This window comes from Urocampus carinirostris, chromosome 17, assembly GCF_059441175.1.
Source record: "Urocampus carinirostris isolate Australia breed hairy pipefish chromosome 17, RoL_Ucar_1.0, whole genome shotgun sequence".
Taxonomy (NCBI): domain Eukaryota; kingdom Metazoa; phylum Chordata; class Actinopteri; order Syngnathiformes; family Syngnathidae; genus Urocampus; species Urocampus carinirostris.
Genome location: NC_142365.1, coordinates 919,781 through 983,899, shown reverse-complemented (window position 1 = coordinate 983,899; position 64,119 = coordinate 919,781). Strand labels below are relative to the sequence as shown.

The window sequence follows — 64,119 nt, the reverse complement described above, 5'->3', positions numbered from 1 at the left end:
ACACGGCTGAGTGAAAAATACATGTTGTTATAATTTAGTAGAACAATATTTTTTTTTAGAAACAAACTCTTTCATTTATTTTGAGCTGATTATTACTTATTAGTAGTAATAGCCAAAACAAAAGGACCCCCAACAAAACGTGCCTTTTCCTGCTTGTCTTTTTTCCTTTACTTGTTTCTTATTTTTTTTTATCATCCCATCAATTCTTTTTTCTTACTTTTTCGTCTTTTTTTCCTGCTAGCTTTCTTTTTCTTCGTTCTCTCTTTTTCCTTTTCTTTACTTGTATTCTTTTGTTTCTCTTTTCCTAGCCTTTTACTTATTTCTTCTTGCTTGATTCTAAACATTTTTTCCTTCCTTTTTTTCAGTTTTTGTTTTCTTTTTCTTCTTTTTCTTGCTATTCCTCTTTTTTATTTTTTTGGCATTTTTCTTCTTCTTTTTCTCATTGTAGAGTACTCGTTTGTTTCTTTCCCTCCAGCTTTTTACTTCTTGATTATTTCCTTCTTCTCTTTTCCTTTTTTCATTTTTTTTCGTCTTTTGATAGTATTTTTTTTCTCCATTTTTCCTGACTATTCTCACCCTTACATCCAGTTTTTTTTGGGGGTGGGCAGAGCATGTCCTTGGGTGGGCAATTGCCCACATATTGGTAGAAAAGATGAGAAAAGAATGGGAGAAAGTCAAGATAGCTATCGTGCAGTGAGTAAATACCTCTCCCTAGCGGATGTAACTTAAACTGCAGTCCTGAAAAAAAAACGATGTTCAAATATTCTTCAAGTCTAATAAATTTATTCATATTTAAAAAATTATTTAAAAAAAAAAACGTTATAGTGTTACATTTTTGTGGCTGCCAACCTCAGCCAATTGCTCCCCTACTAGCATCATAAACCATACGAACACAAGGCGGCACCTATTTACTCACAGCAAGACAAACAATGTCTGAAGCTTGATTTTCTTGTGGGCTACTGGACCTTGGATCCGGGCGAGGTATGGCACTCACAAATGTATATTTGGAAAGAAACATCTATACAAAATAAGTTCCAATTATAGAAATATATATATTGAGAAAATCAATCTTTTTTTCGGAAATACTACATATATCCGCAGGAATAGCAAATGATTGCAATGTATTTGCATTTGGCCTTTAATTTTCTGATGATCTCATCTCATTAGCTGCACCGCTTATCCTCAGTAGGGTCGCGGGGGTGCTGGAGCCCATCCCAGCAATCATCGGGCAGTGGGCAGGGGACACCCTCAACTGGTCTCAGGGCACACAGGGACAGACAATTCACTCGCTCATTCACACCTAGGGACAATTTGGACCGGCCAATCAACCCGACATGCATGTTTTTGAAACGTGGGAGGAAACCGGAGCGCCCGGAGGAAACCCACGCAAGCACGGGGAGAACATACAAACTCCGCACAGGAAGTCCGGTAGCTGGATTTGAACCCACACAGGAGGTTCCCGAGACCTTAGAACTGTGCCTCACACGCCCTAGCCACTGCGCTGCCGTGCTGCCCCTGTTCTGAATTTTTTTCCTTTATTATTCTGATAAGAGTTCTTGTTACCTTGAATTTTTTCAACCTTGTAGTGTTTGAGTGTTTCATGCCAATTTTGTTTGGAATGATGCAATGGTCAAAAAAAAAAAATCATTTAAAGAAAATATAAGACACACTTATCTTTGCCCTCATTTTGGTTTTAGATCAGGGGATGGTGTCATATTAGTCTGTGGTTTGCAAAAGTCTGTGATCTGTGCATCCCTTTGAGATTATACAAATAAACATGACTTGACTTGATGTTCAGGGCCTGCAGAACTGAGTGTGAAGGCCTCCAGGTAGATTTATAACCCTGGCAACAAGTAATAACTGAATTGACTTGATGTTCAGGGCCTGCAGAACAGATTCTGAAGGCCTCCAGGTAGATTTCTGACCCTGGCAGCAATTAATACCCAAAATTGACTTGATGTTCAGGGCCTGCCTTCAGAATTGATTGTGAAGGCCTCCAGATAGATCTATGACCCTGGCAGCAAGTAATAACTGAAATTGACTTGACGTTCAGGCCCTGCAGAACTAAGTGTGAAGGCCTCCAGGTAGATATATGACCCTAGCAACAAATATTAACCAAATTGACTTGATGTTCAGGGCCTACAGAACTGATTCTGAAGGTCTCCAGGTAAATTTCTGACCCTGGCAGCAAGTAATAACCAAAATTGACTTGATGTTCAGGGCCTGCAGAACAGAGTGTGAAGGCCTCCAGGTAGATTTATAAACCTGGCAACAAGTAATAACTGAATTGACTTGATGTTCAGGGCCTGCAGAACAGATTCTGAAGGCCTCCAGGTAGATTTCTGATCCTGGCAGCAAGTATTAACAGAAATTGACTTGAGGTTTATGGCCTTCAGAACTGAGTGTGAAGGCCTCCAGGTAGATCTATGACCCTAGCAACAAATATTAACCAAATTGACTTGATGTTCAGGGCCTGCAGAACTGATTGTGAAGGTCTCCAGGTAGATTTCTGACCCTGGCAGCAAGTAATAACGGAAATTGACTTGATGTTCAGGGCCTGCAGAATTGATTGTGAAGGCCTCCAGGTAGATTTATAAACCTGGCAACAAGTAATAACTGAATTGACTTGATGTTCAGGGCCTGCAGAACAGATTCTGAAGGCCTCCAGGTAGATTTCTGATCCTGGCAGCAAGTATTAACAGAAATTGACTTGAGGTTTATGGCCTTCAGAACTGAGTGTGAAGGCCTCCAGGTAGATCTATGACCCTAGCAACAAATATTAACCAAATTGACTTGATGTTCAGGGCCTGCAGAACTGATTGTGAAGGTCTCCAGGTAGATTTCTGACCCTGGCAGCAAGTAATAACGGAAATTGACTTGATGTTCAGGGCCTGCAGAATTGATTGTGAAGGCCTAAGGGTAGATTTCTGACCCTGACAACAAGTAATAACGCAAATTGACTTGATGTTCAGGGCCTGCAGAACAGATTCTGAAGGCCTCCAGGTAGATTTCTGACCCTGGCAGCAAGTATTAACAAAAATTGACTTGAGGTTTAGGGCCTTCAGAACTGAGTGTGAAGGCCTCCAGGTAGATCTATGACCCTAGCAACAAATATTAACTGAATTGACTTGATGTTCTGGGGCCTGCAGAACTGATTGGGAAGGCCTCCAAGTAAATTTCTGACCCTGGCAGCAAGTAATAACCAAAATTGACTTGATGTTCAGGGCCTGCCTGTTGAAACAGAGTGTGAAGGCCTCCAGGTAGATTTATAAACCTGGCAACAAGTAATAACTGAATTGACTTGATGTTCAGGGCCTGCAGAACCTATTCTGAAGGTCTCCAATGGTCAAGATCAAAAATGGGTCGAAGCCCAGGGACAGACGGGAGCAAAAGTCGGGTGGGAGTCAAGGTTGAAAACGGCTTGCCTAGTGTAAACTGAGGTTTGAAGATAGACTGACAACAGGTGACAGAAAGGGTTTAAATAGGGACAGAGAGCCAATCAGAGTCCGAGGCAGTTGGCCCCAAAGGAACGGGGACAGGTGATGCATATCGGTAATCATGACAGTTTTATCGATTTGTTGTTGCGGCCCTATCCTATATTTGCATTCTATGTAAAGGGTGAAGATTTTACATTGACTCGTTTTATTAGGATTAAAAAAACAACTGTATAATCCTGAAAATAATTTCAAAATAAACATAAGAATTAAGAATGAAATGACAGTGAAACAATACAGAAAGGGTGCATCACGGTTTAGATTGCATTCGGAATCTCACAAAACCAGTTGACGTGCTAGCGAAGCAGGAAGTTGAAATTCCCATCCGGAACGGTAACACGTCGCCGACTGGATGATGTCATCCTTCAAATATTGTGTCAGGGCAACATTCAATTGCACTTTTGACTGTCGTACGCATTTTATATTCCACCATCTTGGATATGAACCCCATCCGAACCGGTAAGAGATACCTCCATTTTTTCCTTTTCAGTGGCTTTATCCAGTGTCCTGGTAGAAGTATTTGGCATACTACCGTATTTTCCTTGCACTTGATTATAAGGTACGCTTTTCTTTTTTCGGTGTGCATTATAGTCTGAAAAATACGGCTACTGTCTTCCAATATTTTTAGTGAAATCGAGATATGAGTTATAATAACAAGGATGATTCAATGAAAATATGTGTCAAGACCAGAACGGAGACAGGACCCACTTGCGTTGCGTTTCTCTCAAGTTTTATTGGAAGGAAGAGAAAGGGTAGCGCCCGGTGATCGCTGGACGCAGGAAGCAGGTCGCTCTGAACACGGAAGTGGATCTTCCGCGGCGGGCGGTGTTGGGAACGGAAAACGGTCAGTAGCCAGGACAGGAGAGCAAAAACGTGGTCGGGGTCGGAAGCGAGTCGAAAGCCAGGAGAGGAGAGCAGACGTGGTCAGGATCAAAACGGTTTGAAGCCGGAGACAGACGGGAGCAAGAAACGGGACAGGTGGGCATCAGGGTCGAAAAAGGCTTGCCTAGTATACACTGAGGTTCGCAGACGGACTGACAACCGGGGACAGATAGGAGTGGGTTTAAATAAGGACAGGGAGCCAATCACAGTCCAAGGCAGTTGGCGCCAAAGGAACTGGCACAGGTGAATCACATCGGTTATTATGACAATAAGTGCAAATTAAAAAAAAAAAAATTCACATGATAAAAATGAAAAGTGGGCATATCGATCCAAATATCGATATCATCGATACTAAGAAAAAGTACTTGGATCGGATCGATACTCTTTTCCTGGCATCAATAATTTGCACCTCTTGTAATGAATACTGTTGCGAATCAACTGTGCCCGCTCCTTTGGCGCCAACGGCCTTGGACTGTGATTGGCTCCCTGTCCCTATTTAAACCTACTCCTATCCGTCCCCTTTTGTCAGTCCGTCTGTGAATCTGCGTTTTTACACGGCAAGCCCTTTTTCGACCCTGAATTACGCCTGTCCCGTTTTTGCTCCTGTTTGTCTCCCGCTACAACCTGTTTTCATCTTGACCACGTCTGATCTCCCGTCCTGAATTACGATCCGTTTTTGATCCTGACCACGTCTGCTCTCCCGTCCCGGCTTAAGACTCGTTTCCGATCCTGATCACGTCTTGCTCTTGCAGCTCCGGCTACAGTTTATCTGCACCGCTTATCCTCAGTAGGGGGTGCTGGAGCCCATCCCAGCCATCTTCGGGCAATGGGCAGGGGACACCCTGAACTGCTTGCCAGCCAGTCGCAGTTCTGCTCTCTCGTACTCGGATTGTGATCCGAATACGAAAGTAGATCTTCCGTAGCGAGCGATTGGCGTGTCAGGGGCGAAAAACTGCTCGATAGCCAGGACAGGAGAACAAAATCGGGGTCAGAAACGGGTAGTAAGCCGGGACGGGATAGCAGACGTGGTCGGGATAAAAAAACGGATCATAATTCGGGACGGGAGAGCAGAGCAATAAGTAACAAAAAGTAGCTCTCAGCTCGTGTATAGTTAAGCTTAGCCATCTGAAATTGACTTTTAAATGTGTGTGTACAGGAAACAGTCCTGAAATGAAGGCGGGAGAACCGGCGGGGTTCGGGAAGGGGTTGGAAACCATTGCCCCTCTGGTCCGCTCTGTGGACGAGACCCCGGACCCGGTCCCTGCTGACATACAAGGAACCATTCCGGACTGGATCCGCGGCAACCTGCTCCGAAACGGCCCGGCCAAGTTCGAATTCGGAGACACTCAGTGAGTTCCATCCGAACGAGAGCTGCAACAACTCATCGATAAAATGGATATAAAAGGCGTTATTAAAAGCACTGGCAAGTCATTTGGATTCATGAGGCGTAAAGTACATCCAATCAATGCAAACGGAGTGCACTCAATTCTGGAGTGACGCTGAGAGATGTGGTACCACTTGAGTCCGGCAGGGGGCGCCAATACCGTTTTTATGGAAAAGTTAGCTTACATTTTTTGAAATCTTTCTTTTAATTGAAAACCAAATTGGCATGAAGGTTTCAACACTTTTTAAAGGAACAGAAAGTGCTGCAGAAGTACAGAGGGGAAAAAAAATCATAAATGAAGTACATAATATATATTAAATAAGAGGAAAAGTAATGTTTACTTCTACACAAGGGCCAGTTCCCGAAGCATATATCATTTTCATATTGGGAATGAGTATTATATTCAAATATTTAACCCCCAAAACACATTTGTTGACAAAACTTTAATCATGGGTTTACATTTTGGAAATATTTTTTGTGCATAGAAAATATCAAATTGAATGTGTTTTTTTTTTTGTTTTTTGCTTCAAACAATAAGTCCAAAATAGCTTCATTTTCGAACACGATGGTAGGAAAAAGAATAACTTGCATATTTGCAGGTAATAGCATATACTTGTATGTATTTTCATGTACAGTAATCCCTCGGTTACGGCGGTTAATGGGGACCGAGACCACCCGCGAAAACTGAAAATCCGCGAAGTAGCGGCGCCCCTTCAAAAATGCTTAAAAAACGCATACAGGTATACAGTATACCCCCTGTATACAGTACACCATATAGAATACGGGTAGAGAGAGAAAGAGTGAAATTCATGTCCCCTTCACAATAAGAGTGTCCACACCGTGTTCTCAGTTGACATAAGCTCGCGCTCAATGGCGTCAAGTCAATAAATGCTTTTATTGAGAAGGTAAGGTATATTTTTTAGACGTGCGAGGCTCTGAACCCGGATTTTAAAAATGGTTTTCTATTACAGAATATTCTGTTGATTTTTGCACTATTTTTCAATCCGTCTGAAACGTCAACATTTGAATAAAGTGGGGGGAATTCAAAACGATTCATCGCTTAATAAAAAAATAATCAATATACCGATTGAGAAAATAATCATGAGTTGCAGCCCTAATCCAACCATGAGTTTTCATAAAGATACGATTTTTGTTGCCCACTCGAAAGCTCTTATTGAACAAATGATCTGTAAATTGCACGCCAGCTTCAAGCACTGGTTCGACGGGATGGCCATGCTCCACAAGTTCAAGATGGAGAACGGTCAGGTGAGCTACTCCAGTCGCTTCCTTCGCAGCGAGGCCTACACCAAGAACCGCGAGAGGGACCGCATCGCCGTGTCCGAAATCGGTACCGTTAGCGCGTCTGACCCTTCTCAAAACGTCTTCCAGAGATTCTTCTCCCGTCTTGACCTTATAAGTGAGTATGACTACTTTTGTTGCCTTTATGTACCGCTCGCGTATGCTTCCACAGGCAAAAAAGAGGAACTTCACCACTTAGTATAGCATGAAAATGGTGAAAGTAAGAAAAGGACCTGTTTCAAGGTAGAGTCCAAACCCCGACCGCAAAAAGTATGAAAAACGAAGAGTTCATCCGCGCGTTTAAGAAATGCATGTACTTGCACGTGCCACACAAGGAGCTTGACAGAGGCCGCAATGATGACTTAAGCCAGAAGATGGCGTCAGCGAGTAGAACATTTCCAAATTTTGGAAAGCCTTTTTTCCTTTTTGTATCTAAATATTATACATTTTCTGTCACGGTTGCCATGGCACCCAATTGGCCCCGCCCGTATGGCGCCGGCTGCGGCTCATTGACAGATTGGCTTTCCTTCTATTTAAGCTCAGCGCTCTCATTCTTTTTTGGTCAGTCCGTCAACGAACCTCTGCCCCGCAAGACATGGGTTTTGACTTGGTCCTGCTGCGGTCCATTCTCAAGGTTTCTTCATTTTCCTCATGTTGAGGTTTTTGAGTTTTTCCTTGCCCTCATGTTGGTTCCAGATCAGGGGATGGTGTCATAATAGTCTGAAAAATAGTCTGTGTAATAACCTGTGCAGCCCTTTGAAACTTAAGGGCTATACAAATAAAAATGACTTGACTTGTTGGCATTTCCTGTCTGGTATTGTATTCGTTTATTTTTGTCCTGTTTAATATTGGTTTCCAGTTTCGTTCCTGTCTATTTTTGTCCTGTTTATGATTCTACCCAGTTTTTGTTCCTGTCTAGTTTGTCCTGTTTTATTTCGATATCCTGGTTCAGTATCAATCCTGTCTGTCCTATCCTGTCCGGTATCGACCCCATCTGTCCGATATCTACTCGGGCACTTGGTATCGATCTCGTCAGCCTCTGGCTTCCTGTTTTTCCACACTAGACTGCTGCCTAACGCGCATGACTCCCCATTTCCCGTAAAAAAAAAAAAAGGGTGTGTGAGAAACGTCACGCGTTTGGGTCCTGATCCTGTCCCGGATCATGACATTTTCTTTTATTCTAAAACGTCCACTTTCATTTGAATAGAAAACTAATATCCCAAATATGGCATGTGATTTTGCTAATTTACTAAAAATAAAACGCTATAATTTGTTTTGTTATGTCATACAAATCATGTTGTATTTTTGATTGTGATTGACTTCTTTATTTTCTATATTATTTCATATAATTTATTAAAACACATTTAATTAACTCGTGAATTATATCTTTTATGATTTTGTATATTCGTGTAGGGCTGCAACAACTAAACATTGAAATGGTTTCAAAGCATTGGCAACAAATTAGATCATCAATCCGTTGTATCATCTGATTTAACTACGTTCAATCAATGCAAATGAAAGTGTGGACAATTCCGATGTGATGCTAAAAGTTGTGGTACCACGTTTGTCCTGCAGTGGGCACCGTTTTTATGAAAAAGGTTGGCTTATATACTTTGCAATCTTTTATTTTTTTGGGGAAGAATAATAATAATTATCATACATGAAATTGAAACAATAGAAAGCAGGAATAAACAGTTTCTTTCTTTTTGAGTGCAATGACTTTGTGCTTGGACAAAAGAAAGGCATACTGTTCTGGTGCTGTTTCTGTTCCAGAGCCTTCAGACAACGCCAACGTCAACATTGTGAAATACAAAGGGGATTTCTATCTCAGCACAGAAAGCAGCGCCATGTACAAAGTCAACCCGGAAAACCTGCAAACGCTACAAAAGGTACGAATGAACGCAAAGCTCCGCTTACTCATCGAGCCATCACGCGCGCTTTCCAACGGTGGTTGGCCGTCATGGTCAGCGAGGCCTTCTCTGCTGGCCTAAAATATCTGAATCTTGACGCTAATGATATATGGAAACATTTACCCAATCACATTTCAGTTAGTACTTGCTGCCAGGGTCAGAAATTTCCCTGGAGGCCTTCACAATCAATTCTGCAGGCCCTGAACATCAAGTCAATTTCCTTTAATACTTATTGCCAGGGTCAAAGATCTACCTGGAGGCCTTCACAATTAGTTCTGCAGGCCCTGAACATCAAGTAAATTTTGGTTATTACCTGCTCCCAGGGTCAAATATCTACCTGGAGGCCTTCACAATCAATTCTGCAGGCCCTGAACATCAAGTCATTTTCTGTTATTACTTGCTGCCAGGGTCAAAGATCTACCTGGAGGCCTTCACAATTAGTTCTGCAGGCCCTGAACATCAAGTAAATTTGCGTTATTACTTGTTGCCAGAGTCATAGATCCACCTTGAGGCCTTCACAATCAGTTGTGCAGGCCAGGAGCATCAAGCCAATTTGGTTATTACTTGCTGTCAGGGTCGGAAATCTACCCCCCTAGGCCTTCACAATCAATTCTGCAGGCCCTGAACGTCAAGTCAATTCCCGTTATTACTTGTTGCCAGGGTCAGCAATCTACCTGGAGGCCTTCAGATTCAGTTCTGCAGGCCCTGAACATCAAGTCAAGTCATATTTATTTGTATAGTCTCAAAGGGCTGCACAGACCACAGATTATTGCAAACCGCAGACTATTACAACGCCATCCCCTGATCTAAAACCGACATGAAGGCAAAGAAAAACTCAAAAAGCCTTCCCCCTTCCATAATGACCAAGCCAAAATGGAAATCACATTAACAAGGAATAATATTCAAAATAAAATATAAAATAATGAATGTATAAGCTGTTGCTTTGGATAATGTGTGTAAGAGTGCTTTTAAATATGGAGAAACGCCAAAGCAACAACAAATCACAGCGACCTTTTTCTTTTCTCTATTATTCGAGAGGCTTAATCTAACAACCCCCCCTGTTTGAGTGGCCTCGGGTCACTCAACTAAAATGGAGCTTTTAAAGTTTGTAACTCCCTCTGCTGAGCTGGCCTTAAAAGTCAACTGCGTGTGGATCCAAAAAATCCTATGTGTGCACTTGGTCCCTTACGGGGGAACGACTGGTCCTCGGACCTGCACCTGTATATCACATGAGCAAGCCTTCTTAAATCATTTCATGAGGTTATTAGAGATGTTTTTATATGTGTCCCATCTGTAGATGCAGTAAATGTATTATAGCCATCAAACAGTTATCATTCCAATGACTGAAAGAATGAATGAATGAATGAAAACTTTATTTCGAACATTAGAAAATAAGTTGTTATTGTATGTGTTTTTCTTGCTGTCGGTCACCCCTTTTGAGGGATGTGACCACGGTAGATAGATAGATAGAAAATAAGAACAAGACAAAAAGAATGACTCAACAGCAAAAATAATGTTAACATAACATGTTCAAAAAGGGGTAGTAAGAAGTAGATGCTTATTTTCCCTACCCCTTCATCTTCCCTGTTAATTACATTTTAGATAGCTCCTCTTTTGTGTCCAAATAGAACAAAATCTCACAGACATACATATTACATAGGTCAGATATCAAAAATTATAATAACAATAGTCGCATATTTTATACACTTATCACCATAGTACCCATCCCTCAACGTCATAATGACACTAGTTACTCATACCCTAATCTCCTCATCTCTGTATTCCACCAGGAATTCTTCTTTGTATCTAAACCTGAACAAGTAAAGAATTGGATATTGTTTGATCTGGTCTTGTAAATTGTTCCAAAGTTTGACTCCGCACACAGACACACACATCCTTTTCCTGCTGGTTCTCACCTTTGGGATTATAAATTCACTACAGCCCCTTGAATCATAATTTCCCTCTTTCCGAATGAATCATTTATGGATGTGTTCCGGCACTATGGTTTTGTTGACCTTAAATAGCAGTTGTGCAGTAAAAAAATTTACAAAATGATCTACTTTTATCAATTTGAACTGCAGGAATAAAATATGAGTATGATCTCCATATCCTACCCTGTGTATGGTTCTTATTGCACGTTTTTGGAGGATAAAAGTGAACTTTTGTAATGATTGCCCCAGACTTCTGCACAATATGTGAAGTATGGCAGAACGAGAGAACAATATAATAAATACGACGCATTATAGTTTAAAATGAATTTGGCTTTATGAATTATTGAAATGCTTTTAGAATCCTTAGTTTGTATGTGTTTGTATGTGTCTGATGTGTGTTTTCCAGCTTCATTTATTGTCTATTATGACCCCTGATACAGAATCTATTGCAGAAGCATCCATTTTTACTTCTAAATCTTGATTAACCTTGCGATTACCAAAGAATATGACTTTGATTTTATATAAATTTAATGATAATTTATTCATATCCATCCATACTTTAGGTTAATTAATTCTTGATCAATGCAGGTTACCAAATCAATATAGTTATCATTTGAATAGAAAATGTTAGTGTCGTCTGCAAATATTACTAATTTTAATGGTTTTGAAACATTAAAAAATTAAATAACTTTGGACCCAGGATAGAACCCTGTGGTACTCCACAACAGATGTCCAAGTATTCAGATGACAATCCTCCCATTTTCACATATTGCTTCCTTCCCGTCAAATAATTCTGAATCAATTTCAAAGCCACGCCCCTGATGCCATATCTGAAGGCCTGGGTGTGAAATGCACAGCCCAAATAGCTCAATACGATAGCAACTATGGTCACGTCCCGGCAGGTGGACTGGAGCACGTTTGTGGGCGTAAATACGGCCACTGCGCACCCCCATTATGACCCCGACGGTACCAGCTTCAACATCGGGACCTCCTTCAGCATCACAGGTACGATTCGTACGGTGACGGGATTTCCTGTCTCGCCCATTTTTTTTGTTACCGCTCGGATTTGTCCAGGAGGAACCTACCACGTTATTACCGTCCCCCCCGTCAAGTCCAATCCCGAAGACACCCTGCACGGTGCCAGAATCCTCTCTTCCATAACGCCTACCGACAAGGCCCACCCCTCGTACTATCACAGCTTCGGTACGGGAGCGCGGAGCGGCTCTTTCCCGACAGTTTTTCATCCTTCTGTACCGCCCCCTCCAGGCATGACGGAGAACTACATCGTGATGATCGAGCAGCCGGTTAAAATAGACATGAAGAAAATTTTGGCCTGCGTGGTGAAGGGCGACGCGCTCTGCAAAGCCGTTTCCTGGGACCCCAAACTCAAAACCGTCCTGCATCTTGTCGACAAGCGGACGGGGGAGGTGAGGGGCTTCTTCCCTGCACTTTCAACACTTTTACCGAAAAATTCTTGCACAGAGAAAAAAAATGTCTGTGTCAGGTGCGGAAAACTGGTCGGTAGTCTGGGGGAGACGTGGTCAGGGTCAGAAAACGGGTCATAAACCGGAACGGGGGAGCAGACGTGGTCGGGATCAAAAACGGGTCGTAAGTCAGGACGGGTGAGCAGGTTAGGATCAGAACGGGAGCAAAAACGGGTGGGAGTCAGGATCGAGAAAGGCTTGCCTAGTGTTCACGGAGGTTCCCAGACGGACTGACAACCGGGGATTGACAGGACTGGGTTCAAATAGTGACAGGGAGCCGATCAGAACCCGGTTGGCGCCAAATAAGCGGGCACAGCTGAGTCACATCAGTAATCATGACATCAAATATCTTAAATCAAGTAATTATCGACATAAAATGAACATATGTTTATTCAGCTTTTTACATTCTACTGAAAATTTATCATAAAATTTGACAAAATACATGTACAACCAACAACTACTTTTTGTGTCGAAGTTTTTTTTTTTTGCAGTGTACAGACTATAAGGGACTGTATTTTGTCTAATTTTAGGTGTATTTTTTTCCAGTTCAAGATATTTTCAGGCAAAATAGGAAAGTGCATCCTTAAAATAAGAATTTTTTCTAAATCCTGCCAATATTTTTTGGGGGGGGGAGAAAATATTTTTTAAATTAAGAATAAATATTGACTACTTGTTAAGACATTTTTTTCTCATTCTAGAATTCCTTTTTCCTTATTTAATTTGAGAAGCTGGATGACATTGTCATGAACCGGAACAGGATCAGGACCCAAACGTGTGACATTTCTCACACAAGCCTTTTATTTTACAGGAAATGGGGAGTCATGCACGTTAGGCAGCAGTCTGGCATGAAAGGAAGCCAGAGGCTGACAAGATCGATTCCAATTGCCCGAGCAGATATCAAACAGATGGGGTCGATACCGGACAGGATGGGACAGACAGGAAGATAATAAATCAGGATATTGAAATAAAACAGGACAAACTAGACGGGAACGAAAACTGGAGAGAATAATAAACTGGGCAAAAATAGCTGGGAAGAAAACTGGAAACCGATATTAAGCAGGACAAAAAATAAACGGGAACAATACCGGACAGGAAATGCCAACAGGAAACAGGACCGAGTCAAAACCCACGTCTAGCGAAGCAGAGGTTCGTTGACGTACTGACAAAGGAAAAATGAGAGCACTGAACTTAAATGAACGGAAAGCCAATGTCAATGAGGTGCAACTGGCGCCACACGGGCGGGGCCAATTGGGCGCCATGGCAATCGTTACATATATATCTTAGAACAAGAGCAAATATCCTTAAAATGACAATTTGGGACTTTATTTGTTCCGTTTTTTTTTTTTGCAGTGTAAACATCATTGGGACTATATTTTGGCAAATTCTAGGTGTTATTTTTCCAGTTTGTTATTTTCTAGCAAAATAGGTATATGTTTACTTTTTTTCCCCGCCAGAACAAAAGCAAACATACTTAAACTGACAAGGAAGTCAGATTTTCTTGACTACAGTTTAGAGCTTTGACGTGGAAATCCGTCCGCGGCATCGAAGGCGTAAAAGCTGGCCTCCTCTGTGCCCAGGTCAGCCCGGTGAAGTACCAGGCCGAGGCCTTCGCCAACTTACATCAGATCAATGCTTACGAAGAAGACCAGTTCTTGATCCTGGACCTGGTCTGCTCCGACGACGGCAGAGCCTTCGATGTCTACTTCCTTCACAACTTGCGCAAGTCGGGAGAAGCTCTGGACCAGGTCAGGGACATCCAATCGCCGTTACTCCCCACCTTTTGGGATCCATAGATATCATAGATAGATACCATAGATGCCATAGATACAATAGATAGATACAGTAGATAGATACAATAGATACTAAAGATACCATAGATCAATACCATAGATAGCTAGACACCATAGATACCAAAAATACCATAGATAGATACCATAGATACAGATCATCGATACCATAGAAAGATACCATAGATACCAATGATACCATAGATAGATACCATAGATACCATAGATATATATACCATAGATAAATACCATCAATACCATAGATAAATACCATAGATAGATACCATAGATCGATAGATATCATCGATACCATTGAGAGAGCATCGATACCATAGGTACCATAAATAGATGCCATAGATGCCACAGATAGATACCATATAGATACCATAGATAGATAAATACTATAGATACCATAGATAGATACTATAGATAGATACCATAGATACCATTGATAAATATCATAGATGGCTACCATAGATAGATAGATGGATATCATTGATACCATAGAAAGATACCATAGATACCAATGATACCATAGATAGATACCATAGATATAGATACCATAGATAAATACCATCGATACCATAGATAGATACCATAGATACCAAAAATACCATAGATAGATACCATAGATAGATAGATATCATCGATACATTGAAAGATACCATCGATACCATAGGTACCATAGATAGATACCATATTGATACCATAGATAGATACCATTGATAGATACTATAGATAGATACTATAGATAGATACCATAGATACCATTGATAAATATCATAGATCGATACCATAGATAGATAGATACCATAGACAGACAGGAGCAAAAAAGGGGTATATCTGTCTCTTAAGAGGTAGACAAATAAACACGACTGGATTGACAAACGCAGGCCGTTCGTTGTTAACCCTTCAGGTGTACAACAGCATGAGCAGGGCTCTCCCCCGTCGCTTCGTTCTACCGCTGGAGGTGACGGAGGAAACGCCGACCGGGCGGAACCTCAACACTCGTCCCGGCAGTTCCGCCACCTGCGTGAAAACCGGCAGCGCGGCGGTAAAAAGCGGCGCCGGGACGGCCTTTCCCTTCCGATCCGCCGACCGGAATCGCGCTTCTCCTCAGGTCTTCTGCCGAGCCGAGGATCTCCACGGGGAAGACCTCTACCGGTACGGCGGCATCGAGTGTCCCCGCATCCATTACGAGCGCTACAACGCCAAACCCTACCGCTTTTTTTACGGCTGCGCTTTTCGACACTTGTTCGCCGACTCCTTGATCAAAATGGACCTCCGCCATAAAACCTTCAAGGTCAGGTTCACGACTTTCCCTTTCGTCGGCGTTTACGTTGTTTTGATGCCGCTTTGGTGACGGTAACAAAAAAAGGAGCATCGCGTGAAACCTTCATACGTAAAAACATAGGTCAACACGCGAGGAAGGGTACGTAAACACACGCAACGACATACGTAAACATGCCAAACATGGACCTAAACAAACACCAAAACCTATGTAAAAACACAAGAATGGACGTCACACACGCACAAAAACATACAGAAAAACGTATGTAAACGCGTACAAAAATGTACATAAATACATACATAAATGTACGTAAACGCACGCACGAAAACATACAGAAAAACACAGAAAAACGTATGTAAACGCGTACAAAACTGTACATAAACACATACATGAATGTCAGTAAACGCACGCACAAAAACGTACGGAAAAACACAGAAAAACATATGTAAACGCGTACAAAAATGTACATAAACACATACATAAATGTACGTAAACACGTGCACGAAAACATACATAAAAACACAGAAAAACATATGTAAACACGTACAAGAATGTACATAAACACATACATAAATGTACGTAAACGCACGCACAAAAACGTACAGAAAAACATATGTAAACACCTACAAAAATGTACATAAACACATACATATATGTACGTAAACACACGCACAAAAACGTACATAAAACACACATTCACAAACATACTCAAAAAAGTATGTAAACACACACAATAACGTAGGTAGATACACACAAAAATGTACATAAACACGCAATAAGACTTGTTTAAACATACACAAAATGTATGTGTTCACGTACAAAAACGTGCCTAAATTCACACAAAAATGTACGTAAACGCATGCACAAAAACGTATGTAAAAACACACAACAACCTCGTAAAGTCACACACGAAAACATACGTAACAACACGGAAAAACGTATGTGAACACTTACAAAAATGTACATAAATGCATGCAAGAAAAGTCCGTAAAAACACACAAAAAAGGTACGCAAACATACACAAAATGTATGTGAACACACATAATAACGTGGGTAGATACACACAAAAATGTACATAAACACACATTAAAACATGTGTAAATATACACAAAATGGATGTGAACACACACAAAAACGTGCCTAAATTCGCTCAAAAATTAACGTAAACGCATGCACGAAAACGTATGTAAAAACACACAACAACCTACGTAAAATCACACATGAAAACAAACGTAACTATACAGAAAAACATATGTAAACACATACAAAAATGTACATAAACGCATGCACGAAAACGTATGTAAAAACACACAACAACCTACGTGAAAACATACGCAACAACACAGAAAAACGTATGTAAACACATACAAAAATGTACATAAACACATGCAAGAAAAGGTCCGTAAAAACACACAAAAAAGGTACGCAAACATACACAAAATGTATGTGAACACGCACAAAAACGTAGGTAGATACACACAAAAATGTACGTAAAAACACATTAAAACTTATATAAACATACCCAAAAAAATACAAAACACGCATTAAAACTTGTGTAAACGTACACAAAATGTACGTGAACACGAAAATTCACACAAAATTATACATAAACAAATGCACGAAAACGTGCGTAAAAAACACACTAAAAGAAACGCAAATATACACAATATGTATGTGAACACGTACAAAAACATAGGTAGGTACACACGAAAATGTATGTAAACACACAAAAGAGTATGAAAACACGCATTAAAAGGTTATGTAAACATACACAAAATGTAATGGAAATACATATATCCGTAGGAAGGAAGGAAAGGAGGATAGAAGGAAAGAAGGAAGAAAGGAAGGCAAGAAAGGTAGAAAGAGAAAAATAGAGCAAAATAGGAAGTAGGGTTAAATCCTCAGTCCGACACTAAAAAAACACTTTTACTAGAAAATCACAATGACCCAGCACTGGTGGGGTATTTTCAGAACAGGCACCTCAGGGGGAACCAGGTTGGAGAGCTCTGCTCAAGAGCGTCATCTCCTTAAAACATTTTATGAAATGACATGAACGCAGGTGTGGCACCGGAAAGGTCATTTCCCATCCGAGCCGGTCTTCGTACCCTCACCGAATGGCACCGAGGAAGACGACGGGGTCATCCTCTCGGTGGTCTTCTCTCCCTCCAAGGTAAATCCTCCAATTTCAGCAAATGGGCACTACTCTGTGTCGCCCAATTGGCCCCGCCCGTGTGGCGCCAGCTGCGGCTCGTTGACGGATTGGCTTTTCTTCTATTTAAGCTCAGTGCTCTCACTCTACGTTTGTCAGTCCGTCAAAGAACCTCTGCCCCGCAAGACGTGGGTTCTGTGTCTGTCCTGTTTTCCTGTTGGTATCTCCTGTCCGGTGTTGTTCCCATTTATTTTATACTGTTTAATTTCGGGTTGCGTCTGTTTTTGTCCTGTCTATTATTCTCTCCAGTTTTCGTTCCCGTCTAGTCCTGTTTAATTTTAAAATCCTGTCTTAATACCAATCCTGTCCGTCCCGTCCTGTCCGGTATCGACCCCATCTGTCCGATACCAACTCGGGCAATTGGAATCGATCTCGTTGGTCTCTGGCTTCCTGTCTTTCCACGCCAGACCGCTGCCTAACGTGCATGACTCCCCATTTCCCCTAAAATAAAAGGCTTGTGTGAGAACGTCACACATTTGGGTCCTGATCTTGTTCTGGTTCTTGACACTCTGAGCTCACAGTCAGATTTTTTCTCTACATTGGAATGTGGTTGGCATCATATCAAGAACTTCACATTTTGGTGCATTTCAAACACCAGGACAAAAGCACTTTTGTCCTGGTCTTGGACGCCAGGACTTTCGAAGAACTGGGCAGAGCCAAGGTGCCGGTCAACGTCCCCTACCACTTCCATGGGGTCTTCGACGCTTCATCGCTTTGAGGGACTCTGAACTGTGTCTCAAAAATGGATTGGAATCATCAGGTTTTTGACGCTGAGAGCTACTTTTTGTTTCCGATTGGCTCCAAGGGCCACTATTTTGGGTGACAGTTTGAAAATAACTCGTTATTACTGTGTTAACCACAAAAACATCAGTTTGGAATTCAAATTGACTAGAAAATCGCAATGACCCATCACTGGTGAGCTATTTTCAGAACCTGTTCGCTGGCTACTCAGGTGTGTTAGAATGACCCAAAAACATAAACTACCATGATTTGTCAGTGCTCTTTGGATCCAGCACGCCATGGTCTTCTAGACCAACGCGAAGACAAAATGGAGGACACCAGACCTGTGAATGACTCTAATCAGGAACCCAGTACTTCAGAACTGTGCCGACAGCAAAAGCTGTCAGATGGATGCTTGCCTCTGATGTTCCGGATTTCTTGTCTGAGTATACTGGTCCTCGATGGATTCTGGACTTCTTGAGCTTTGCCGGCTGCAGTCGTTTTCTAATCTGTTTTCTCCCCCTTCTATGTGTGAAGCGCCTTTTGTTAAACCCATATAATTCAGTCCTCAGCGACCACTGGGTACGTCTTTGGTGGTGGGTGTTGTGGATGAACTGCAGGTCACCCTGATGGAAAACATCTGGATGTTTTGAAGCAACGTTGATGCAGGAAATAGCAAGGTTGACTGAGCCGAGTCAGGGCGGTAAAAACACTGTCATCGCTCACCGATGTTGTCGAACACAGTATATAAACCCAGCGTCTGAGGAACCTGGCTCGAACGAGAATGAACGTATGGATGAAATAAACCAGGTTCCCTTTTTGTCACATCTCGTCTCTGTTTATGTTTTGAGGCGACGCCCAACGACGTCCGCTCCAAAACGGGCTGCATAAAAGAAAAACAAGAAAAAACTAGATTCATTCATCCTCACATTTTTGAGTTTAGGTAAGGTTTTACAGAAGTGTATCACCGTAAACGAGCAAAGATTGCTCAATCGACCATAATTACTCAGTATCAGAATAAACAAGAATTGAACCTGAATCACAGCAGTGACAGCGCCTAGTCTGAACCACTAAGATCGCTAATAACAAGGGAAACAATGTTGTGTAATGTGTAAAGGTGAATAAAATAGTGTAATGAGAACCCAGTCCTGTCTGTCCCCTGTTGTCAGCCCGTCTGCGTACCTCAGTGTATACTAGGCAAGCCTTTTTTCGACCCCGACTCCCACCTGTCCCGTTTTTGCTCCCGTCTGTCTCCGGCTACGACCTGTTTTTATCCTGACCAAGTCTGCTCTCCCGTCCTGCCTTACGACCTTTTTTTGTCTTCGACTACATCTACTGAGATCAAATCGAATGCCTTCTCCTATGTCAACTAGTAGTCTGGTAATTACACAGTGGATTCGGGCTTAATATCGTTATTTTGTTTGTTATTATTGCAAATGTTATTATTGGGCCGGGCTGTGAGAAAATAGTCAGACGTTAGACCGGCCCGGGGTACAGAAAAGGTCGCAGATCCCTGCTTTAAACTCCCTGTCATTTAGCTTGTGTGTCTGCGCTTGGGTCCGCCTTACCATAGCATAAGATATGAGCGTTGCTTGGCTGCTTTTTTTTGTCTCATTGAGAGTAAAAATTCAGTGTCCACTCATTTTGCGGGAGCACAAAACCTGTTTTGAAATCAAAGACCAATCACCAGTAGCGTGCTGTGAATTTTACCCATGGTCCTTCACTTCAGTCTGAATTAGTGACAGACATTTTAGAATGACTGTATTTATCAAATGTGGGTTTGTTTAAAGAGAATAATCGTTATTTCAAAAGTATTGATAGAATTAACATCACGTGGAGCAGAGGTGGTCAGGATCAAAACAGGTCGTCGCCGCAGGCAGACGGGAGCAAAAACGGCACCGGTGGGAGTCGGGCTCAAAAAAAGGCTTGCTTAGTATACACTGAGGTTCGCAGACGGACCGCTTTTCTTCCCTTTTCTGTATCTATGTGATTTGCGGGTACGACTTCACCAAGCTGCTAGTTGAGAACCTGCAAAGTGTCCGGTCCACAAGACAAATCTGAGAGAAGCGCAAGAGAAAAATGAGTTGTCGTTAGAATAGCAAAGCAACTGTTGTATTTCCCTTTCCTCTCTCCCAAGTCAAGTCAAATTTCTTTCTGACGCCCTTAATCACAAAAATGTCTCAAAGGACTGCACAGGATTACAATGACACAATGACCTGATCTTAAACCAACATGCTCTCCCCTGTTCTCTCCCCCTCTTTCTTCCTCTTTTTTTTCTCTATATTTCTTTTTCTTTCACTCTTTTTACTCTTTCTCTTGCTCATGATCTTCTCTCTTTTTTCCCTTTCTGTCTCACCCACTCTGTCTTCCTATTTATATTTCTTTCTCTTTTTTCTCATCTCCTCATTCCCTTTCTTTCTCTCGCTGTCTTTTTTCCTTTTCTTATTCTTTCTCTCTCCATCTCACTTTGCTCTTCATTTCTTTATCTTTTATTTGTCTGGCTTTTTTTTCTCTATTCTCTATTGTGCTCTCTTTCTCTCACGCTTTCTCTTTGATTTCTCTTACCTTCTTTCTCTCTCGTTTTATTTTTCTCTGTTTCTTTCTCTTTTTAAGTGTAAAACAGATTGTAAAGCGCTTTGGGAGGTCAGAATTGACTTGAAAAGCGCTATAAGAAATGCAGACCATTTAGCATTTGTGTATTTATATTTGGATTAGAAGGTAAAATAGAATTCTATTCTTCAGACACACAAATAGTTCAATAGCTTGAAAATCAAATGGAAAGAGGACACCGTGTGAATGCGCGCATCCTCCTCCGCCGTGCGCGCGCCGGCCGCGGCATCGCCTTACGCGGACGCGGGCTTCGGCGGATTACGTAAAAGCTGCCGGTTACATAACCTCCTCCGCGCCCGCTAGGGACACTCGTGGCGCGGATGATCGCGCGACTCGGCGGAGATGGCGTCCTGTCCCGTCAACAGCGCAGGTGAGACGCTTTATAAGCCGCTCGGGTGACGTCACCACCACCGGAGCCGTTTTCTCGTTTTGATCTGCGGCGGTTATGAAATACTGCGACCGGGATGAGGATTCTGGCGAGGATCGCATTCCGGACGGTTTGCTCGCCTCGCTGGAATGCGCTTCATGAAGAAAGCGCATTTGGATTTTTTTCTCGTGCATGAGTTTGTAAGCTAATTATGGGGATGATTTGCCTATGGTGACTTGTCTTCCGGTGCCAACATTTGAAAGAAATGCGAGGGCATCATATTACAAAAGGCAATGCTGTAGTACACCTTAGAACACTTATTTACCTACTCACTAAGAATACATACTTACTTAGAATACATACTTACTTAGAATACTTACATACTTAGAATACTTAATTAGAATACATACTTACTTACTTAGAATGCATACTTAGAATACATACTTGCTTAAAATACATACCAAGAATACATACTTACTTAGAATACATACCTACTTAGAATACTTACTTAGAATACATACTTACTCACTTAGAATGCATTCTTAGAATACATACTTGCTTAGAATACATACTTAGAATACATACTTGCTTAAAATACATACTTAGAATACATACTAGCTTAGAATACATGCTTAGAATACTTACTTAGAATACATACTTTAGAATACATACTTAGAATACATACTTATAATACATACTTATAATACATACTTAGAATACTTACTTACTTACTTGATAGAGATTGCAAGGCACAGAGACCAAACATTCAACTCATAATGGCAATGTTAGTGTCATTCTTGAGTTTATAGTTAGAGTAGACACTCAAAATAAGGAGAAAAGACATCAATGGAACTTGCAAAGAGAACAGGGGGGAGCCCAAACCCCAGATGATGAATTCCAACCTGCTCTAAAAGCCCTCGGTCAGGGTAAGGACAGGAAACAGGACCCACTCGCGTAACGTTACTCACAGTTTTATTGGGGAGAAGGGAAAGGAGCGCACACTCGCGTTGGTCGCGGGGAGTAGGTTGCTCAGCCGCGGATGAGAGACTTCCGTGGCGAGCCATGGCGGTATCGGGAACGGAAAAAAGTCGAAAACCAGGAGTGGAAAGTAGCCGTGGTCGAGATCAAACAGATCGTAGCGGGAGAAAAACAAGAGCAAAAACACAGGACGGGCAAAAAAAAAAGGGCTTGCCGTGTAAAAACGAAGATTCGCAGACGGACCGACAAAAGTGGACTGCCAGGACAGAGTTTCAATACTGACAGGGAGCCAATCTGTTAACAAGCTCCAGCTGGTGCCCACGGCGGGGGCCAATTGGGCACCATGGCAACCGTGACAGATATTAAAAACAAACAATAAATGTATTAGTAATATTTGATTTCTAGATGTCACCGTAGTGGGCGGTACAACCGGAAACGAGTGCTAAAAAGCAAAAGGAAGAATACGAACAGGCACCATTTTACCTTCTTTTTTTGTCCAGCGATTTTAAGATTTTTGCGTATGCGTAGCAGCAAGATAACACACCGTTTAATCGGCTCCATTCATGTTATGTCAAATTAATGAGAATTTCACAATTATGGCGGCTGAGTGGTTAGCGCGTGTGCGGCACAGTTCTGCGGTCATGGGATCGAATCCTCCTGTGTGGAGTTTGCATGTTCTCCCCGTGCTTGCGTGGGTTTCCTCCCACATTCCAAAAACATGCATGTCAGGTGAATTGACCCGTCCAAATTGTCCCTAGGTGTGAATGAGCTAGCTAATTGTCTGTCCCTGTGTGCCCTGAGACCAGTTGAGGGTGTCCCCTGCCCACTGCCTGAAGATAGCTGGGATGGGCTCCAGCACCCCCACGACCCTACCGAGGATAAGCGGTGCAGATCATGGATGGATGGATGGATGATGACACGATACTTCATGTATTTTTGCAATATTGTTGCTCAATGAATTCAAGTCGAAAGTTTTTTACGACGAGGATGTGCTGAACAATACACGCTGTCCCTTTAAGAAAAGCGTTGGCACCCAAAGTGTCTTGAAATGGAATTCAGATTGCTTTGGGAGTTGTCTGGAAAACAACACACGTGAGTCAGTGCTCAAAAACCAAATGCATTTTTCTCTTCATCCCATTTGGTTTTCAGTGAACCTTCCGCAACCGACCCTCGATATTCTTCGTTTGTTGGGAAGACTGGAAACGAGGTCCCACTGGGTCTTGTCGGGCCCTCCTTTCTTCGCTTGGACCACATCCGATCTCGTTTAGAATTAAGATTGGTTTCTCGATAATAACCTAGTGGATATTGTTTAGATAAGACATCTCTCATCTCATTAGCTACACCGCTTATCCTCATTAGGGTCGCGGGGGTGCTGGAGCCCATCCCAGCAATCATCGGGCAGTGGGAAGGGGACACCCTGAACTGGTTGCCAGCCAATCGCAGGGCACACGGGGAGAGACAACTCGCTCGCTCATTCACACCTAGGGACAATTTGGACCTGAAATGCATGTTTTTGAAACGTGGGAGGAAACCGGAGTGCCCGGAGGAAAACCACGCAAGCACGGTGAGAACATACAAACTCCGCACAGGAAGCCTGGAGCTGGATTTGAACCCACACAGGAGGTTCCCAAGACATGAACTGTGTCACACAAGCGCTAACCACTGCGCCGCCGTGCTGCTAGATAAGACATAGCACGTGTAAACAGACAGGATCGATATCAAAACAGGATATCGAAATTCAACAGGACAAACTAGACAGGAACAAAACTGGAAACCGATATTCAACAGGACAAAACAAACGGGAACAGCACCGGAGAGGAAATACCAACAGGAAACAGGACATTAAAACCCGCATCTTGCGGGGCAGAGGTTCGTTGACGGACTGACAAAGGAAGAGTGAGAGCACAGAGCTTAAATAGACGGAAAGCCAATCTGTCAATGAACCGCAGCTGGCGCCATGGCAACCGTGGTATCCAAAATAAGTCTAGAAATAAGAAATAACTACTCATTTTCTATAAATGGGCACGATAGATATCGTTTTTAGTCTTGTGCACTTGTTTAGGGTGGTGATGTCCCTGGAGAAGAAATTGGGACGTGTGGCGGTCATAGATCTACATTAAATGATATCAATACTTTTCAATTGACATGTCAAATATTTTGTTTGTCTCGGTTTTTATGGACTGGATTACTGCTAGAGAGTAATAAGGAGAACAATGTAAAAATGTATCTTGTGACTTAAAGCATATTATTATTTCTAAACATACTAACGAATAACTTCAATTTTGTAAAACAGGGGGGCCAAAGTCAAATGGACAAAATTGTCACGACCAGATCAGAATCAGGACCCAGATGCGTAGCGATAACCACAAGTTTGTTGACATAGAGAGAGGAAGCTGGACGCGGGAAGCAAGTCGCTCACGCAACCAGATTGTGATCCGAATACGGAAGTGGATCTTCCGGAGCGGGAGATGGCGGTGTCAGGGACGGAAAAACTGGTCGATAGCCGGAACAGGAGAGCAAAAACGTAGTCGGGATCAAAAATGGGTCGTAAGCCGGGACGGGAGAGCAGACGTGGTCGGGATCGAAAACAGGTCGTAGCCGGAGACAAACGGGGAGAACGGGCAGGTGGAAAAACGGGTGCAAAAATGTCACAGGCGGGAGTCAGGGTCAAAAATGCTTGCCTTGTAACAACAGAGGTTTGCTGACGGACTGACAACCGGAGAGTGGCAGGACTGGGCTTAAAAAAGGGCAGGGAACCAATCAGCAAGCCCGCAGCAAAGGAGTGGGCACAGGTGATACTAATCAGTAATCATGAGAAAAATATGGCAACAGACAATTAGAATTTGAAACATTTTACACATATAGTCTAGTAAACCTAATTGAACCTTCCGGAAACGTACAAATATATATTATTATCAATAAAGCCATATGTTCTTTCAGTCATTTCAGTATTTTTGGTCAGTTAATCTTGAATTTCCTCAGGCACAAAGAGTAGACCCAATCGCGTAACATTTTCTCACAATTTCATTGAAAGAAAGAGGAAGGGCAGCGCCCGAGATCCGATGCTCACTGGACGGGGGAAGCAAGTCGCTCTCGTACTTGGATTGTGAGCTGAACACGGAAGTGGATCTTCCGTAGCGAGCGATGGCGGTGTCAAGGACGGAAAAAACGGTCGGTAGCCGGGACTGGGAGAGCAAGGCGTGGTCGGAAACGAGTCGTAAGACAGAACGGGAGAGCAGACGTGGTCGGGATCAAAACGGGTCGTAGGCGGAGACAGACGGGAGCAAAAACGGGACAGTTGGGAGTCAGGGTCGAAAAAAGGTTTGCCTTGTATACACAGAGGTTTGCAGACAGACTGACAACAGGGGAGTTACAGGAATGGGTTTAAGTAGGGACAGGGAGCCAATCAAATGAACGATAAGTTGATTTTTGTTTTTGTTTTATTCTTCTATTTGTCAAGAAATTATAGATGAAATCAATGTTTTTTTCTGTGAAGGAGATGCCAGCAATGAGATGAAGGAAGGAAACTCTACAAGACTGACGGGTCTGGAGAGCATCGCTCCACTGGTCTGCTCTGCGGAGGAGACCCCCGATCCGGTTCCGGCGGAGATAGAAGGGACCGTTCCCCGCTGGATCAACGGAAGCCTGCTCAGAAACGGCCCGGGGAAATTCGAGTTCGGTGATACTCGGTGAGTTCTCCTTCTCCCATCGAGGTCCGGGTTTGAAATTCTTCTGAAAGTTTTGGGTTTCATCCTCCCTAGCTTCAACCACTGGTTCGACGGGATGGCCATGCTCCACAAGTTCAAGCTGGAGAACGGTCGGGTGAGCTACTCCAGTCGCTTCCTTCGCAGCGAGGCCTACACCAAGAACCGCGAGCGGGACCGCATCATGGTGTCCGAGTTTGGTACGGTCAAAATGCCCGACCCTTGTCAGAACGTCTTCCAGCGATTCTTCTCTCGTTTTGAAATGATGAGTAAGTATCAACACGTGGATGTGACTTCCAAGTCTAGGAGATGATATGTATATATTTCTATTTCAGAGCCCACAGACAACGCAAATGTCAACTTTATGAAGTACAAGGGAGACTACTATGTCAGTACAGAAACCAACCTGATGCACAAAGTGAACCCGGAGAACCTTGAAACGCTTGAGCAGGTACCTAACCTCGTATGAAGTTTCAAAATGCAGAATTATCATTGGTTTAAAATCGATGGTCAAATAAACAAATAGCATTTAAAAGGGCATCGTTTTCGGCCATCTGCTTTGTCAGATAATATCGCTGATTTTAAGCATATGCTTTCTTTCTATTTAGAATTGTTTCAACCGAATACGGTATTAAAATAAGATTTCTTATTTTCCAGTAAAAAGCATTAAGAATATAGTTGTCATGAACCAGAACAGGATCAGGACCCAAACGCGTGACGTTACTCACACAAACCTTTTATATTACGGGAAATGGGGACTCATGCACGTTAGGCAGCAGTCCGGCGTGGAACGATAGGAAGCCAGAGGCCGACGAGATCGATACCGATTGCCCGAGTTGATATCGGACAGATGGGGTCGATACCAGAATGGACAGGACAGATCATGAATCAGGATATCGAAAATCAACAGGAGAAACTAGACAGGAAAGAAAACAGGAGAAAATAATAGACAGGACAAAAATAAACGGAAACGAACTGGAAACCGAAATTAAACGGGACAAAATGAACAGGAACAATTTCGGACAGGAAATACCAACAGGAAGAGAGTTGAAACCCATGTCTTGCATGGCAGAGGTTCGTTCACAGACTGACAAGGAAAAATTGAGAGCGCTGAGCTTAAACATACAGAAAGCCAATCTGTCAACGAGCCCCAACTGGCGCCAGACGGGCGGGGCCAATTGGGCGCCATGGCAACCGTGACAAGAGTCAAGTTAGTATACCGTAATCCTTCGCTATACAGCGGCTTACTTTTCACAGTTTCGCTACTTCACAAATTTGCTACGGTCATTGTGTTCTGCATTCTGATGTAGCCGTTCCACGCGAGTTGTAGCTCCAGGTCATCCATTTCATTAGTAATGGATCGGAGATACAGGCTAGGCAGCGGTGGCTTGTATGAGTACTTAAGTAGCCTAGGCAAGACCTGTGGCGCCTCTGCTATCGCTTTCTCTCCCGATGCCCCATCTCTTCCCAGACCCGGTCACAATCGACGGAGCACCCCAAAATTTCTTTGCGCTCTTTTGACTTTCCGCAGAGTCTAATTTAATTGAAAAATTTCTAATAATGGAACGAGCCGCTAAAATAGTAGCTGTCAGCTTTGCTTTGCAGTTTGTTTTGGGTGACTGACAGCAAAAACCAGCCTATCGCAGTCGTGCTCACCGACAGTCACGGCACACACACGCAAAGCCCTCCGCCCCTTGCCTCTGTGATGGCAATTGCTGTGTGTGGTCTGCTGCAGAACACTATGTTTAGTGAAAATCCAGAAAGTATCGAAACCCTGAAAAGTAAAGCGTGATACAGCGAGGGATTACTGTATATTTTTGTCACGGTTGCCATGGCGCCCTATTGGCCCTGCCTGTGTGGCGCCACCTGCGGCTCATTGACAGGTGCGCTTTCCGTCTATTTTAGCTCAGTGCTCTCACTCTTCCTTGGTCAGTCCGTCACCAAACTTCTGCCCCGCAAGATGTGGGGTCTGACTCGGTCCTGTTTTCCTCTTGGTATTTTCCAGTCTGGTATTAGTCCCGTTTATTTTTGTCCTGTTTAATATCTCTCCAGTTTTCCCGTCTTGTTTGTCCTGTTTATTTTCGATATCCTGTCTCATTATCTATCCCATCCGGTATCGACTCGGGCAATTGGAATCGATCTCGTCGGTCTCTGGCTTCCTGTCTTTCCACGCCAGACCGCTGTATAACGTGCATGACTCCCCATTTCCTGTAAAATGAAAGGCTTGTGTGAGAACGCCATGCGTTTGGGTCCTAATCCTGTTCTGTTTTGCCTTGTAGGTGGACTGGAGCAAATTTGTGGCCGTGAACGGAGCCACCGCCCACCCTCACTACGAAGCGGACGGCACTTGCTACAACATGGGAAACTCCTACGGGGGAAAAGGTGAGTTTGCTCTTCTCACCTGTCCAAATCGTCTCGCAAAGTCAAACCTCTCCTCCTCCTTCGGCAGGAACCGCCTACAACATCATCCGAGTCCCTCCCGAGAAGTCGAACCCGGACGACACCCTGCAAGGCGCCACTGTCCTCTGCTCCATCGCGCCCGCCAGCAAATCCAAACCTTCTTACTACCACAGCTTCGGTAAGTCATCGCCGTGACCCGGTCGGCCCGCTTTCATCCCGGCGTCCTCCTCGTTCCTCCAGCCATGTCTCAGAACTACGTGGTGTTCATCGAGCAACCCATCAAAATCGACCTGATGAAGATCCTCACCTGCAAAATGCGGGGGAAGGCCTTCTCCGACGCCGTTTACTGGGACCCCAAACTGGAGACCGTCTTCCATCTCATCCACAAAGACACCGGCGAGGCGAGGCCGACGGTTTTAAGACCTCGTTGGTTCAAAGTTTGAGACGTTCCCGCTTTCCGCAGGCCAGCCCGGTGAAGTTCTACGCCAAAGCTTTCTCCAACTTCCATCAGATCAACGCCTTTGAAGAAGACGGCTTCCTGGTTCTGGACCTGTGCTGTTCGGACGACGGCCAAGCCTTGGATATTTACTCCCTCCAAAACCTGCGCAAGTCGGGAGAAGCCCTGGATCAGGTCAGGACACTGAAAACTGGACTTTGAAGTGTTTCTTCTTTCCTAGGTTTTGAACAATACGACTATTCCTTTTTGAAGCCGAGTGGTACTCTTTGGTGATCTCTGATTTATAAAATGATGGGGCCAATTTACAAGTGGGGTGTAAATATTGTGTCACGGTTGCCATGGCGCCCAAGTGGCCCCGCCCGTGCGGCGCCAGTTGCGGCTCATTGACAGATTGGCTTTTCCGTCTATTTAGGCTCAGTGCTCTCACTCTTCCTTTGTCAGTCCCTCAACGAACCTCGGCCCCGCAAGACGTGGGTTCTGACTCGGTCCTGTTTCCTGTTCGGAATTGTTCCCGTTCCAGTTTCCAGTTTTGTTCCCCTCTAGTTTGTCCTGTTTATTTTCGATATCCTGTTTGATTATCTATCATGTCTGTCCTGTCCTGTCCGGTATCAACCCCATCTGTCCGATATCAACTCGGGCAATTGGTATCGATCTCGTCTGCCTCTGGCTTCCTATCATTTCACGCCAGACTGCTGCCTATTGTGCATGACTCCCCATTTCCCGTAAAATAAAAGGCTTGTGTGAGTAACGTCACACGTTTGGGTCTTGATCCTGTTCTGGTTCATGACAGTTTGTAGACATTCAAAATAAGAAGAGAAGAGATCAATGGATTTTGAACATGGGGAGAGAGCAATCTTAGATAAGAAATTCCAACCAACTGTTCTAAAAGCTTTTCTCTGAGCCTTTCTTTTTAAGTAAAGAAACCAGATTCATGCACAACGGGTGTGGATATCAAAGAACAGGTACACGATTGGCCAATAATGACAATGATGCAAACAGTGCGTAATAGTGAAAGCAGCAAACAACAGATAACAGTCCAAATAACAAACTGGCATCCAATGCAAACTCCTTTGGAGGTGTCCAATAGGAAAAATAGAATAAACTTATTAGGTGTCTTATGAGCAACTTTGTCTCTTTTTGACTAGCATGGGTTCAAGAAATATTCATAGGTGGCCGAAAACATGCCTTTTACAAATGTAATTACACAAACACAAAAAATATGTGAAAAAATATATACAATTACACTAAACTGGGAAAAAAATACAGAGTTTAAAGGCGTCATCACTGTGGCCGGTTCTATTTCTGTATTTAACACTACACAGGGCGCATTGTACGATAAGGCTCGGGTGCCCTCTGCTTGCGGCACAGACACGCTTAAAAGTGTGCGTATTTAAAAATACAGCAGGAGCAAAACAGAGTTTTGTTGTGGTTTATATCAGTACTGATTTCAAAGTAAAACACATGGATAATTATCTTCTTTTTTTTTTAAACAGCTGGTGAAAAACAGTATGGCACTTACATTTTTTTACCGGAACAGCTTTGCTAAATCTCCATGAAAAAGGTTCACTTTCAGAGTTACTTTCTGAAAGCTCAAACTACCATCATGTCAACAATCCATTACTTTCATTATAATCTGCTGGAAGTTCCTGAGCCACTGTAGTCCTGGTCCAGGTGGAAAAATGAAAGCCCTAACAATAATAACTTACAAATTGCTAGATTCGCTAGCGCATTAGCATCCATGAGTGATTTCGCAAACGTGACGCGTCCTCTTCCGTGCAAGCGGGACATGCTGGCATTCGGAAATGCATAGAAGTCACAGGAGACCGGATACATGTCGCATTGAGTTCAAATGGTGAACAATTTCACAAAAAAACATCATGAATGTTTGACAACAGAGACAATTCTGATTCTAAATCGACATAATACTGCATTTGCAAACCTTTTTTGAAGAGGTTTGTTTTTTTTCCCCGCGCAGGTGTACAACAGCATGACCAGAGCTTTCCCCCGTCGCTTCGTCCTGCCGCTCCACCTGAGCCGAGACACGCCCACCGAGAAGAACCTCAACGCGCGTCCTCTCAGCAAAGCCACCTGTGTCAAAAACAACGACGTCAGGGTCAGAATTCATGCCGGCCCCCCCTCGACAACGGCGACTCAACCCCCCCCCCCCTTTTGTCATCAGGTGTTCTGCCAACCCGAGGATCTCCACGGAGACGAGCTCTCCCAGTACGGGGGCCTGGAGTTCCCCCGCATCAACTACGAGCGATACAACACCAAACCTTATCGCTATTTCTACGGTTGCGGATTCAGGCACATGTTCGGGGACTCGCTTCTCAAGGTGGACCTCCGAGACAAGACCCTGAAGGTGGGTGGGATTTTTTTTCCCAAGATGAAATGCAGCGTTGTCATCCGAATAGTCATCATGCGCTTAATTATCTCGGACGGGCCCAAAGATCGGACGGGCCCGATGATCGAACGGGCCCGAAGATCGGACGGGCCCGCTGGTCGGACGGGTCGATGGTCAGGCAGGCCCGATGGTCAGACGGGCCCGATGATCGGACGGGCCCAAACGTCGGATGGGCCGATGATCGGACGGGCCCAATGATCAGACGGGCCCAATGATCGTACGGGCCGATGATCGGACGGGCCCAATGATCGTACGGGCCGATGATCGGACGGGCCCAATGATCAGACGGGCCCAATGATCGGACGGGCCCGGTGATCGGACAAGCTGATGGTCGGACGGGCCGATTATTAGCACGATATTCAGGAATTTGACGGATATCGGTATCGGCGTTTTTTTTTTTTCATTCGACCGGCCCGATATTTACGCTCTCTAAAGCAGCACAACTCTCTCTCCGTTGCTCCTCCCCTCCTCTCTCCCCGCGCCTTCTGATTGGATAAGCATCAGGGGCGGAGCCACTGTCGCAAAAGCTTCTTCCGACTCCAAACAGTGCAAAGAGCGTCGACTCCCTGACGTGCCCCGGGATGTAACGCCCCTATGTGTAGTCAAAGATTATTCATTCGTTCATTCACTTATTCATGCTACGGACTAAGAGCCGAACTTCCCCACCTCCCCTCCTCTCTGACGTCACTTCTCTCTTAAAGGGTCCATTATGGAAAAATGAACCTGAAAAAACATATCGGTCGACTGCTTGCATCCTTGCCATACCGACTCCCCAAAAGATGCTTCGAGGGAGCCGTACGGAATTTGGAATTTTGTCACTCCCTGCCGCCATCTCCCGGCTTATGTGATCGTTGCAGCCTCAGTCGGCTCGTTCATGCTGCGCGTGGAAGTACATGCATTTCTTAGACGCGCTCTAATAACCTTCTTTTTGCATCTTTCGAGGTGTTTTAAGTTGGCGATTGGCCTTTTCTTACTTCTAGCATTCTCATGCTACATTGGGTAGGGATGAGCAGGATATTACTCTCCAGCCCCCATTCCTCGAAACCAAAAGGTGTTCCGCCCTGAACAGCTGTGAAAAAAGTGCAAAAAAAAAGCAGATAGGGCGCAGTGGGAAAACCATTTCAGCCAATAAACATTTGACCCAGATACAAAATCAAGAAACTGTCTGGAAAACACTCAATCCACATAGCGAATTCACAAACCAGACTAATGTATGAAAACCTTTCCTGGAAGTTCACTCAAATATATAAATACTTGACACAATATTTCATGGTAAAGGTCTCAGCTTCGCACATGCGACAATCTAACAATTCAATAAGTAAATGCACAAATTCGGAGCCATTATGTACTCATGAAAAGAGAAATGTATGGCTCGCGGGCCATATATATGTCAGGAAACTGAACAGGATCAGGACCCAAACGCACAACATTCTCACACAAGCCTTTTATTTTAGGGGAAATGGGGAGTCATGCACGTTAGGCAGTAGTCTGGCGTGAAATGATAGGAAGCCAGAGGCCGACGAGATTGATTCCAATTGCCCGAGCAGATATGGGACAGGACAGACAAGATTGATAATGAAACAGGACAAACAAGACAGGAACGAAAACTGGAGAGAATAATAAACAGGACGAAAATAGACGGAAACAAAACTGAAAACCGATATTTAACAGGACAAAATAAACAGGAACAGTACCGGACAGGAAATACCAACAGGAAAATAGGACCGAGTCAGAAACCACGTCTTGCGGGGCAGAGGTTCGTTGACGGACTGACAACGGAAAAATGAGAGCACTGAGCTTAAATAGACAGAAAGCCGATCTGTCAATGAGCCGCAGCCGGCGCCCCACGGGCGGGGCCAATTGGGCGCCATGGCAACCGTGACAATAGGTTCCCGACCCCTGGTGTAGCATGAAAATGAAAAATGAAAAAGCCTTTTCATAGACTCCAAACCCCGATAAGAATGAATAAGAGTTTTTTCAAGCGTGTCTAAGAAATGCACGTACGTGCACGCGCAGCACGAATGATTTGAAGCCAGCAGATGGCGCCAGAGTAACAAAGTTCCAAAATATGTCCGACTCCTTTGAAAATACACTAAAATAAAATGAGCCAATGGGCTTTTTCGATTTGAGTGCGCCTTTTGAGAAAATTCCAGCGGTGTAAAAAAACGTTTCAGGTGCTAATTCCATTTGACGCTTTTTCTGAAAATGTGATTTTAGGCGTGGCACCAAAAGGGCCTCTTTCCATCCGAACCGGTTTTTGTGCCTTCGCCCGACGCCGTGGAGGAGGACGACGGCATCATCCTCTCCGTGGTTCTCTCTCCTTCGCAGGTCAAATTCCACATTCTAGGAGGAAACGTTTTTTGACCATTTACACCAGATCCCCCAAATTGTCGGGGTACACCAACCTAGCGTCCCAAACCCTCAGTACCCCAGCTACAAACATTCAAATGACCTGATACAATTGTATATAGTGAGTACTCCTCATGATCAAATAACACTACATTTTGATCTGTCTTTGGTGTGATGTGCCTTGAGCTGGTTCAGTGGAGTTAGTGGGTGGATGCAGAAGGCAGAGGGAGACGGTGGAATTATATTAAAGTACGAAATGTATTGTTTATCATTATTATTGTGATAAATAAAAAGTTCTGTATAAAGATTTAGCAAAACTACATGAACTATCATATAACCGTGCACTCGTTTTAAAAACACGTAGATCGAGAAAAGTGTATTTATTCTGCATAACGCGAGGGTCACCTCAAGAGAACTGACATAATTGCCCACCATCTTGCTGCTCAGGGTACTCCAAAAGACAAAATATCTTGTGATAGGCTGGTCAAAAAATGTTAAATCCCCGTAGTTTATATTCTTCCTTGTTCTTTTCAGCAATCGTTTTTGGTTGCACTAATCTTTTTTTTTTCTTATATTTATTCAAGTATACACCAAAAAAATCTCAAAGTTTGGGTGTACTTATACTAATGTTTCATGGTAGTAAATTCACTGTAATTGAGCAATGATTGATGAGTCAACAAATAATGCCGATCGAATTTTCTCTGCAAAGGATGCAATAGGAATCGAACCCAGATCTCTGCAAGGAGAGCACGGAATCCTAACCACGAGACACACACTAATACACTAGATGACTAAGGAAAATGCTTTCAATTCTGTCCCATCATCAAACTATTTTTACTCATGGTGCCACGTTGTATGATGCTGTAATGGGGTATTATGGGAAAGAGTTCAGCCAGAACAATGTTGTACAACGTGTTATTGTGAGTAAAAATAGTGTGATGATCAGATACAATCGAATGCATTTTTCCTGTGTTATCTAGCTCTGTAGTGATTCGGGGCTAATTGTTATTATTCAAATGTTAATAAATTCAAATGTTGATTGACACATTGGTTAGTCAATGAAATTCCCAAAGTAATTAAAATCAGACCCGAAAATGAACGTGCGCAAATGTAACCGTTTTTACACTCGATTATTATGCGCAGGTGTGCACAGTCATTGACTTCTGGAAAACAAAGTCAAACATTTACAACTCTATCATAAGGTCTAAAAATTGGGCAAAGGTTTTAGTGTTGTAAACTGAAACGCCTTAACCTACCCTTAGAAAAATGTGAAAAAAACCAATGTTTCCTTTTTCAGATTTGATTTAAATAATTTTACTTTTTACTGCTGTCGGACGATTATCTTAAATTGTATTTGATGTTAGCAGGATAAAGCAACATTCCTGCTGGTTCTGAACGCCGCAAGCTTCGAGGAATTGGGAAGAGCCAACGTGCCCGTCAATTTGCCCTACGGCTTCCACGGTGTCTTCAGTCCTTCTGCTTGAAGGAAGCAAAGATAGTTCCTTTTTACTTTTTATATTCGTTCGGTGCCAAAAGACGGATTTTCACGTCATCGACACTCAAAACAGGCTCGTAAATGCTAGGAACAGACAACGTTGACTATTTCAAAGTACAATCGAGTTGAACATTCCAGTAAAAATAATTCTAAATGAGAAAAATGACGCATATAATAAGCAGTATATCATTTTGCTCTCCGTAAAAAAAAAAATCAATGAGCAAAAGATCCAAATGTGTTTTTTTTTTTTTTAGTACAACGACATCTAGTGGTCAAATAGAGAAATCCCTTAGAGAAATATTTTCCACCAAGATAATAGAACAGAAGAGAACATTGAAGAGAACAGAACGGAACAGAACAGGATACAGTAAATAGAACACAGTAAATAGAATACAGTAGATAGAATAGAATAGAATAGAATAGAATAGAACAGAGCACGGCGGCGCAGTGGTTAGTGCGTGTGCGGCACAGTTCTGAAGTCATGGGTTCAAATCCAGCGACCGGACTTCCTGTGCGGAGTTTGCATGGTTCCTCCGAGCACTCCGGTTTCCTCCCACATTCCAAAAACATGCATGTCAGGTTAATCGGCCGGTCCAAATTGTCCCTAAGTGTGAATGAGCAAGCGAATTGTCTGTCTCTGTGTGCCCTGCGACTGGCTGGCAACCAGTCCAGGGTGTCCCCTGCCCACTGCCCGAAGATGGCTGGGATGGGCTCCAGCACTTCTGCGACCCTACTGAGGATAAGCAGTACAGATAATGGATGGATGGATGGATGGATGGATGGATGGAAGAATAGAATAGAATAGAATAGGACAGGACAGGACGGGACAAGGCAGAATACAGTAAATAGAATAAAATAGAACAGAACAGCATAGAATAGGACAGAACAGAATACAGTAAATAGAATAGAATTGATCAGAACAGAACAGCATAAAATAGGACAGAACAGATCAGTATAGAATGCCTTAATTGTCATTACACAAAGCGTCAATCAAATTTAGAGCTCCCCCAAGATAGTGCACTTAAAGACAAACAATTTTCGTAATACAGAATACAAAAGTATTTCAATGACCAATGTGCTCAAAAAAGATATCTCAGTATACAAAACTGAACACAATATAAAAAGCCAGTAGGCAGCAATTGTGATAGCAGCGATCAATGAGAAATATCATTATTTACAGTGCAAATACACATAACCTGATATCACAAAGTATCACAGAAATAACAATAAAAATAATCATGAAAAGAGAAGTGAATGAAAGAAACAATCATGAAAAAAAACCATAACGAATAGAAAAATAATATTTTTTAATGTCAGGGAAAAAAGTGTAGATTGATAAAGAAAAGGAGTATAAAGTAGTTATAAAAGTAAAAAAATGATAACATTTGGAGAAAAAATAAAAAGCAACATTTTGTGACAATTGGGTAGAATAAATATATATTATCAAGTGTATTTTTTCGTGTAATTATGTTATCATTTGAATTTAAAAATCATAAAATTATTGATAAAAAAATAGGAAACAATTACTGACAATGGGGTAAAATGATTTTTATTTCTTTGTAATGAGTATAATTAAGCTATAGATTTAAAAATATTGTATGATTAAAATATATACAATAACCGACATGTTTTGACAAGGGGGTGAACATTTTTGCAATACGAAAAATAAACCCCGAACTGATGTGAAAATAAGTGACTTTTGCATGCTAAAATTGAAGATACCGCTTAATGCCTTACAAAACGTTTCTGCTCTGTTAGCCAATGGATGTACTCCATTTTCTCTCTCTCTCTCTCTCTCTCTCTCTCTCTCTCTCTCTCTCTCTCTCTCTCTCTCTCTCTCTCTCTCTCTCTCTCTCTCTCTCTCTCTCTCTCTCTCTCTCTCTCTTCTCTCTCTCTCTCTCTCTCTCTCTCTCTCTCTCTCTCTCTCTCTCTCTCTCTCTCTCTCTCTCTCTCTCTCTCTCTCTCTCTCTCTCTCTCTCTCTCTCTCTCTCTCTATATATATATATATATAAAAACTACATAACTTTTGTATGAGTGATCAACCCACTAAAAGCAAGTAACAAACACTTACTTTTGGAAATGTATGTTTAACAAGATCATTTGCATGGTGCTGTTTTTGTATTCTTTTCTTCATCTTTTATATTAAATTGTAATACTATTCAATGTTACACCATTGTGTTTACTCACACACACACAAATATATATTATATATATATATATATAAACAATGGCAAGACATGCGAAGTGAATAATGTGTTTTAAGTCAGTCAATCACAAAGATATGTTATCTGTCTGATACTGGCGGAATGTGAAGTTGGGGAGGGGGGCGTTAGCCTGCATTTGAGCATCAAAAGTTGCCGTGACAACTCCTCCACAGGGGGTCCGCCCCTCCCAGGAGAGACCAAAACCCAGAGCTAGTACATGCCAGTCTGAATTTGGCCAGCTTCAGGGCTTATCCTAACAAGAAGAACTGGACCAAAACTCTGGCCGGTCAGCTCAAGAAGAAGCCAGAGAACCTTGCTATGTGGGAAGCCGAGCGCGATCGAGCCAGCTGACGAACCAGTGGGACAAAGCCGGCAACCTCAGAGGGTTCGCCCAAACAAACTGTCCAAACAAAAGCTTACAATTACACAGACTGGAATGTATTCTTGATTGGATGGGCTTTGATGATTTGATTGAATGGTTGTTTTTTTTTAAAAATCCATAGATAGATGTCTAGATAGATCGCTGTCTAGATAGATGGATAGATAGATGTCTAGATAAATAGATAGATATATATAGATGGATAGATAGATAATTTATTTAGAGGTCTAGATAGATGTCTAGATAGATAGATGTCTAGAGAAATAGATAGATATATATAGATGGATAGATAGGATAGATAGATAATTTATTTAGAGGTCTAGATAGATGTTTAGATAGATATATGTCTAGATAGAGGTCTAGATAGAGGTCTAGATAGATAGATGTCTAGATAAATAGATAGCTATATATAGATGGATAGATAGGATAGATAATTTATTTAGAGGTCTAGATAGATGTCTAGATAGATAGATGTCTAGATAGATGGATGTCTAGATAGATATTTATTTAGAGGTCTAGATAGATGTCTAGATAGATAGATGTCTAGATAGATGTCTAGATGGATGTCTAGATCGATAGATAGAGATAGATAGATAGAGATGGATAGATAGGGTGGATAGATAATTTATTTAGAGGTCTAGATAGATGTCTAGATAGATAGATAGATACTTTATTCATCCCCATAGGGAAATTCAACTTTCAGCAGTATCCTTGTGTTGAAAAGTAAAATAATAAAAGATATAGAATATAAAAAATACAGAAAATAACTTGTTGATATGGAGTATTTACGGAAAATACACACTGTCATAAAAATAGGGTCATGTGCAAATGTGGGGGTGGGGTTTCATGTGGGCTTTTACTCCCCCGAGTTAAAGAGCCTCATGGCATGAGGAAGAAATGATCTCCTCAGTCTGCCCGTGGAACAAGACGGAGTTTCTCAGTACTTGATCAGATTTGTCACCAAGTGCCTTTTATAAAGGTTATACAGGTAATGATTTGGGTAGCTAATTTTGACTTCTACCTGAGTCAAATTATTCTAAAGTGACTGGACTTTGCTCATCTACCCAACTCTGGTTATACGTGATCAATCCATCTGGCTGACAGAAGAGGAAATATGCCTCACTGAGTCGTCTCCCCGAAAATGAAAGCAATAACCTGCTGGACTTGATTTCCTCCAGCAAAGAATGACGTATCGCCCGGAGAAATGCTGCGCTGTGCTAGCTCACAGTCATTTTTCCTCAACCAGGATGACTTCTCACTGCCGTTCTTCTAGGAGTTCTCCAAACATGTCACCTGTCGCAGGTAAGTTATTCCCATTCGTCCAAATCAATTGCATTTCTTCATCATTTGAACAGCATCCGTTCGTATGAATCAAGGGTGTTAGACAACGCTCAGAGAAGCGCAAGAGAAAAACGAGCTGCAGGTTGAAATGTGTCCACTTGATGTTGCCAAAGCCAGGTGCCTCCAACAAAGATGCTGTAGTGGTATTTTTTTTCTCCCTCTCTCTCTCTTTCACTTCCTCCCTTTTTCGCTCACTCTCTATCTCTCTCTTTCAACCTCTTCGTCTCTCGTTTTGTCATTCTCCGTTCCTTTTTGTCTCTTTCTCTCTCTGTGCCTTTTTACCATCGTTTGCTCTTTTTCCCTTTTTCCTCTTCTTCTCTCTTGCTTGCTTTCCCCTTCTCTCTTTCTCTACTTTCTATTTCTCTTTTGATATCTTTCCTCCTCTTTTTCCTCATCTATTTCTCTTTTAATCTTTTGTATCTCAGGTTCTTTCTCTCTTTTTCTTCCTCTCGCTCGCTCTTTCTTTCTTTTTCTCTCTCTCTCTCTCTCGATCTCTGTCTCTCTCCCTCTATTGACACCCAATCTGCTGAATCACGCCTTGTACTACTTCACATAATGGTGGGACTTCAGGGCCATGAAATGAAAGGGTCATCCGATTTTGTCCATGAATACTTGTAATATTTTCACGAACATATGGCGTACGTAAAAGTCTCATATTGTCAGGAACTGGAACAGGATCAGGACCCAATTGCGTGTTGTTTCTCACACAAGGCTTTTATTTGACGGGAAATGGGGAGTCAGGCACGGGAACAAAACTGGAAACCGATATTGAACAAGGGGACAGACAGGAGTGATATAAAAACAGGGTATCGAAATTAAACATACAAACTAGACGGGAACAAAACTGGAAACCGATTTTAAACAGGACAAAATAAACGGGAACCACACCGAACAAGAAATACCAACAGGAAACAGGACCGAGTCAAAACCCACGTCTTGCGGGGCAGAGGTTCGTTGACGGACTGACAAAGGAAGAGTGAGAGCACTGAGCTTAAATAGACGGAAAGCCAGTCAACGAGCCGCAGCCGGCGCCACACAGGCGGGGCCAATTGGGCAACCGTGACACAGATCTTCTTTCAATTGTGCAGTGCGCCCTGTGTATGATGTAAAGCGGTAGATGAAGACCAGCACGTTGGCCTTAGGGTCGAACGCCAGGCCCGCAACTGGGAGGTCACAGGTAATTCCAACCCTTAATGCCGAGCACCAAGCAGGGAGGCAATGAGTACCGATGTTGTAAGTCTTAGGTATGACTTGGCCGAGGCTCGAACCAGCGACCTCCCGGTCCCCGAGCAGGCGCCCTACCATCTAGGCTACCGAGACTTTATTATTTTTTGGTTTTAGCCTTTGCAGACGATGCCAACAATGAGGTAAAGGATGGAACGGGTCTGGAGAGCATCGCTCCACTGGTCTGCTCTGCGGAGGAGACCCCCGATCCGGTTCCGGCGGAGATAGAAGGGACCGTTCCCCGCTGGATCAACGGAAGCCTGCTGAGAAACGGCCCGGGGAAATTCGAGTTCGGCGATACTCGGTGAGTTCTTCTTCTCCCATCGAGGTCCGGGTTTGAAATTCTTCTGAAAGTGTTGGGCTTCATCCTGCCTAGCTTCAACCACTGGTTCGACGGGATGGCCATGCTCCACAAGTTCAAGCTGGAGAACGGTCGGGTGAGCTACTCCAGTCGCTTCCTTCGCAGCGAGGCCTACACCAAGAACCGCGAGCGGGACCGCATCATGGTGTCCGAGTTTGGTACGGTCAAAATGCCCGACCCTTGTCAGAACGTCTTCCAGCGATTCTTCTCTCGTTTTGAGCCCTTAAGTGAGTCATTTGTATCTTCTTCATTTTTCACTTTCACTAACACTCACAAAAAGGGGACGTCAAATCAGTTTTTTATAGTCAAGTCTCATTTATTTATGACGCCCTTAATCACAAGATGTCTCAAAGAACTCCACAGGTTACAATCACCTGATCTGAAACCGACAGGCGAGCAAGGAAAACTCCCAAAAAATGAAATAAATAAAAAACCTTGAGAAGGGGCCTCACAAGTGGTCATCCCCCTTTCCAGGATGATCAGGGTGCAATAGATTTAAGGTAACAGTACACAAAACATGGTGAACATCAAGAAAACAATAGGTCATATGTTGAAATTTGTCCAAAAAGTCCATAACAGCAAAAACGCAGCTACCCGTTGTTAGGAATTAAATATGAAAATGTATGGTTTTCCAAATTGTTTGAATGAGTTATTTGACTCCGTTAACCAAACAGGACCTACATTCACCCTAAAATGTGCGCTCGTTTCTTGATGGAAAAGATGAACAAGAAAAGCCAACTCAAAACAGCAGAGAGCGGTTCTCAAACAATGCCATCGGGCCTTTCTGCTCTGAACGCGCCGATTATCTTATCAGCCCTTCGTCCCGTTCCCGCCGTTCCTGTAAACATCATTCTCCACTAGGTTGCACTAACCTCGCACCACAGCCCAGCCAGTGCATATCTTTTTCATTAAATGTCATTTGTATTCCATCGTACAAAATCCTTTATAGTCAAATGTATAAAATCCTTCACCATCTCTGGTCAATGCAGGAGTTATACAATACATCTTCTATGGGACAGTGCCTGACGAAAATATTGGCCTCCCGTTATTACTTTTTTTCATATTGCCACATTTCAGGCTTCAAACTTAACGCTAAAAAAACTTTAATATCATAACTATTAGGATCAACAACACGTGAGACACAATTGTGAAATGGAACAAAATTATTAACCCCATAGGGGACAGAAAAAACATGTGGAACTAGGTGCTCTGGTCAGATGAGACCCAAATTATACTTGCTGAATGCCAAGAGTTACGTTTGGCGTAAGAGAAACCCTGCGCATCACCATGAATACGCCATCCCCACTGTCAAACATGGTGGTGGCAGCGTCAATGCCCGAGGGTTGCTTTTCTTTAGCAGGGACCGGAAAGATCATTTTATTCGATGTGTAGATGGACGCAGATGAACACAGTTCTGGCAGAAAATCTGTTGGAGTCTGCAAGAGACCTGACATTGGGGCGCAGGTTCACCTTCCATCAGGACAACGACCTTCAACACGAAGCGACTTCTACAATGGAATGGCTTAAAAATAACAATATGAAGGTGTTAGAAGGGCCAGGCCAAAGTCCAGACCACAAGTCTATGGAGCATTGGCGGAAAGATCTGAAAATTGCTGTGCACAAACGATTACCATCAAACCTCAAGGAAAAGGAGCTGTTTTGTGAGGAATAATGGGCAAATATTTCTGTGTCAAGATGTGCAAAAGTATTAACCCCTTAACGTTCCGACAGTGGGCCGACAGATGGAAGGGAAGTAAATAGGTGCCTGCGCGATGTCACCGGTCACTAAAATACATCATTCCACATATCATTGGAAAGCTTCAACTTTTAGGATTCAAGATGGGATAACCATGTAAAACAGAAACATCCCAATCAGTCTGAAACAAGATAGCTGAACCTGTAAATCTATATTGCTTACCAAATAGGTCGTCTCTCAGCCATGAAATTCGATGATCGCATGCTACCATGGCCTCCTTACATCCATTGGGGAATCAGAGTTTGTAAAATATATACTCCAAAACACACAACAATGCAGAGAGAAAAAAATACGCCTAAAAGAATCTCTGCATCAATGGACGTAACTTGTCGCGAGCTGTCTGTTTAGCTCAAATTATTCCTGTTTACAAATAAACAGACTAGTGAAAACATGTCTAAAGCCGTTAGCCTCGTAACTTTTGACTGACATCTTTTGCGGCCAATAGCGGGCTTTGTTTCACGGTCCACAGCCCGCATTAGCCTATACAGGCCCGTATTGCTAAAAAAGCCAACGTATCCTTTATCTCCGAATAACTTCAGCCAATAGTGACCGATTCAAATGATTGACACGTTGGTTATCCAATGAAATTCTTAATACATTGGTTTCGGCCGAGTCATACCTAATTGGTAAAATGGCGGCGCCCTCTGTTGGCTGCGGCTGCATCGGCTCGCTACAACGGGTCAGGTGTATCGACATTTCGTTCTGTGTACATTGTTACAAAGAATGACAATACAAAGGAAATTATTATTATTATTATTATTATTATAAAATAATTGTGCGTAACTCAACGAGTGATTCATTTTTATGCAAAAAAGACCAGAACAGAAACAGGACCCAATTGCGGAGCGTACCACAAGTGTTATTGAAGGTTATTGCTTCCGCCTCCAGTGTTCGCTGGAGGCGGGAAGCAAGTCGCTCTCGTACTTGGATTGTGAACCGAACACGGAAGTGGATCTTCCGTAGCGAGCGATGGCGGTGTCAGGGACGGAAAAGCTGGTCAGTAGCCGGGACTAAAAGAGCAAGGCGTGGTCGGGGTCGGAAACGAGTCATAAGCCAGAATGGGAGAGTCGACGTAGTCGGGGACCACAAAAGGTCGTAAGCCGGGACGGGAGAGCAGACGTGGTCGGGATCAAAACACGTCGTAGTTGGAGACAGACGGGAGCAAAAACGAGACGGGTGGGAGTCAGGGTCTTGCCTAGTATACACTGAGGTTCGCGGACGGACTGACAACAGGAGACTGACAGGACTGGGTATAAATACTGACCGGGAGCCCGCAGCAAATGTGTGCAGAATAGTGAAAGAGATGTGGAAAGAGAACGTAAGTGTTTACAACTCTTTTGCGATGTCTAAAATTGGCCAAAGTCAAATAGACATTTGTAAATATTTGAGTGTTGTAAACTAGTTGTCTCCAAATGGCCACTTTTGGAAAATTCTAAATGTATACTAAGAAAAATGAGTAAAATACCAAGTTTAGTTGTTCAGATTGTGATCAAATTTGACAAGGTACCAGGCAAGGCTTCAAGCTATTGTCCCGGCTGTAAAAAAAAAAAAAAAAGATTTACCCCTAAAAAAAAAAAAAAAACAACGATCTTGTAAGAGGCTGGGCAAGAAAACAGGGAAAAAAATGGTGCTGTCTGGTCACTTTGAGTCTCCGGAGTTTGCATTCTTCCTTGTGCTTTTTAGCACTTGTTATCAGTTGCACCATAATGTACAGCAACACAAAATATGTTTGTTCAAAAGAAAATCATTCTGAATAATCAAATACATCTTATTATTTCATTAGGCGAGAATACAAACAATGAAATAGCAAATAAATGGTCGGTCATTCCCTATAGTAACATAAAAAATGATATGTAGTAAAATGACAAAAATAATTGGAAAAAAATATATAAGTACTGGGGCGGCAGTATGTCTCAGGAGGTAAAGCGCTCGATTTGGAACCGAGAGGTCACAGGTTTGATTCTCGGCTCCCCCGAGTTAAATGTCAAAGTGTCCTTGGGCAAGACACTGAACCTCTAAGGCCCCAAATATGCAGGAAGGCACCTTGCATGAAAATTGACTTGAATACCATTTGCTGATTTTTCGTTTGTGAAACATAACAGGACAAAAACTTAGCACCGTATTCAGATATTCAGGCTTAAAACTCACGACCACGTGTTTGTTCTGGAGTAGCACCTTTGACGCATTTTGTGTCGCAGAAACCACAGACAACTGCAATGTCAACTTCACGAAATACAAGGGAGACTACTACGTGAGCACAGAGTGCAAGATTTTACACCGAGTGGACCCGGAGAGCTTGGAAACGCTGGAATCGGTGAACATAGGCGCCCCCTATCGATCAGACCCGGTCGGTTGCACTGTTCATGGTGATTGGGATTGCAGGTGGACTGGAGCAAGTTTGTGGCCGTGAACGCAGTCACCGCCCACCCACACTACGACCCGGACGGCACCTGCTACAACATGGGCAGCTCCTACGGAATACAAGGTAGGTCTTCTGCTCGGCTTCTCGTGTTGTGGATTATTGGGGTCGAGCTTGACATAAGGACAACGCGTTAGTTTAAAACGGGAAATTCCAGGCTCGTTTCTCCCGAGTATAAATGTCAGCGAATGTTATTATTAATCGCCTTGGGCTGCCAAGGAATAACATTCTTCTTTGCCAAGAGATAACATTCTTCTTGGCGTGGAACATGCTGTCAAGCCGACCCCAACGAGTTCTTGGAAATTGTGAAAATCGAAAGAGGACAAAACGTTCTGTCTGGTAGCGTGCATTTTGAGATAAACACGTGCGTCATCGCGAGGGGGACGGGCTAAAGCAATATGAGATGTTGTCTTAGGATATAAAAAGCCAATTGTCTCTGAGACGAATGAGACCTCGGTTTTGTACGCTGATAAAGATAATTAAACGAGTTCTCGCTCTCACGCCAAGACTTCTCCCTGCATCTTGTTTTACATATTTTGGGGCATATTTTTCGGGCTGCTCCGAAACTCTGCAAAACTCTTTCCACACGCTCACGTGTTCCCGTCACGCCTTTTCAGGACCGCATTACAACCTCATACGTGTTCCGCCCCAGACCTCCAGCAGTAAAGACGGTCTTAAGGGCGCCCAAATTCTCTGCTCCATCCCGTCTCTGGACTATTTCAAACCTTCCTACTATCACAGCTTCGGTGAGTCAACGCATCGCTTGTACTGCTTTCATCTGAGCAGGTGACGCCCTCTCTAGGCATGTCACAGAACTACGTGGTCTTCATCGATCAGCCCGTCAAAATCAACCTGATGCGGATCGGCACCAAGCAAAAGTCCTTCTGCGATGCCGCTACCTGGGAACCCAAACTGGAAACTATCTTGTACCTCATCGACAAACGCACAGGCAAGGTGAGCGTGTCAATCAATCGTTGCAAGACATCGTTCGTCCTCTAGACGGCAGTACGGTCACTCAATGAATCGTTCGGTCTCTAATCTTAGAGAAGCTGGAGATGGTGGCAGCCACAGTATGTTTACTCACTAAATCGATCCTTGAGAGACGACGTTCATCGTCTCGAATGAAATGTGTGGGTTGGACAAGAGCGACAGTACAGTCACTCAATGAATAGTTCAGTCTCTAATCTTCAAGGAACTGGAGATGGCAGCAGCCACAGTACGTTTTCACACGGAATGAATTGTCGCACGACTTAGTTCATCGTCTTGACTGAAAATTGTAGTTTGAAAGAGAATGGCAGCACAGTCACTCACTGAATAGTCCAGTCTCTAATCTTCGAGGAACTGGAGGTGGTAGCAGCCGCAGTACGTTAACACACTGAATTAATTGTCACAAGACTTAGTTCATCGTCTTGACTGAAATTTGAAAGAGAATGGCAGTACGGTCACTCAATGAATCGTTCAGTCTCTAATCGTCGAGGAACTGGAAATGGCGGCAGCAACGGTACGTTTACTCACTGAATCAATCATTGCGAGACGACGTTCATTCTTCCGACTGGAATGTAAAGTTTGAATGAGAACAGAAATACGGTCACTCAATGAATAGTTCAGTCTCTAATCTTCAAGGAACTGGAGAGTTCAGTTTCTCATCTTCAAGGAACTGGAGGTGGCAGCAGCCACAGTACGTTTTCACACTGAATCAATTGTCCGAGGACTTAGTTAGTTGTCCCGACTGAAATGTGTAGTTTGAACAAGAGCGACAGTACAGTCACTCACTGAATAGTTCAGTCTCTAATCCTGGAGGAACTGGAGATGGCAGCAGCCACAGTACGTTTTCACACTGAATCAATTGTCCGAGGACTTAGTTAGTTGTCCCGACTGAAATGTGTAGTTTGAACAAGAGCGACAGTACAGTCACTCACTGAATAGTTCAGTCTCTAATCTTGGAGGAACTGGAGATGGCAGCAGCCACAGTACGTTTTCACACTGAATCAATTGTCCCAAGACTTAGTTCATTGTCTCGACTGAAATTTGTAGTTTGAAAGAGAATGTCAGTACAGTCACTCACTGAATAGTTCAGTCTCTAATCTTGGAGGAACTGGAAATGGCAGTAGCAACGGTACGTTTGCACACTGAATCCTTCAATTTGCATTTGCTCACTCAATGAAGCAGTCTCAAACTGAAATGGAAGCAGCCGCAGTATGTTCATTTGTTGTTGTTTACTTGAATTGCTATCGCATAAAAAAGCGCGGCAGCATATTTAGTCTATGCCCCATTTTACACTAAAAGCTGATTGGCTGTTGACAAAGATTCAAGAAATTCTTATAGCTGAGGTCTTATAAACTGAAAAAAGAAGAAAAGACTTTCAGGGTTCCGGGTTTAAAAGTATGCTTTTTCTCTCCTGAGGCCAACCCAGTGAGGTACCACACCAAAGCTTTCTTCAACTTCCACCAAATCAACGCCTTCGAATCGGACGGGTTCTTGGTCCTGGACCTGTGTTGCTATGACGACGGGCAAATCCTAGACATCTACCGCCTTCAGAATTTACGCAAGTCGGGAGAAGCTTTAGATGAGGTCAGCAGTTTGAGAGAGCAGTATTTGCTGGACACTAGAACCGAGTGATGAGTGCATGTGACCTGGCAGGTCTACAACAACGTGAGCAAAAGTTTTCCTCGCCGCTTCGTTCTGCCGCTCCACGTGACCAAAGACACGCCCACGGACCAGAACCTCAACACTCTTCCTTCCAGTGCGGCCACGTGCGTCAAACGGGGTAACACTCGGGTCAGTCCGCAATATTTGGCATCTTCTGGATCATCTACAAGAAGGAGTCATCTAAACCATCCACTCTGTCATCAGGTGTTCTGCCAACCGGAAGACCTCCACGGAACTGACCTCCCCCGTTACGGCGGCCTGGAGTTCCCCCAAATCAACTACGAGCGATACAACACCAGACCCTACCGCTTTTTCTACGGTTGCGGCATGAAGAACATTTTTGGAGACTCGCTTCTCAAGATGGATCTCCATGACAAGACGCTGAAAGTGGGTTTCCGTCACGAGACAGCTCCAAGAAAGTTCCTCGAAAGTGACTCGCTCGCTCATGTGAATTTAGGTCTGGCACCAAAAAGGCCTCTTCCCATCAGAGCCGGTCTTCGTTCCTTCGCCGGACGCCACGGAGGAGGATGACGGCGTCATTCTTTCTGTGGTTCTATCTCCGTCACAGGTAAATACATTTTACGGACTTTATGATCGTCCCGAGTCTCAAATTAAACAACGATTTCAAGGAGAGTAGACGTGGTCGGGGACAAAAGGAGTAGAAGGTTGGGACGGGAGAGTAGACATGGTCAGGATTTCGCCAATAAAAGTAAATCCAAATGAAAGACTGCTTGCGCTAGACCGCACAGGCACTCAAATTGCATGTCTTCCAATAACACAGCGTAACACTGAAAACACTGCACTCGTGTTTGATATTTACTGTATATACATTGCGTCCACCCGGCAATATGATTGGCTAGCTACATTCTGTTTGGAAGCACGTACTGCGTACCCAGACTCAAAGAATTGATCCGATTCAATTCATCTTCTTTGCAAGCCGATCTCAGAATATTTTATTCCAATTGAAATGCGGAATGAAGGTGTTTCAGGTTGCGGAAGGAGATGCTGTTGAACTTAAGCTTAAACTGTCACGGTTGCCATGGTGCCCAATTGGCCCCGCCCGTGGGGCGCCAGCTGTGGCTAGTGGACAGATTGACTTTCCGTCTATTTAAGCTCAGTGCTCTCACTCTTCCTTTGTCAGTCCGTCAACGAACCTCCGCTCCGCAAGACGTGGGTTCTCACTCAGTCCTGTTTCCTGTTGGTATTTCCTATCTGGTATTGTTCCCGTTTATTTTTTCCTGTTTAATATCAGTTTCTTGTTTCTATCCAGTCTATTTTTGTCCTGTTTGTTTTTTTCTCCAGTTTTTGTTCCCGTCTAGTTTGTCCTATTCAATTTCAATTTCTTGTTTCAATATCAATCCTGTGTGTCCCGTCCTGTCCGGTATTGACCCCATCTGCCCGATATCTGTTCGGGCAATGGGTATCGAACTCTTCTGTCTCTGGCTTCCTATCTTTTCACCCCAGACTGCTGCCTAACGTGCATGACTCCCCATTTCCCGTAAAATAAAAGGCTTGTGTGAGAAACGTCACGCATTTGGGTCCTGAATCTGTTCTGGTTCTTGAACAGCATTACGAGTAACCTTTGTCGAGTCCCTGCCTTTGAAAACCCGATGCGAGCTCACGCAGACCCTTGTTCCAGCAGCCCCCGAGCAAATCGAGTTTGAGAGCCCCGTCTAAAACAATGTTTTGAGAAACATCTGAAGCTAAAATTTGTGTTTTTTTTTTCAATCCCAATTCAGGATAAAGGCACATTCCTGCTGGTTTTGAACGCCGCAACATTCGAGGAGCTTGGAAGAGCCAGAGTGCCGGTCAACTTGCCATACGGCTTGCACGGTCTCTTCGATGCATCCGCCTGAATTATCCCTCAAAACCTTTCCCGGTACAGGAACATTCCAGAATACAAGAGGGACTTTGTCTTATTAAGCTAAAACCACTCAATTGTGAGATTATGTATCATAATCAATATTTTTACATGATTCATTTGAGGGAGCCAATAGAGTCAAGGCAGTAAAACCATCAGCAGGAAGTAGAGAAAAACATTTTTGCAGCTAAAGTACAGCAAAATGCGGATTGCACACTTTAGTTGCATATCTTGAAAAATTCTTAATCTCGATTTTCTAGATAGATAGATAGATTTCTTTTACAATATTAGATAGATAGATGTCTAGATGTCTAGATAGATAAATGTCTAGATAGATAAATGTCTAGATAGATAAATGTCTAGATGTCTAGATAGATAGATAGATAAATGTCTAGATGTCTAGATAGATAGATAGATAGATACAGAGTCAGATAGATAGATAGATAGATAGATAGATAGATACAGAGTCAGATAGATAGATAGATAGATAGATACAGAGTCAGATAGATAGATAGATAGATAGATAGATAGATAGATAGATAGATAGATAGATACAGAGTCAGATAGATAGATAGATAGATAGATAGATAGATAGATAGATAGATAGATAGATAGATAGATAGATAGATAGATAGATAGATAGATAGATAGATAGATAGATAGATAGATAGATAGATAGATAGATAGATAGATAGACAGACAGAGAGATAGATATAGAAATGAGTCAAACACCAAATTGAGACAACATTAAAAATAAGAGAAAGATGTCATGGCGAAAAGATTAAAAGAGTCAGTGAAACGAAAATAAAAAGGAAAAAAATTCTATCCATCTAATGGAATCTAAATATTATACTACACGTGATTATAATGAAAATAATTCTTTTTATGATTATTTATCTTGTCTGATGATAAAATGTGATTGATCTTACCTAAAATGTGATGACACCAGGTGATTGATGTGGAAAGAGTTTCGATTGTCAAGGGGACAGGACCTCCATCCGCCCTTCGTTTCCATTCATTTTTGGTCAATTGTTTATCAAAGCTGTTGATTTTAAAGGTATACTAACCTCCTTCATGTTGATCGCTGGGAACAAATAAAAATGTTGTTGTTTGAACTCATCTGCAAAATAGATGAAAAATGTCAGTCTCACACGACACCATTTAATTGTTGGCATTAAGGATCGTTTATTGAGCAAGTCTCACTAAATCACGTGAGATCCCTTTAACATTTACCGTAAATTCCGGACTATGGAGCGCACCTGATTATAAGCCGCACCCACCACATTTCAAGAGGAAAACCGATTTTGTACATACACAAGCCGCACCTGTATATAAGCCGCACGCGCCCACATTTAAACATGTAACACAAACACAAACTTAACCCAAACCCGACTTCGAGTCCCGCGATTGAAACTAAATGTCCTTCATTAAAGTCCACAGTCCAAAAATCACAGCCGGCAAAATGAACGGAAAACGATACCGGTACTTAAGGTTTGATGCAGACCTGCAGAGTCCGGGTCCCGTTGAAAGTAATCCAAGGAAAAAAGTGTATATTTCCAAAGTTAAGGTTGGGAAAAATATATCAGATGAACACATTTACTCACGCAACTCCTTTTTCTTTAACCAACTTTTTTCCCCCTCTTCTTTCCTCGTCTGTCCCTCACCTTTAGCGGTCCCCACTTAAACTCGGCACCCCGCGTTTGTTCCGCCCCTCATTTTTTCGTTCACCCCTGCAGAACATATCAGAATAAGTGTCTAAAGTAAATACAAATAAATACATTACAAAATTATTCAAATACATATTATACATGGGTTACACATGTTTACAAAGACAGACGGTTCACCGAGAGAGTTTTCAAAGCTTTAATAATAATAATAATATAGCTTTGACAGGGCAGTTCATGGTAGCAACACTCAAGCAATACGTAGCGGCTTATAGTCCGGAATTTACAGTAAATACAAAATACCATTGCCATCAATTGGTACTTTTCAACAATCAATGAACAAATCACCATAACTTAACCTTCCAAAACAACTCACCTTGTGTTTTTTGGTATCAAAATATACAAATGAAATTCACAGTTTTGTCACATACCAGATATATTGGAAATAATGTTGTTTCAATGTTTCACAGCTCAAACTTAGCACTGTAAAGCCATGTGCTGATTTACACATTTGAGGACAACAGAATTACTTCCCACAATGCCTTTCTCGTCATTCAATTCGGAGTCTTGTGTGCTTCGTAAAGACTTTGCGAGTGGGTTTATTGTCTGACAATTTTCTCCCGATAACATAAAAAAATGAGTGTGATGATGAGATAAGACCTAATGACTTTTCATACCAAATCAATTCCATATGCCCTATAGCCCAGTGCACCCTAAGTATGAAAAAAAGAATACAAAAGATTATATTTTTGGGGGTTTATCTTTTTTTTTTTTAGTGAGTGTGTAAAAGGAAAACTGTGAAGTACATTGTAAAGCGCTTTGGGAGGTCTTCATTGACTTGAAAAGCGCTATAGAAATGCAGAACATTCACATTTAAGCCAGTCCAGCCTGGCATAGCATACCTCACCCAAGGCCCCATTTGTTGCTAATGCTAACGGGCGACTCACTCTTACTATTACACTTTTTGTAGTCAAGTCAAGTCAAGTCAAATTTATTTATATAGCCCTTAATCACAAAAATGTCTCAAAGGACTGCACAGGATTACAGTTACAAAATTACACAATTACCTCATCTTAAACCAGCAAACCAGCATGCGGGCAAGGAAAAACTCAAAAACCTCAGTGTGAGGAGAAAAGAGAAACCTTGAGAAAGGACCTCACATGTGGTAATCCCCCTTCCAGGATTGAACAGGGTGAATTACAATTAGCATTACTGTACACAGAATAGTAAACACTAGGTAAGATGTTGAAAATGTCCGGAAAGAGCATGACATCAACGACGACGCCAGCTGGTAAATGCAGGGGTTGACATGCTGCAGGTCAGACCCCGGTCCGTTGACCCATCCCAGATCATCCTTCTCCTTCGTATCAGCCAGGCAGGCCTCAGAAAAAGACAGGACAAAACAGAATACAAGGTGGGCATCAATCATATGCTTTGGAATAGAAGTGTGTCTTAAGCCTCAATTTAAAAACTTCCGTTGAGGTTGCAGATCTTATCTCCAGAGGCAGGGCGTTCCACAACACCGGGGCCCGGATGGAGAACGCTCTCGAGCCCGCAGACTTCTTGGCTCTCGGAGTCACAAGTAGACCGGCATTTTCCGAGCGCAGACTCCGTGCAGGAACATAGGGGGAAATCAAATCGGAGAGATAAGAGGGTGCAAGCCCATGCAAACATTTATATGTTAATAAGAGAACCTTAAAGTCACATCTTAAGTGGACTGGGAGCCAGTGCAAGTTGGCCAATACAGGTGTAATATGCTCAAACTTTTTAGTCTTAGTCAAAAGTCTAGCTGCCGCATTCTGAACCAGCTGCAAACTTTTAATGCTAGACATCGGGAGACCAGAAAGCAATACATTACAGTAATCAAGCCGAGAAGTAATAAACGCATGAATTAAAATCTCTGCATCTGATTGGGACAGTATTGAACGAATCTTCGCAATATTACGGAGGTGGTAGAAAGCTATTCTAGTAATATTTTTCACATGTAACTGAAACGACAGGTTAGGATCAAATATAACACCTAGATTTTTGACCGAGTCACTATGGGTGATATTACATTTGTCTAGGTTCAGGGTAATGTTTGAAAACAAATGACGACAGTGAGCTGGACCAATAATCAACATTTCAGTTTTTTCTGGGTTAAGGCGTAAAAAATTATTTGACATCCATCTTTGAATCTCAGTAAGGCAATCCTCCAGATTTCTAAAACTTAAATGTCCAGTTTTTTCCAGTGGCACATACAGTTGAGTGTCATCTGCATAGCAATGGAAACTAATATTATACTTGCGGATAATGTCACCAAGCGGGATCATATAAATACTAAAAAGAAGGGGGCCAAGTACAGAGCCTTGAGGAACACCACAAGGGACATTAGATTGTTTAGAGGTCATATTGCCATAGTTAACACATTGCATCCTGTCTGACAGGTAGGACCTAAACCACGAGAGTACAGTTCCTGAGATACCAATGCGTTCTAGACGAATCAATAATATGTTGTGGTCGACCGTATCAAAAGCAGCGCTGAGATCCAGCAGCAGTAACATTGATGAGGCACCAGAATCTATTGTTAAAAGGAGATCATTGGTTACTTTTGCAAGGGCTGTCTCAGTAGAATGATTTGCTCTAAATGCTGACTGGACAGTTTCAAAAAGGTTATTTTCTGACATGAAGTCATTTAGCTGCTGTGCAACGACCTTTTCAAGTAATTTCGCAAGAAATGGCAGATTTGACACTGGCCTATAATTACCTAGGCTTTCTGGGTCAAGGTTAGGTCGCTTAAGCGTGGGTTTAATGACGGCAGACTTGAAGGCTACAGGAACAATACCCGAGGATAGCGATATATTAATAATATTTAAAACTGATGGTCCTAAGATCTCAAACAGATCCTTCACCAGTGAAGCTGGAAACGGATCAAGCAGGCACGTAGTTTGTTTGGCCCTACTGACCATCTGTGTTAGATTATCAAGGGACAATTCATTGAAACTGGAGAATGTTTCTAAACAACCGCTGACACAGTCCATACCTAGCACCTCCACATCTTTGATATAGGAGGAGGAAACAGAGCGTTCTTTTAAAATTTCATTCCTGATTAGTTGAATCTTTTTATTAAAAAATTCCATAATGTCATTAGCAGAATGAGTGCAACCATTTGGGTTAAGTTGTTGTCTGGTAAGTTTCGCCACTGTGTCAAATAAAATTTTTGGATTATTCTTATGTTCAACAATAATCTTAGAAAAATACGAAGCTTTAGCTGAGGCAAGAGCTACTTTATATTTCAGCAAACTGTCACACCAGGCCAGTCGAAAAACCTCCAGCTTAGTAGTGCGCCATTTTCGTTCAATTTTTCTGCAACTTTGTTTGAGTAACCTAGTTTCTTCAGTAAACCAAAGTGTAGTCTTCTTGGGTCGGAATTTATACTTTAGGGGCGCCACAGAATCAAGAACATTTACCAAAGCAGTATTGAAGTTGTTTGTAAGTGAGTCAACAGACCCAGTGTACGAAGGGAAGGCTGCAGTTACCATAGGTAATAATTCTTTTAAGGCTAACACCGTTTTAGGGCGGATATTGCGACTGCTAAAGCCTATATTTTCCTTATCACAGTAAACATTAAACAACACCTCACATTTAACAAAATAGTGATCAGAGATGGCATTAGGATACGGTAACACTGTAACATTTGAGGCTACTACGCCACGGGTCAGGACAAGATCTAGAGTGTTCCCATCTTTATGAGTTGGCACATCAACTATTTGATTGAAACCAAATGTATCCATCAGTGACTTAAATGCAATTGCAAGTGAATTTGATGGGGAGTTTATGTGAACATTAAAATCACCAATAATTACAACATTGTCCGCATACGTAACTAAGTCTGTTAACAAATCAGAAAATTCTTCCAAAAAATTTGAGTATGGTCCAGGTGGGCGATACACAACAACTACATAAATTGGTGTTGACATTAAGGACCTCATAACAAGTGCTTCAAACGTTTTAAAACTAGTAGGGGTATTAGAAGTAAATTTCAACCTATTTTCCGATATAAGAGCAACACCTCCACCTTTTTTGCATGGTCGTGCCAAGTGCGCACTCACAAAGTTAGGGGGAGAAGCCTCATTTAACACTACAAACTCATTTGGTTTCAACCAGGTCTCACAAAGGCCAATAAGGTTAAGATTGTGTTCATTAATAAGGTCATTAACAAGTAAAGCTTTGGAGGCTAGTGATCTAATATTAAGAAGGCCAAGCTTCAGCACTGTGGACTGAGCTGAAACCTTTCGCGAGTTTTGCACCTTAGTGGTAACCACCACAGGATTCGACTGCCGGTCCCGGGTCTTGTGCCTTGCATGACGGCAGATGCGGCCCGAATTCCATACCACAGGAATATTGTTGACCGGTGGAGTAGCAGGATGACTATTGGTAGAAAATAATGTTATTTCTTCTCCCTCCTCACCTAACAAGGGAGAAACAGAGGTAAGAGGCACAGAAGAAGATGCTATAGAATAGTATAGATCAGGGTGTATGGTGCAGTCAGTAGAACACTCTAAACTAGAAAAACTATGTGAATTGCATGAATCTAGCATAGCGCTAGTTAGCTCTAGCGTTACAGACTCCACACCCATGGTAACAGGTTCACTAATCACCTGTGACCTGGCCTGCACTAGTGTATCCTGTCATGGAAGGCTTAAACAGTAATCTATATTTTTAGAAAGAGTGAGAGCGCCTTCCCAGTTAGGGTGAAGGCCGTCTCTCCTCAGCAGGTCAGGTCGGCCCCAGAAATCAGGCCAGTTATCCACAAACCTAAATCCCTTCTGATTGCAAAAACTTGCCAGCCATCGGTTTAGCAAGACTAGTCTGCTAAACCTCTCATCATTGCCTCTCGCAGGCAAGGGGCCAGAGACAATTACTCGATGCCGACTCATCTTTCTGGCGAGATTACAGGTCCTAGCAATATTTTTCTTTGTAATCTCAGATTGTCTCATTCTAGTATCATTGGAGCCGACGTGAATGACTATATCGGTGTAGCTAGCCCTGTCCTGGTGTCTAGGTTTGCTCGTCAGCTCCCTCAAATTAGCCTCAATGTCGGGTGCTCTGGCCCCAGAAATACACATAACCGTGGCTGGGGTGCTAAGCTTTATGTTACGGGTGATGGAGTCACCTATAACTAGGGTGCGGGAGCCAGTAGACCGGGGTGGAGTGGGACTAGCTAGGGGGCTGAACTTGTTATGCGTCTGAATTGGCTCACCGCGATTAGCATGCCGTTTAGGGCTAATGCTAACCGGACTAGCAGGTTCGCTACAACCCACGCTAACAGTTGTGTCCGAGGCACCTAACATTTTCCGTTTAAACTGCTCTAGCTCACGGACACGTCCCTCTAGAAGGGCGACCTGCCTACGGACACGGGTGCAACCTTTACAGCAACCCATACTCACTTGTAAGCGTCGGATGCCAAGAGCGTCCTAGCAGCCGTGGGAGGGGATAGCCTTCAACAACGATCGGCAGCAGCTTCCGACTGTAAAACAATTGTGCGCGGCACTTACCTTGCGCCAATCGTCCGAGATACTTACCCGAAACTCTTCAAGATAAAAAGTCTCAATCCAGAATTCTGGTATAGTAGGAATCTGAAACAATCTCGTAGACGCGACGACGTGAGCAACACAAAATTCCCGCCACTCCAAAAGTTGTTTGTAAAGTTGACGGACATCACAAACAACCTTTACACACATATTTTCACATATGATCATCCTCACAGTAAGTGTGTTCCCAGTATATACATCTCACCCGCAAAATAGATGATAAATGTCAGTCTCACACGACGCCATTTAATTGTTAGCATTAGGGTTAATTGATTGAGCAAGTCTCACTAAATCACGTGAGGTCCCGCGAGACTTGGCCCAAGCACCCTTCTCTGACCTGTGAGACTTTGCCATCTAGCGGTGAGATACTGGTACTTCTCTCACCATTTCTGCTGTACAAAACTCAATACCCTGAATAATAATAATACACCTCCCCCAACGGTCGAAAACGGATTACACAACATAAAAATCCCAAAATATAACATTTTCTCAAACTATCTTGAGAAGGCAAGAAGTTAATGACTGCTAACGAACTACACACGCACACACAAACTGCATTTTCTTTTGTTTTTCGTTGCGTTGCGTTCGATCAGGGGCGTTACCAGAGGATAGCGGGCCGTGCCCACCCACGGATACGTTCTGCCCACCCAAAGAAAACTGGATGTGGCGGTGTGATCAGTCAGAACAAATACAAACAAGAAAAAAGGGAAAAAAATAGAAAAAAGAAGAGAAAAAAAAGCAAGAAGGAAGATGTCAAAGGCTCTGAAAGGGGACACAAAAAAGGAAAAGAAAAAGAAAAAAAGCAACAATAAAAATAAGAAAGAGAAAAAACAAGAAGGAAGAGAAAGCTAGGGGGAAAGAAAACAAGAGAAAAGGAGAGAGAAAGAAAGAAGAAATCAATTGAGAAAAAAAGTCAAATGCCAAGAGAAAAGGAACAAAAGAAGAAAAAAAATAAAAGGAAAATAATAATAATAAATAACTGTCATTAAATAATACAAAACTGCATTGCTGCACACATTTCTTCATATTATTTCTATTTTTTTTTAATTCCTCATAGCGCCCCTCATGTATCGTGGTAAAATTGCCACCACTGCCCCCAAAACCCAGAACCTAAAACCGCCCCTGCCTGAAAGTTCTTTGCAAATACATTCGGATATTATTTGATATTTTCCACCTGTCACCGTGGAGTGTAGCTCCGCAAATGACCGCTAGAGGGCAGCATATGAAAGCGCGTTTGCCAAGGTTTTTAGATCAATTCTGTGTGTGGGATCGGAAGGCTGTCAATGGAATTGCATTTAAAGGGACAGTGTGTATTATTTAGCACCTCCGAGTGCTAAAAGGAAAACTGTGTTCGAGCAAAAATACACCGACTATCATATAAATGTGCATACATTTATATTTTTTACATATTTGAGTCTTACCTAGGAAGCTGTCATAATTTTTGGCCATCTTGCTGTTAAGGGAAGCCTTTAATTTCTGATTTTTTTACTTTCTTTATTTTTACTTTGTTTTTCTTCTTTTTTCATTTCTCCCGGTCATTTTTTTTCCTTTTTCCCTTTTTACTTTTTTTTTGTCTTCTTTCTCCTTTTTTCTTTCTCTTTTCTTTCTTTTGTTCTCTTTTTCTTTTCTCTTTGTTTTTTTATTCTCTTTTTTTCCGTTTTTTTCCTGTTCCGGTTTTCCTTTTTGTGCCTTTTTCTTTTTTTTGTTAACTTCCTTTTTGTCAAAAATGAAAAGCAGTCGGGTCAATTTGTGTCGCTTGCGTGTTTGTGCTTTTTAGAACTCTTTTTTGGTTTGCACGACACGATGCGACGACATCTAGTGGTCAAATTACATGAGCAAGTTATTATTACAGATTGTCTAGCAGTCAGTTTCGTAACAAAGTGTGTCAAAGAAAGCCCCCGGCATCTGTGCCATTACCGGCGAGATGCTCAAGGCCGGCGGTGATGGCATGGTGGAGTGGCTAACCCGCCTATTCAACCAGGTGTGGGAATCGGAGCAGCTGCCCACCGACTGGACCAGAGGAGTCATCTTGCCCTTCTGGAAATGCAAGGGCGACAGGCTTGTCTGTGGAAACCACAGAGGCATAACCTTACTCTCCATCCCGGGCAAGGTCTTTACCAGGATCTTGCTCAGCCGTGCCCTTCCAGCAATCAGAAGCTGCCGCCGTCCCCAGCAGGCTGGCTTTATGCCCAACCGCTCCACAACGGACCACATCTCTGCCGTCCGTTTGCTGATAGAAAAGACCCGTGAATTCCGTAAAGATCGCCATCTATATATCGGATTCATTGATCTGAAGGCCGCCTTTGACACCGTCTGCCACTCTTCACTGTGGAACATCCTCCAAGCTCTCAGAGCACCACCCAAGATCATAGCCCTGTTCAAGCTGCTCTACAGCAACGCAGAGAGCTGTGTCCGTATCAACGGCATTGACTCCGACTGGTTTGCTATCTCCAGCGGCGTTCGCCAAGGCTGCGTGGCTGCTCCCGACCTTTTTAATTGCATCATCGACCATCTGATGTTCAGGGTTAGTGAGCGCATCCCCGGAGTGTCTTTCGGCAACTACCACCTGACTGACCTGGAGTATGCTGACGACACCATCATTCTCAGCACTTCCTACAGCCAGCTGAGAGACGCTCTGGGCATTTACAGCGAAGAGGCAGCGCGGCTTGGCCTGCAAGTGAGTTGGACGAAAACCAAGTTCATGTATGTCGGTGATGGACCAGATCCACCTCCCATCCAAATTGGTAGCGACATCGTAGAGCCTGTCAAGAGCTTTGTATATCTGGGGTCCATGGTGACAGACAATGGGGACCTAAAACCAGAGATTCTCCGCAGAAGAGCCCTGGCAGCATCTGCTCTGCAGTCTCTCTGGAAACCACTCTGGCGGCACCAGACCATCGCACGCAAGACGAAGCTCCGCATTTACAACCTCGCCGTACTCCCTATCCTGCTTTATGGCTCAGAAACATGGCCCCTGAACGACACCCTGGCCACAAGAATCGATGGTTTTGATAGCAGGGCTCTCAGAACCATCGAGAACATCAGGTGGCCCCAGCGAGTCTCCAATAAAGAGCTCAGAGCCCGCACGTGCCAGCCCCAAGCATCTTCCTTGGTCGCACAACGCCGCACCCGCTGGTTTGGCCATGTCCTTCGTCTACCACCAGACCATCCGACACGAGCCATTCTCCAGTTTGACCCAAAGGCCGCAGGCTGGAGACGACCACGAGGGAAACCCCGCACTCGATGGCTCGACGTCGTAGCGGGCGACCTCCAACAACACGGAGTTGCCGTAGAGGATGCAGAACAGCTGGCACAAGACCGCCAGCATTGGAAAAACCTGGTTCATCTGGTCGGCTCAACGCACAGGGACGGGACCCGCCGACCTTCGCTGGAGCAATAAGGAAGGGCTAGCAGTCACTAAAATGGGAATTGAAGGACTTTTATTTTGAAGACAATCGGATAACTACAGCCCGGGGCAATCCTTGAAGGGGTTAATTGCTTGTTAATAGCTGAAAGCCGGTGGTGGAATTTTTTAGTTGGGGTGATGTCACCTTGAATTATTTTCAACAAACCTCCCCCGCAGGGGTCCGATGAGACTCATGAAAACACCAAATATCACGCTTCGTTAAACAATTAGCAGCCACATTCGATCCTCTCAGTTACGCTGCTATACTTTCATCCGCACGGAACTGAATACTGCGGATTCTACATACAGTATTTTTATGAAGAGTATTCAGAATACTATATAAAATAATATAAATACTATGATCATTATATTTATCACAATATCATTAGATAAATAGAACATAATTAAATAAGGAACAAATAATAGAGCAGATCACTTTTCTTCATTTCATGTATTATTTTTCTTACGTTACATTACTGTGACTTATTTTTAAAGGGACAGTGTGTATTATTCAACCACTAGATGTCGCTGTATGCCAAGGGTTAGAAACCTATGGTGTGTGAGCCATCTAAGGCTCTTTTCGTGAGTACGTCTGGCTTCATCGCTAAAAAAGCCTTAATATGGAAGCTCAATCGACAATGTATGTTCACGTTGTCATGATGAAAACCCACAGAACAAACTGTAACCACCTGAAAATGAATACAACAATATAAGACTGCTGGATTCGGACCCATGACCTCAGAACTGAGCCTCGGTCGTGCTCACCATTCAGCTAGCGTGTCACCCCATCAATGAAAATGGCAGAGGTCAGAAACCTAGGGTTCGTGAGCCATATAGGGCTCTTTTCATGAGTGCGTCTGGCTCAGAGATAAAATACAATTAGTGCAAATATGTACTGTAATTGTTTGAAGCAATTTTAAGGGAGTGGTAAGCCGGGACAACACTAAATAGGCCTAGTGCTTTGTGGTTTTGTTTGATTCCATTTTTCTTGTCATTTAAATAAAACGTAGTTTGTTAGATCAAACCTCTGGTTATATTTATGTGTGTGTCGATATTATTTTCCTACTGGACTGATCAATCATTATCCTTAGCAAAGAACTGCAATCATTTTAAGCTAAAATAAAATAGGTTTGAAGTATTGCCTTCTTAATGATATAAGTGTCAGGATCAGAACAGAAAAAAGACCCAATTGCGTTACGTTTTATTAAAGGAAAGAGGAAGGGCTAAGCCCACAATCCGGTGATCGCTGGGCGCAGGAAGCTTGTTGCTCTAAACGCGGAAGTGGAACTTCCGTGGCGAGCGATGGCGGTGTCGGAAACGGGAAACGGGTCAGTAGCCGGGACAGGAGAGCAAAAACGTAGTCAGGGTCGGAAACGAGTCGTAAGCCAGGAAAGGAGAGTAGACGTGGCTGGGGACAAAAGGAGTAGAAGGTTGGGACGGGAGAGTAGACATGGTCAGGATCAAAAATGGGTCGAAGCCGGGGGACAGACAGGAGCAAAAAACAGGCGGGAGTCCGGGTCGAAAAAGGCTTGCCTAGTGTTCACTGAAGTTCGCAGACGGACTCAACAGGGGACAGACAGGACCGGGTTCAAATAGTGACAGGGAGCCAATCGGAACCTGCGGTAGTTGGCACCAAATGAGCGGGCACAGCTGAGTCACATCAGTAATCATGACACCATGTCTTGCCAACAAATTCACCTTTCGCGCAAACGTTACTAAAATGAATTGAATCTAAAATTTTCGGGAATTTAGCAAAACACTGGTCGGTAGCCGGGACCAGGAGAGCAGGGCGTGGTCGGGGTCGGAAACGAGTCGTAAGCCAGAACGGGAGAGTCGACGTAGTCGGGGACAAAAAGAGGTCGTGAGCAGACGTGGTCAGGTTCAAAACGGGTCTTAGCCAGAGACAGACGAGAGCAAAAACGGGACAGATGGGAGTCAGGGTCGAAAAAAGGCTTGCCTAGTACACACTGAGGTTCGCAGACGGACTGACAACAGGGGACGGATAGGAGTAGGTTCAAATAGGGACAGGGAGCCAATCGGAGTCTGAGGCAAATGAGCGGGCACAGCTGAGTCAAATCAGTAGACACGACAATAAGAGGCTACTCTGAATGAATCCGGGCGGGAAACCGTGAGCACTACCTGCTGGCCAAATCCGAAACCACGGAATTGGATGTTCTGGACACAAAATCAGCAGGACCGCCAGGCGAGACAAAGCGGCGGTCGGATTCCCACTAAGCTCTAAAACATGTCCGACATATTCATCGGGTCACGTGATCGGCGAGGCTGCCCGCCGGCCAGTAAGAAAAGCCCTTCTTCACCTAGCAACAAGGCTCTCTTTTTCCCTCATTCCATAGCAGGAATAATTGCCACTTAATAGCTTTGTAGCAAGAGGCGGCGAGCGGCATTTTAGCCGGTCGGGCGATCCGGCGATCCCCCTCCCCCGCCGTCTTAAAGGAACAGCGTCGCATAGTGACGCCGCTCCCTCCCCCCCTCGTCCCCCGCCCCGTCCAGATGCATTGTGGGCGACGGCGCGTACTTGTTGACCTCCCGGCGAGGCCCTCTCTCGGGAGGGGAGAAGGACTACCTCGGGTCCACCCGGGACGCAGATTTCACAGGAGAAGAATCCGCCGGCAAAACGGGAAGGTGGCCCGAATAACCGCCTGCTTACTTTAAGACTAGATTGCAGGGGTGGGCAACTCTTAGCGGGTTCAAAAACGGAACCGAGGCCTGCTCCCGCAGTCCTAAATGTACCTGCGTATATTTCTTCATATTTGTTTTCAAATATACTAGGTTCCTGAAATTGGTTTTGAAACACTCACGATAAGAATAGAATAGAATCTACCTTTATTGTCATTGTTACAAAATGGGTTGATCGTATTGTGACAACGAAATTGGGCGTGGCACTCCAGTTTCACATTTAACAGTGAAGATAAAAGAAAAGAAGAAGATAAAGGAACAAAGAAGGCAAAATATTGTGTTCATGTTTTAAGGACTAACTTTGATGTTTATTTTGAAGTATTACTGTAATTTTTGTAGTATCTTTGTAGTATTTCCGTAGTATTTTTTGTATTATTACTGTACTTTTATTTTTGTTGTCATTTTTAGTATTTCCATAGTAGAAAATGTTGTCATTTTTTGGTATTTTTTTGTTGTGTTTCCATTTAATATTCTTTGTAGTATATCCGTAACATTTTTGTAGTATTTTTGTAGTATTTCCGTAGTATTTTTGTATTATTACTGTTGTTTTAATTTTTGTTGTAATTTGTAGTATTTTCATAGTAATAAATGTTGACGTTTTTCTGTATTATTTTGTAGTGTTTCCATTTAAAATTCTTTGTAGTATATCCGTAATATTTGTGTAGTATTACTGTAGGTGTATTTTTGTAGTATTTTTGCAGTATTTTTGTATTATGTCTGTAGTTTTATTTGTGTTGTAATTTTTGGTATTTTCATAGTAGAAAATATTGTATTTTTCCTGTATCATTTTGTAGTGTTTCCATTTAAAATTCTTTGCAGTATATCCGTAATATTTTGTAGTATTACTGTAGTTGTATTTTTGTAGTATTTTCGCAGTATTTTTGTATTAAGACTGTAATTTTATTTGTGGTATTTCCATAGTTGAAAAAGTTGTTTTTTTCTGTTATATTTTGTAGTGTTTCAATCTAAATTTATTTGTAGTATATCCGTAATATTTTTGTAGTATTACTGTAGTTGTATTTTTGTAGTATTTCCTTGTTTTTTTTGTATTATGGCTGTAGTTTCATTTGTGTTGTAATTTGTAGTATTTCCATAGTAAAAATGTTGTCGTTTTTCTGTATTATTTTGTAGTGTTTCCATTTAAAATTCTTTGTAGATATTTGTAATATTTTTGTAGTATTACTGTGGTTGTATTTTTGTAGTATTTCCGTATTATTTTAGTGGTAAAATCAGAAGTCCTAATGTTACTCTCTATGTTCTATGAAATAAAGATTTTAATCTTTTTTTTTTTGATGCAACACTTACTGTAGTTTTAATTCCACGCGCCTTATAATTGGGTGCGCCTTATAGTGCGAAAATACAGTAATTATAATTTATTAGAAAAAAAAATACTAAATGGCATAAGGTATAATTTAACACAGTATTATTTT

At 42.8% G+C, this 64,119-nt stretch overlaps 3 protein-coding genes and 2 long non-coding RNA genes across 9 annotated transcripts; 3 read left to right on the top strand and 2 right to left on the bottom strand.

The window, feature by feature from the left end:
- The first annotated feature begins 3,820 nt into the window (after nt 1-3,820).
- LOC148348874 (carotenoid-cleaving dioxygenase, mitochondrial-like) lies at nt 3,821-19,218 on the top strand. 5 transcript variants are annotated; one of them, XM_088321404.1, is made up of 12 exons: nt 3,821-3,953; nt 5,533-5,725; nt 6,966-7,177; nt 8,833-8,948; nt 11,803-11,905; nt 11,975-12,103; nt 12,167-12,327; nt 13,962-14,129; nt 15,088-15,225; nt 15,292-15,474; nt 17,522-17,632; nt 18,270-19,218. In XM_088321404.1, the coding sequence occupies exons 1-12, from the start codon at nt 3,935-3,937 to the stop codon at nt 18,387-18,389; spliced, it is 1,653 nt and encodes a 550-aa protein (XP_088177530.1). In that variant the 5' UTR covers nt 3,821-3,934; the 3' UTR covers nt 18,390-19,218. The 5 variants fall into 5 exon arrangements, with proteins under 5 accessions (XP_088177530.1, XP_088177531.1, XP_088177528.1 ...); XM_088321405.1 differs by having other exon boundaries at nt 15,088-15,335; XM_088321402.1 differs by having other exon boundaries at nt 15,088-15,474.
- A 2,026-nt stretch (nt 19,219-21,244) lies between these two features.
- On the top strand, nt 21,245-36,990 carry LOC148348873 (carotenoid-cleaving dioxygenase, mitochondrial-like). Its single transcript, XM_088321824.1, has 12 exons — nt 21,245-21,371; nt 25,843-26,035; nt 26,108-26,319; nt 26,386-26,501; nt 28,330-28,432; nt 28,500-28,628; nt 28,691-28,851; nt 28,914-29,081; nt 30,883-31,020; nt 31,087-31,269; nt 33,529-33,639; nt 35,028-36,990. The coding sequence occupies exons 1-12, from the start codon at nt 21,344-21,346 to the stop codon at nt 35,142-35,144; spliced, it is 1,659 nt and encodes a 552-aa protein (XP_088177950.1). The 5' UTR covers nt 21,245-21,343; the 3' UTR covers nt 35,145-36,990.
- On the bottom strand, nt 30,361-56,861 carry LOC148348870 (uncharacterized). The gene is made up of 5 exons (XR_015847461.1): nt 56,792-56,861; nt 50,417-50,469; nt 50,279-50,352; nt 30,847-30,995; nt 30,361-30,696 (listed from the first exon to the last, which is right to left on the bottom strand). It is a non-coding gene; the product is annotated as an uncharacterized LOC148348870 (long non-coding RNA).
- Nucleotides 38,925-49,676, top strand: LOC148348872 (carotenoid-cleaving dioxygenase, mitochondrial-like). The gene is made up of 12 exons (XM_088321375.1): nt 38,925-39,040; nt 40,421-40,607; nt 40,680-40,891; nt 44,619-44,734; nt 44,803-44,905; nt 45,457-45,585; nt 45,642-45,793; nt 47,243-47,410; nt 47,480-47,617; nt 47,693-47,875; nt 47,946-48,056; nt 49,228-49,676. Exons 1-12 carry the CDS (start codon nt 38,986-38,988, stop codon nt 49,342-49,344), a joined length of 1,671 nt encoding a protein of 556 aa, XP_088177501.1. The 5' UTR covers nt 38,925-38,985; the 3' UTR covers nt 49,345-49,676.
- On the bottom strand, nt 51,989-56,560 carry LOC148348871 (uncharacterized). Its single transcript, XR_015847407.1, has 2 exons — nt 56,443-56,560; nt 51,989-55,463 (listed from the first exon to the last, which is right to left on the bottom strand). It is a non-coding gene; the product is annotated as an uncharacterized LOC148348871 (long non-coding RNA).
- Nucleotides 56,862-64,119: the final 7,258 nt, after the last annotated feature.

Excerpts from the sequence above, each read along its gene's own strand:
- LOC148348874 (XM_088321400.1), top strand. Across the intron at positions 7,178-8,832 it reads CTCCCGTCTTGACCTTATAA|AGCCTTCAGACAACGCCAAC; the intron begins GTGAGTATGACT and ends TTTCTGTTCCAG. Across the intron at positions 15,475-17,521 it reads TCCGCCATAAAACCTTCAAG|GTGTGGCACCGGAAAGGTCA; the intron begins GTCAGGTTCACG and ends ACATGAACGCAG.
- LOC148348873 (XM_088321824.1), top strand. The coding sequence starts at position 21,344 with ATGGCGTCCTGTCCCGTCAACAGCGCAG. Across the intron at positions 21,372-25,842 it reads CTGTCCCGTCAACAGCGCAG|GAGATGCCAGCAATGAGATG; the intron begins GTGAGACGCTTT and ends TTTTCTGTGAAG. Across the intron at positions 28,433-28,499 it reads AAACTCCTACGGGGGAAAAG|GAACCGCCTACAACATCATC; the intron begins GTGAGTTTGCTC and ends CTCCTTCGGCAG.
- LOC148348872 (XM_088321375.1), top strand. The coding sequence starts at position 38,986 with ATGACTTCTCACTGCCGTTCTTCTAGGAGTTCTCCAAACATGTCACCT. Across the intron at positions 45,794-47,242 it reads TCGACAAACGCACAGGCAAG|GCCAACCCAGTGAGGTACCA; the intron begins GTGAGCGTGTCA and ends TTCTCTCCTGAG. Across the intron at positions 48,057-49,227 it reads TGGTTCTATCTCCGTCACAG|GATAAAGGCACATTCCTGCT; the intron begins GTAAATACATTT and ends ATCCCAATTCAG.